The 72,089-nt window shown below is 44.2% G+C and overlaps 1 protein-coding gene across 1 annotated transcript; it reads left to right on the forward strand.

The window, feature by feature from the left end:
• Window positions 1-7,685: 7,685 nt before the first annotated feature.
• LOC125507008 (myosin-6) lies at window positions 7,686-37,676 on the forward strand. Its single transcript, XM_048671713.2, has 39 exons — window positions 7,686-8,041; window positions 9,256-9,384; window positions 9,672-9,815; window positions 10,109-10,254; window positions 10,340-10,496; window positions 10,695-10,753; window positions 10,888-11,047; window positions 11,644-11,793; window positions 11,872-12,008; window positions 12,090-12,236; window positions 12,335-12,436; window positions 13,593-13,650; window positions 13,745-13,846; window positions 14,284-14,321; window positions 14,404-14,530; window positions 17,301-17,477; window positions 17,556-17,687; window positions 18,765-18,874; window positions 18,957-19,017; window positions 19,633-19,810; window positions 19,905-20,110; window positions 20,756-20,875; window positions 21,355-21,453; window positions 23,599-23,808; window positions 24,783-24,922; window positions 25,007-25,115; window positions 25,297-25,335; window positions 25,422-25,502; window positions 25,602-25,772; window positions 25,896-26,045; window positions 32,244-32,417; window positions 32,625-32,774; window positions 32,852-32,922; window positions 33,009-33,108; window positions 33,257-33,313; window positions 35,901-35,957; window positions 36,058-36,138; window positions 36,994-37,079; window positions 37,166-37,676. The coding sequence occupies exons 1-39, from the start codon at window positions 8,039-8,041 to the stop codon at window positions 37,278-37,280; spliced, it is 4,533 nt and encodes a 1,510-aa protein (XP_048527670.1). The 5' UTR covers window positions 7,686-8,038; the 3' UTR covers window positions 37,281-37,676.
• Window positions 37,677-72,089: the final 34,413 nt, after the last annotated feature.

The following is a 72,089-nucleotide window of genomic DNA, read 5'->3' on the forward strand; positions in this document are numbered from 1 at the left end:
AATATAAAGGGGACTATTAGACCAAGACGAAGGTAGTAGCACATGGTCGCTCTCTATGCAGTGTCGCGAACGATTGTTCGACCACCATGTGATGTGGAACGTGACGCGGTTTCACATCATGCCGCCATCGCGCAACTGCCGGTCGGCTTGTAGACGACCATTCCCTACATGTTCAACTGCTCTATGCGTGTGGTTGCTTGTGGTTGAGGCAGCCGTGGCGTGCTCTGCTCCCGCCCCGCCGCGCACGCTGTGCTCTCGCGTCCCTCCGCACGCTCTGCCCATGTCCCTCCACGTGCGCTGCCAGTGTTTGGGGCCGGCGCACGATCACGTGCGTTTGTGCTGCCATTATGCATGCGGTTTGTGCCGGGCACGGGGCCACGATGCAGTTACCCGCTGTAAAAACTGTCATACGGACGTGACAAGAATTCATGCCGCCCAGCCCCCATTTATTCCCGTGGCCATTTACCTTCATCTCTCACGCCAGATGACACAATAAGCACACCCATGACGACACATACAGAGAGGACATCCAGCGGTTCCGATGGCGCTCCCCGTGGCTCCAATGGTGCTCCCAAAGGCTGGCGATGACAATGGGGGGTAGTACTGAAGGAATTATGCCCTAGAGGTAATAATAAAGTTGTTATTTATATTTTCTTATATCATGATAAATGTTTATTATTCATGCTATAATTGTATTAACCGAAAACTTAGTACATGTGTGAATACATAGACAAACAGTATGTCCCTAGTATGCCTCTACTAGACTAGCTCGTTAATCAGAGATGGTTAAGTTTCCTTACCATAGACATATGTTGTCATTTGATCAACGAGATCACATCATTAAAGAATGATGTGATGGACAAGACCCATCCGTTAGCTTAGCATAATCATCGTTAAGTTTTATTGCTATTGCTTTCTTCATGACTTATACATATTCCTTTGACTATGAGATTATGCAACTCCCGAATACCAGAGGAACACCTTATGTGCTATCAAATGTCACAACGTAACTGGGTGCTTATAAAGGTGCTCTACAGGTGTCTTCGAAGGTGTTTGTTGGCTTGGCATAGATCAAGATTAGGATTTGTCACTCCGAGTATCGGAGAGGTATCTCTAGGCCCTCTCGGTAATGCACATCATAATAAGCCTTGCAAGCAATGTGACTAATGAGTTAGTTACGGGATGATGTATTACAAAATGAGTAAAGAGACTTGCTAGTAACGAGATTGATCTAGGTATGAAGATACCGACGATGAATCTCGGGCAAGTAACATACTGATGACAAAGGGAATGACGTATGTTGTCATAACAGTTTGACCGATAAAGATCTTCGTAGAATATGTAGGAGCCAATATGGGCATCCAGATTACGCTATTGGTTATTGACCAGAGAGGTTTCTCGGTCATGTCTACATAGTTGTCGAACCCGTAGGGTCCGCATGCTTAACGTTCGTTGATGATATAGTATTATATGAGTTATGTATGTTGGTGACAAAATGTCGTTCGGAGTCCCGGATGAGATCACAGACATGACGAGGAACTCCAGAATGGTCCGGAAATAAAGATTGATATATGGGATAATAGTGTTTGGTCTCCGGAAGGGTTCCAGAATTCACCGGAAGGGGTTCCGGATGTTTCCCGAAATGTTTGGGTACTAGAACGCTTTATTTGGGCCAAAAGGGAAAGCCCACAAGGTTTTTGGAAAGCGCAAAAGGAAGTTTTGTGGAGTCCAGGGGCAAGACGCCAGGGTGGCGTCTGGCCCTGGAGTCCGAGAAGGACTCTTGCCTTTCGGGTGAAACCGACTTTGTGGAGGCTTTTACTCCAAGTTTCGACCCAAGGCTTAACATATAAATAGAGGGGCAAGGCTAGCACCCAAGACACATCAAGAAACACTAAGCCGTGTGTCGGCAACCCCGTCCCCTCTAGTTTATACTCTGTCATAGTTTTCGCAGTGCTTAGGCGAGGCCCTGCGGAGATTGTTATTCACCAACACCGTCACCACACCGTCGTGCTGCAGGAACTCATCTCCTACTTCGCCCCTCTTGCTGGATCAAGAAGGCGAGGACGTCATCGAGCTGAATGTGTGCTGAACACGGAGGTGTCGTACATTCGGTACTTGATCGGGACGGATCATGAAGGTGTACGACTACACCAACCGCGTTGATAAACGCGTCCGCTTTCGGTCTACAAGGGTACGTAGACACACTCTCCCCTCTCGTTGCTATGCATCTCCTAGATAGATCTTGCGTGATCATAGGATTTGTTTTTGAAATACTGCATTCCCAACAAGTACACCACACATCACGTAGTGGACACCCACATGAGGGGAAGGACCTTGCGGTGGTCTACACGAACGAGCCGGTCTCGGTGGAGAGTCCCATCCAAACTATGGAGCAGTTGCTTACTAAGGACAAGTACCAAGTGGTTGGCTTTGACCTCGAGTTCACCGGCGGTCGTGCGAGGCAAGATCAGAAGGTTGTCGTCGTCCCGTTGTGCGTGCGACATGATGTCCTCATCTACCACTACCACCTGGGCACAAGGCCTTGCGAGCGTTTCGTCACGTTTATCAACAACACCGACTACAGTCTCGCTACGGTGGACACCACCAACGATCTAAAAGCGCTCAATGTTTCAGGTTTGACCTGCCAAAATCTTGTCAACATCCGTGACCACCACAAGGTCTGGGGCAACACCAAGAACAAACATAACTCCCTGATTGACCTCGCCTCGGCCATCATCAACCCGTACCACATGAAGATGGAGGATGAGAGTAAGAAGGACAAGATCGCCTAGCACAGTGCCTGGGATCAGAGACTGGATGAAGAACACGTCAAGTACGCGTACACAAGCTATGAGATGTACATGCGGATCGTTGACTTGAGGAAGTGTCTTTGTCCTTCCCCAGATGAGGGATCGAGCCACAGAGCAGTGGTGGGAGCGTCACAAGAAGTAGATGACTAGATGATCGTTTCTCCTAGTTTAGAATGCATGCAATTGTTTTATTGAGGTGTGTGCGAATGATCTGTATAGTCACTTATGTAATTGGATGTTTATTTAGTTATATATATGTTGTTCTTCTACAGACAGAGCAAATCACACGGCTTATTAGCAGCAATTCTCTATGTTATTATTGGTCTTCGCACACATTTCTCATCACGGACCTATTGCCGTGTACCACACACATCTTGTTCGGTTGAACTGTTTCTGTTGTCTTGGCTCATCGCAAATAGTTCATCTGAATGAACTGTATGCCCTCCATCGCACACACCTTGATCTGGCTGACAATTTCTGTTGTGTTGCCTAATCACAGGCAGTTCATCCCAGTGAACTGTATCCGTATATCGCATACATCCTCATCTGGCTGACCGTTTCTGTTGTTCTGGATCATCGCAAACAGTTCGTATGGATTCACCGTATACCACGCATCGCACACGCAGCTCTGATCTAAATCGTGTTTGATGTGTGCGCCATCGCAAATAGTCCGTCACATTTTGACGGTTTTCTTACACCACCGTTTGTGATTAATGCATCGCAGACAATTTCGTCGAAGAGTCTTTGATTGGACTATCGCGTTTGGACCATCCTGTAGTAGTGCTAGCGAGGCATAATGTGTAGTTTGAAGTGTTTTCATATTTAGTTTCTAACTCCTCAATCACACATCCATATTTCCTAGGAGTTCTAGCATACAAGTTTTTAATGATCACACTCCTAGGAACAAAATGAAGAGATTTATTTTCATATATCTGTTCCTTTATCAAATCAACGAAATTGAGGTGAACACTAATCATTTTAAGGTCTTCATTGTTATTGCTAGGTGTAGCACCATTGTTTTTAGGAACATAAATAACTAGCAATTCTTGCTAGAAGGAGTTTTTTCAATAGTTTTAATGGAAGAAAAAGCGGAACCTAAATTATTAATAATTTCTTCCAACTTATCAATCCTAGCGGGACTTTGCTCCACATTTTCATTAATTATTGGTTCTTTTTATTTTAGCATCTTAAGAGTCATTAAGTGACATGATCATAAATCTTTTTATCCAAATTTTCAATATGCTCCACGGTAGGCATTTTATTTTGAATAGCGTCCAATCTTTGCATAACATGTTTCAAAGTTAAAGTTGTTTCATTAATAGTGATAGGTGGTGATCCCACTAAATTTCCCATACCATTGAAAGCATCCATAGGGTGACTACTCAAAAAATTCCCTCCGTAATAGTATCAAGCACAAATCTATACCAAGTAGTAATACCCACATAAAAATTGTGAAGAAGAACGATAGTGGACCGCTTACGAGTTGATCTATTCTGAGCATAGCAAATCCTATATCAAGCATCTTTTAAATCCCCCCTATTGTTTAAAATCGAGAACTTCATTTTCAGGGGTACATGTAACAAGAGAACTAGCCATAACGATAAAGTGGGCAAGCAAGCAAACAAACAAGCAAACAGAAAAAGGCAAACGGAAAATATTTTTTGTAAATTTTTTTAGAAGTGGGGGAGATGAAAATGAGAGGCAAATAGCAAATAATGTAAATGCAAGGAGATGAAAATTTATGCGTAGGTACTTGATAGATGTTTTGGATGTCTCCCCGACAACAGCGCCAAAAATTCTTCCTGCTACTTGTGAATTGCGTTGGGATTTCCCCGAAGAGGAGAGGATGATGCAGTACAGTAGAGATAAGTATTTACCTCAGTCAAGAACCAAGGTTATCAATCTAGTACGAGAACTATGCAACACCTTGTTAGCAGTACCTGCACACAAATTAACAAATCTTTGCAACCCAACGCGAACAAGGGGTTGTCAATCCCTTGGCGGTTACTTGCAAGATTAAATGGTGTAGTGATTGATAGATAGATTGAAAAAAATACAAAATAAAATAAATAAATTAAAATTACAGCAAGGTACTTTTAGAATTTTTAATATATGATAAAAGTAGACCTGTGGGTCATAGTTTCACTAGAGGCTTCTCTCTTGAAAATAGCATACAATGGGTAAACAAATTAATATTGGGCAATTGATAGAAAAGCAAATAATAACAACGATATCCAAGACAATGATCATTTATATATGTATCACGTCTGAGACAAGTAGACCGATTCCTGCCCGTATCTACTACTATTACTCCACACATCGACCGCTATCCAGCATACATCTAGAGTATTAAGTTTATAAAGAATGGAGTAATGTCTTAATCAAGATGACATGATGTAGACAAAATAAACTCACACATGAATAAACCCTAGTTTTTTATCCTTAATGGCAACGATACAAATACGTGTCATGTCTCTTTCTGTCACTGGGTTTGAGCATCGCAAGATAAAACCCATTACAAAGCACCTCTCCCATCAGAAAAATCAATCTAGTTGGCCAAACCAAATCAATAGATCCGAGAGAAATATGAAGCTATAATAATCATGCATAAAATAGTTCATAGAAAACTCAAATGATATTCATGGGTAATCTGATCATAACCTCACAATTCTTCGGATCCTAACAAACACACCGCAAAAAATGATTGCATTGAATAGAACTCCAAGAACATCGAGGAGAACGTTGTATTGAACATCAAAAGGGGAGAGAGCGCCATCTAGCTACTAACTATGGATCTGTAGGTTTGTGGTAAACAACTCATACATCATGGGAAGGACTGTAAGGTTGATGTAGAGTCCCTCTGTGATTGATTCCCCCTCCAGCAGAGTGCCGGAAAAGGCCTCCAGACGGGATCTCGCGAGAACTGGAACTTGCTGTGGCAGAAAAGTATTTTGGCTGGCTCCCTGTTGGTTTCCTGGTTTTAGAGAATTTATAGAGGCGAAGTTAGGTCAAACGGGCCATGTGGGCCCCACCAGCCACCAGGGCGTGCCCACCCACTGGGCGCGCACTATTGCCTCGTGGGCCACTGCTCCATCTTCTGGTCCTCTCCCGAAGCTTCCATGGTATCTTATGTCCAGAAAAAATCTCTAAAAAGTTTCGTGGCATTTGGACTTCGTTTGATACTGATATTCTGAAAAACTAAAAACATGCAAAAAACAGCAGCTGGCACCGGGCACTGAGTTAATAGGTTAGTCCTAAAAATGATATATAATTGCTTATAAATGCACATAAAACATCCACGTTGGAGACATATCAGTCCGTCATCCCCGCCATGCAACTAGCCGCTCCGTCTGATGAAGGATGAGCTTGTCTTGCCCCCGCGCAACCGCAGTGTCCAAATCGAACGCCGCCCCCGCCCTCGCGCAACCGCGGTGTCCAGACTGAACGTCGCGTCAAGGACGAGCTGACATCCCCGCCACGGTACGTCGCACCACCACGCCTCCAATGCCGCGACATCAAGGAGGAGTTGTCGCCTACGATCACAAAGGGGGCCGAATCCTCCATTACCTCGGAGGAGGCGGTTACGCCAGCGCCTTCGCCTCTAGGGCCGTGGTGTTCGAGGCGGAGCACGCAGCGCAGCGGCAGGCGAGGTATGACAAGTGAAATGCTGGTCGTCACTCCGCGTTCGCCAAGAGCGACATGGCATCGGAAATGGATCCAAAACGATCCAGACCTTGTCGCCGCATGGGCGCTCGACCGCTCCGTGACCACCGTGGAGAAGGCCGCCAGGCGCCGTTGTCGTCTTGACGGCGAGCTCGCCAAGATCGGCGAGGATTGGTAGCTTAGCGACCGCTCTGCGAACACCGGTCGCGACAAGGCCGCCTCCAAGGCTCCGAAGGCCATGTCGGCACTGGCCACGACGACCCTTCGCACGACGCATCAGGAGACGGAGAGGCTCCTCCGTGAGTGGAAGGCAGCCGTCGGACAAGGATGCCGCGGCCCTCCGGTGACGTAACGATGCTGGAGGGACGGGGACGACAACACGGACAACAATGATGGTGCGGCAGGGCAGCTGCGCGTACAAGGTGGTCGTCTGGTATAGGGTCTAGTTTTTTTAGTTAAATGATCGAAATATCAATCATTGTATCTGAATGTTAATGAAACTCGTTGTGTTCGCATGACGTTCGGTTGATTCGAATGCGACTAACGTTAGATGACGTCCTCATCATTGGTGTTCGTGGACTGATTCAGCTGTTCCATGGGGCAAAATTTCGTGTTTTGACCCTTTTCTAAAACCTATTCGTGATCTTCTCTAGATTGAATTTTTTTCGAGATCTGACCCTTTTGCTACCGCCAGAGTCCATGGCGGCAGGGTCTAACAGCCTACCGTCAGCGACTTTGGCGGTTGAAAACATCACTACCGCCAAACGGGCTGACGGTAGCCTGCACAACCTACCGCCAAAGTGCTTGACGGTAGGCACGAGCACACACTATGTTCAATACTTAGAAGGTTTTTGACGATAAGGCGTGCAACCCTACCGCTAGGGTCCTTGGCGGTAGGCTGTTATACCCTACCGCCATGATCCCTGTCGGTAGCAAAAGGATCAAATCTTGAAAAAAAATTCAAACTAGAATCAGATCTATCTTTAATAAGTTTAGAAAAAAAGTCAAAACACGAAATTTAGCCGTTCCGTGGATTGCAGGCCCTTATCGCCGAACAAGCACACGTGCGAACCATCGAACTCGGCCGGGCTGCTAGTAGACTGCTCGGTCGCCGCACGTGCCCCCCTCGACTGCTGAGGCGAAGCGAAGAAGAGGTCGAGACATGGGCCAAAAGGTTAATTAGGGGAGGATCTCCCCTCTGATTGGTTGCATTCTTCATTCGACAGTACCCCACTTTCCACGCTACTCGTACCAAAGAAAAAAAAAACGAGCCTGTCACGGCCTCAGTCGTCGTCTCGTCTCTACACCCAAACACGCCGCCTCCACCGTGCTCCGTCCACCTCGCGCGCCACCTGCTCCTCCCAGCGCGCAGCCTCCTGCTTCCCCCAGAGCTCGCCTCCCTCCCTGCTGACCCTTCCCGCCCCCACCGTCCACCCGCACATCTCCCCGCTGCGCCGCCCTCCGTCAACAACGACGTCAATGGCGGCAGGGCGGTGATCCAGCGGCGACGGCGACCGTGACCGCATGATCGAGCGGCGGTATTGACGAGGATTTCGGCGGCAAACATGGTACGTTGCTTCTGTTCTGTGCGAGCGGCGATCAGCGAATTCGAGCCCCGATCTGGATCAGTCCAGCAGGGTCCGGGATCGGGGTTCCACGGTGGTCTGGACAATCCGATAACCGTGCTTGTATGCTTCAAGGGGAAGAAAGGCACCAATAGTGCATTTTCTGATACATATGTTTCATCGTATGATGGTCTGACCATGACACTAGCTGCTGGTTTGGTATGAATTTTCTGGGTATTTTTTTGGCTGTAATAGCTTAAAAACAGAGCGAATGGGTTCAGTGTAGAACTAAAATGCTTGAATCAGATACATATTGCAGTAGTTCTTACTTTAGTTTGATCCAGTCGGTAACTGATTACTGATGGCTAAGCTTCGGCCCTGTTGGTAACATCTCCGTATCCTCAGTTTGTCAAATGTATTGAAGATTTGACGCATCACTTCTTCCCTTGCCCAAGTCAGCTCGAACATCACCACATTGTACCTGGCACACATCCCACACACACTGGTCCTAGCTAACATTTTCCCAGGCCTCGACTGCCAGCTCAAGGATGCTCTTACATGCATCTCAATTGGCCTCCCAACTACTCCACCTTAACCCAAACTACGAGTGCCAAAAAGATGAAACAATGCGCAGCAGCCACAAAGAACTGGCATTTCGTCAACCTCAACAAGCGACAAATATCCGAAGCTGGTTCCTACTCCACTTTGGGCAGTTGACTAGTTAAGTCTTATGAGTACAATGTCATTTAGCAGAAATGTTCTCTTTAGGACTCTACATAGGGAATTGAGCCTAATGGCACTGACATAGGGGTTATATGATATTACTGACTAGCATCACTTGAGAAAATTAGGATTTGTACTCACTTTTCTGTTCCTCATCTTGAATCATGTCCACCTAAATAATGGGATAATGTATAATGATGCTTTCTGAAAATTTATTTTCATTTCCAGTTTACGTTTTATTCTTTGATGAACAAACTTAGGTTGTGTATTTGTAATTACTAGTTGTAACACTGACACAATGGGCCTGTAGCATTTGGTATTCCATAACTGCTCGACTCTCTGTTTGTCAGTAATGTTGCTCCAGGGTTGTGATCATTCGTTGATATTTTGGCTTGTTATCATTATTATTTTCAGTTTTTGATTCAGTCAGTTAACAATGTCATTCGTTCACAATGCCATGCCCTCCTCACGCGTTTATGAATATTCAATTGTAGGCATCCATGGGCCGCTTTACAGTGGGTTCTCAGGTTTGGGTCGAGGATGCTGATGTGGCTTGGATTGATGGTCTGGTGGAGGAGGTCCATGGGGATGAATTAATAATAAACTGCACTTCTGGGAAGAAGGTACTCTCAGTTTCTCGATAACTTGCATTCTTTCTTGAAAATTAAAATTTAAGAATGTGTATAAACCAAACGTGGATCATTTCTACTCATGCTACCAGGGCTATTACGTTTTTCTCCTGAAATATTTGTTAAATCTCAGTTAATCATTATTTAGCTTCCAACTGTGAATTTGCTAGTGCCAGAATCCTATGCCTGTAGCTTTTAATTGTAAGTTAATGCACTGAAAGAAATTCCTAACTAAAATCAAACATTTGTGCACTTACTCTCAAGTTTTTATCTTATTACAGGTTACTGCCAATGTGTCAAGTGTCTATCCTAAGGATGTAGAAGTAAAACGATGTGGTGTTGAGGATATGACAAGGCTAGCTTATCTGCATGAACCAGGAGTTCTCCGGAACTTGAAGTCAAGATATGGAATGAATGAAATATATGTGCGTTGAGTGGTGCAGTATATGATTTCTTCTTATGCTATTGATATTTGATAATGCACACATTTTCTCTAGGCTGCTAGTTGAATTATCTGATGAATTTACACCTGTACAATTGTCAGTTCTTATGTTTTGTAGTCTACAACATTTCACTTGTGTAGTTGTGTTTACCATTTAGTGTTTGTAGTTTGTACAATTATGGAACTTGGAATTTATCAACACTATTTATGTTTGACCTGCTCTAATTGGTTAGTTGTTAATATGGTGACATTTAATTGATTAAACTGTTCTTCCAGACTTATACTGGGAACATATTGATAGCTGTAAATCCGTTTCAAAGACTTCCTCACCTTTATAATGATCATATGATGGAAATGTACAAAGGAGCCGAATTTGGTGAGCTGAGTCCCCATCCTTTTGCCATGGCAGACCGTGCATATAGGTGTGTTTTCAGAAAACAATGAGCTTTTGAGTTTTTTTTTGTGTGTTGGAATTTGTATATATATCTTAATATACCCATGGTGCAGGCTTATGATGAATTATGGTACCAGTCAAGCCATTTTGGTGAGTGGCGAAAGTGGAGCTGGTAAGACAGAAAGCACTAAAATGCTTATGCAATATCTTGCTTTTATGGGTGGCAAAGTTGAATCTGATGGGAGGTCAGTGCAACAACAAGTACTGGAGGTGAGGCCCTCATTATTGCTCTATTTCTCTTAAACAACCATGAAATAGTGGATACGTGGATTATGGGCTATCATTTTTGACTATTTTGTAATCCATCCCTTCATTCTTCAGGACTGCATCAAATTCGTATTTCATTAATTAAAGATAATGTTATATCACTGACTTATGTTTTCTAATTTACCTGTTCGATTACCACAGTCCAATCCTGTTCTCGAGGCATTTGGAAATGCAAAAACAGTCAGGAATAATAATTCGAGGTAATTAACTTCAATGGAACTATGATTCTGTTACTTTACCTTGTTTTCCTTGATAGTGTTTGTGTATTTAGCAGAAGTTTACGTTTTTCTTCTTACAATATGGCTCTACACATTTCTTGTGCCTCATAATGCAGTCGTTTCGGCAAATTTGTTGAGCTTCAGTTTGATCAGAATGGGAAGATCTCAGGAGCTGCTATAAGGACTTACCTTTTGGAAAGATCTCGTGTCTGTCAAATATCTGACCCAGAAAGAAATTATCACTGCTTTTACATGCTATGTGCTGCACCACCAGAGGTAACATGGCCGACACAATCAAATTAATGTGTAGGATACTGTAAGTGAAATTTGTGGAATCACTATATTTTCTAACTGCCAGAGCCATGAGTTGGTTGCGAGATCTTATGGGTTTCACCTCTAGCCTACCCCAACTTGTTTGGGACTAAAGGCTTTGTTGTTGTTGTTGTTGTTGTTGTTTGTACTATATTGTCTAACTTTCTGCATGCCATCATATGGGGTGCTTTTATGATATGATACCAATATGTTTCTGGATAATCTGTGTAAGAGAAAACTGCAAACTGGGTACAAACATACCATCTGTACATAATCTGTGCCATCAGAGATACTGCGTTATACACTTAGTCAGTTGAGATGCCACATTATTAAATTACTTTCTCTGTAGGAAATAGTTCTTTGCTATTAAGTTCTTCAGGCATTTAACAGCAAGCATAAATAAAATATATAATACACTGTGTTGGTATTGCCTCTTATTTGCTTACCTGTTTCAGTTAGGGTAGCCATTATGATTTGTGCTCTTAGTTGCCATTTTTATCTTTTTTGGCAAACCACATTAACTACAACTTCTGATCTGTACTCAAATACTTGTGTTTCAGGACCGTGAGAGATATAAATTGGGAGATGCCTCATTGTTTCACTATCTCAATCAGTCTAACTGCATTAAGCTTGATGGAATGGATGATTCTTCAGAATATATAGCAACCAGGAGAGCAATGGATATTGTAGGCATTAGTTCTGATGAGCAGGTAGCCCAAGGTTTTGTTTGAAACTAGCTTAGTTCATCAGAAAGGTCATCTTTGCTTAGGATTTCTGTTGCATCGCAGGATGCCATATTCAGAGTTGTAGCTGCTATTCTTCATCTGGGCAATGTGGAATTTTCAGAAGGGAGCGAAGCAGATTCTTCTGTACCCAAAGATGACAAATCCCAGTTCCATCTCCGGACAGCTGCGGAGCTTTTCATGTAATACTCCTGGTCCAGGGTTCTGTCCACAGTATTTTTCGGTCATCTTTGACATGACATGCATTTGGCAACACTCTGCAGGTGTGATGAAAAGTCTTTGGAGGAATCTTTATGTAAGCGTGTTATGGTAACACGTGGTGAGAGTATTGTAAGAAACTTGGATTCACGAGCAGCAGCTCTTAGTAGAGATGCATTGGCCAGAATGGTTTACTCCCGTTTGTTTGATTGGTAAGTTTCAAAACATTAGTCTAGAAGGTACTTGTCATGTTGCCACCTATTATGTCACTGCCATTGCCAGAACAATAACTTTCACTTCTGTTCTTTAGGCTTGTGAATAAGATCAATACTACAATAGGACAGGATCCTACTTCGAAGCTTTTGATTGGTGTGCTGGATATTTATGGATTTGAAAGTTTCAAGACAAACAGGTACTTGTCTGGAATGCTTTTGCATTTGGCCCTGTGTTAGGCTCAGTTTGCAGTTGCTGAACTGTGTCGTGCTGAACTTGTTTATAATCTGTTGTTGGAAAATGGCAGCAAGAATGAACATAATTTGGTTAGCCAACATAAAATATGTAAAAACTGGTTAGTCTAATAAGATTATCACATCCACCACTATGCTAAATGCAGTCTTAATCTTAAGAAAACAATAAATTAGAGTATTTGCTGCAAAGAAATATTCGTTTTATTCGTTGAGTTCCTTTCAGTCAGCAGGAACGTCATTGTATAAATATCTCATTAACTTCACTGCTTAGGCTGCACTTCTGCAAAACAGAGAAACTTGGCTTATTCCACCAAATGAGATATAGCTATTATGTTAAATGTATGCAGTGACTTATATATGCAGAATCAGAATCATAGTTAAGATTTCAAGACGTTTTTTACTGTAAAACATTACCCCTAATAGGAAAACCTTGATGGACTAAACATTGTGTAGCTGACATTAATGAATACATCATGTAGGCTGGAAGTTATATGCGTTCTTTTTTTTGCAGTTACATGGATGTTCTGTTGCAACTGGTTGTAGCAACACGACAACAGGGTTGCTAATATAGTATTGGCATTTTTAGAAAGATCTCATTATTGGATGGTAGCATTCACATCTTTGCATGTTGTTGCTACAAGCTGCTATATAGTCAATTGCTCAGTTGCACAGAAACATGCTGCTGCTACGAAAGATTGAGTGTGATTTTGCGATTATGCTTTGACCGGGTATCTGTATTACAAAACTGAACCAGCACTGGTTAGATTTATTGATGGCGTTTATTGGGCAAGAAAGAGCTCCCATTTGATTGCTGTAAAAAGTAGAAAATGGTGTGTGTCTCGGTACAAATAGTAGACATGGCATGTGCCTCAGAGGAAACTTGTGAAAGCACGTGAACATGGAAGAAAAATAGGGAAGCATGCTTTTGCTTTTAGGCATGAAAATACAATAGTGTAGAGATAAATCACTATAATATCTTCAACTCGATGCTATCTGCAGAATAATTCTCTAATTAGTAATTACTACCAGTTGACATGAAACTATCTACTCATGATATGGGGGATGATACCTTCTGTATGTTGATTTTTTGCTATGCCACAGTTTCGAGCAGTTCTGTATCAACTTAACTAATGAGAAGCTCCAGCAACACTTTAATCAGGTTAGGGAGTTGAGGTCTAACTGATAAAATGTTCTACTTATGTTATATTATGGTCATTAAGTTTTACACTAATTCTACAATTTTCTGTGAGCAGCATGTTTTCAAGATGGAGCAAGAAGAATATACAAAAGAAGAGATTGATTGGAGTTACATCCAGTTTGTGGACAACCAAGAGATTCTTGATCTCATTGAGAAGGTGAACTGTTAAGTATACTAGTTGTACTACTGTAGTTGTGTAGTTTCTCTCTTGCATATGGTGTTACTTGCATTTTTGCCATACTCTTGTACATGTGCATATCCCGGCCTTTTGGCCCAATAATAAATAATCTAAGGCCCAATTGCTACAACATTTGGTGTTTGTTGCAACATATCTTCTTATTATCTATATACACTTTCCTATATTGATAGTTTGCACTTGGCACACAATAACCTCTCATTTTGACCCTTTTTTCTATATAGAAGTAAAACCCAGAACTGGATGTGAAATTGGCTTTTGGTCAGAATTGGTAAACAGACTAGAATATCTCAGTTATATGCATATCTTGTGATTACATAGAATCCACTGATCGGTTCCAATGAGGTTGAGCCATGCTATGAAATATCATGTCTGATTTCTGATTTCCTGCAATGCAGAAACCAGGGGGGATAATTGCTCTACTGGATGAGACTTGGTATGTACAAGTACTGGTGTAGGTTCCTTTTCTGTTTGATTATTATCTGATTCTTTCTAACATCCCTTATCTTATACTTCAGCATGTTGCGAAATTCGAACCATGAAACATTCGCTGAAAAGCTATATCAAAAATTCAAGGACAATCCACATTTCAGCAGGCCAAAATTTTCACGGTCTGATTTTACTATTCATCACTATGCGGGAAATGTAAGTGTCAAATTTCTCAAGTCTGTCTTAGTGAATAGACAGTTGTGTAGAACACATGTTGGATTTTGTACTGCTGATGCATTCGTCGTAGTGAGTAGTGACAGCAAAACAGGGAATCTCAGACTATACCAGTTTGAATGAAATATAGCTCAAAATCTGTTGGAGCTCTACATAATCAAGAGCCAACAACAAATAAACATACTTCTGCCCTATAATGGGATTTGTATTTTTAAACATTGATTAAACAAGAATTTATCAAGTTGAACTCCCAAAGCTTGATGTCTGCTAAAGAAAGTTTTGTGTGCTGCCCTCTGGTCTATTGAGTTACAATGTTGGATTATAAAACATGGTGAATGCCAAATAACCGTCTAATTTACACGGAGATTTGTGTGATTTTTTCTTTTTTGGGGTTTCTGTTTGTTCCTTGTTGCACGTTTTACGCCTTTCTTACTTTCTTTTATGGGTTTCCATTTTTTTTTTGTTTTCCATTAGTGGAACTACAGTTGCATGTTCGTCGGCTCTGTGTGCAACTGTTGTTTCTGGTTTTTCCCATTCCTTGGTACACGTTTTACGCCTTCTTTATCATTTTTTCTACTTTTTGTTTCTGTCCAGAACTACGGTTGCACGCCCGTCTGGCCGCGCACAACTACACTTGCACGCCCGTCATCCCCATGCAACTAAAGTTGCACGTCCGCTGCCCACACGCAACTACAGTTGCACGCCCGCGTACAACTGAATTGCATGCGCCACACTCCACGCGCCTAGTGGTTCTTTTTTATTTTTGCTTTCTATTTTATTTCACAGATGCAACCAAATTTTTGGTTGATTTTTTTTTTTTTTGAAAATTTCCTATAAGTTGCACACCGCCCCCTACAGGCTAATCTACTAAGCAGGCTTCAACATGCTGAAGCCTGCCCTCCAATAAATCAAACTTTTCTACTAATACCATTCTTGCTCAGCCCATCAGACCAGCTCTCAGCCCGTGCAGTATGCCATGCCATCCACGGCTTCACACACGCACAACCGCCAGTAGGAGTGAACGCGGTGATTGAACAGGAAGCTCCAACCCTAACGAGCGGACGCGGGGCAAGCTGCAGCCGATGACCGGTGAGGCAGCGCCACTGGTTGCCCTGTCCGGTGGGGAGTGTTGCACGCCCACACGCTTGCGCCTGCGCCCGTGCACTCAGCTAGTGAGCCTAGGACTGCGGCGCCCGCGCCCACGCACCGACGGCCAAATCTCTAACTAGTTCATGAACTGTTAATTGACGTTCAATGCAACTTATTTGTAGATTTACAAAAATGAAGAGAAAGAATATGAATATGCACAATTTCTATATGAGTAGCTCAAGCAGTCCTCCTGTCAAACCTGAAGCTGTCCCAGTTAATTGTAAGTCAACTACTGCAAGCTTTGCAAAGGAAAAATCAAAATATTTGGACAAAAGGATTAAGCAGATATTGGCTAGTTTGCTAGACAGATTTAAATGTTGATTGGAAATTTGATATTTTTTTTCAAAACATTCAGATTTTTTTAGTAAACTAGTAATAATGTACGTGCAATGCACGTTTATATTAGGTAGGATATTAGTTGCGCGTTATATTAGGTAAGATATATCTGTTGCACGTTGGTATTTGTTAAGATATCAATTACTTTTTCGCGGGAATGGTAGGATATTAATTACATGGCAGATTTCAAGGGATAGCGTTGAGTCAAAACGTGCTTATAGCCAATGGCAGTGGTGGGTAATTAGAGTGTTAAACGTGTTTGGTGCTCAACATTGGAGCGATTTGAACCGCTAGATAACATGACTTGACGGTCAATATGGTTTGGATCTGCCCATTTGGGTCTTTTTATATTGGTATAGATATAGATACTATATGTTCCAGGTAGTAATGTTGGAAATTTTGAGCCTATTTGGATAAAAGGATTAGCATATAATGGCTATTTTACTAGACAGATTCAAATTTTGGTTTAAAATTTAATATTTCCATCCAGAAAAATTCCAGCAAATACTACATGTTTCTAATAGTATATTCTGGGAATTTTTGAGCTTATTTGGACAACATAGGAGGTAATGGTTGTTTTCCTTCAAAAAGGCGTTCAGTTTTCCCGCCGTTAACTTTGAGCCCACCCTCCATTTTCTTCCTAGCTTCATCATTGCCGGCCCCTTCGCGTACAGTTGCACGAGGCGCACCCTGCGCGTAATTGCAAGTGCACCAACATGCGTGCAACTAGGGTTTTTCTTTTTCACCGCGTGCTGCGGGCATGACTTTTTATTTCCTATTTTTTTTTCACTTGCAACTGAAAAAAGTAAAACATAAAATACAAAAATTACTTTTAAAAACATGCTGATGTCTGCTGTCTTACACTTAACCAAGTCTAAGTTGAGTGAGCTTTAGTCACACCCTGTTTTATTATCAATCTAATGAAACTAATTTGGTGTTGTAGATGTTAAATTTTTTTAGACTTGTTCAATTTTCTTTTTACTAACAAAGCTAGAACTTCAATTAATTTGGAATGGAGGGAGTATTTGTGATAGTACGCTGACCACCTTTTCCAGTCATATATGTCTTCATCTCTTTTCGCTTGGACATCAACTATAATATAATCAATGCTGTAAAAAGAAGAACTCCCCCAAAACAATCATACAACGTAGAATCTGTACTTACACTGGTGATGGATTAGTCAGTTGGGCAAGGTAGTGCCACCACATCTGAGTCTCTACAGTTGAGATTGACACGCTTATGTACTAAGAACTTCTTTCTTTTGCAGGTTACATACCAAACGGATCTATTCTTAGATAAGAACATAGATTATGCTGTCAACGAGCATCAAGATTTGTTACATGCTTCTACATCTCCATTTGTTTCAAGTCTTTTTCCTCCTTCTGAAGAATCGACTAAATCGAATAAATCCACAAAGTTCACATCAATAGGTTCGAGCTTTAAGGTAAAGAAGTCATTGCTTGTTTTATTTCAGCCTGTACTAGATTTGTTATGACAATTTTTTTTATCTGTAACATAACAGCAACAATTACAAGGTTTGTTAGAAACTCTCAGCTCAACAGAACCACATTACATGCGCTGCATAAAGCCTAATAATGTTCTCAAGCCAGCAATTTTTGAGAACAGTAATGTTCTCCAGCAACTTCGATGTGGGGTAAGAAATTAATACCCTTTTTAGTTATTTACTGGAAGTATGTACTTGGATTATTTTTCTTTTCTTACTGCAGTGTACATACTGATATTTATACAAGGTCCAAGAGAACATCAAGTCATCTTTTTATGTATACAAGTATTCCATACCATTGGCCGACCTGGAAATGAATCAAAGGGTTACTAACTTGCAAATTTCACTAGATTGCAGTTAACTTAAATTATAGCAAAAGCAAATTACACCACTGAAACAAACACCAATATTAATATAGAAATGAAAATAGACAAATGCTATGAAATGATGTATTCTATCTAGGCAGATACCGATTAAGTAAGATTCGATCTACCAAAGCTTGTGACATGTCTCCACTCTACATTGGCACCAACTTCCTCTGTCAGTCACCCCCGCCCTTTATTGTAGCACTGCCAACTTCCTGTCAGTCACCATGTCCACAAAAGGCACTACAGCAGCTATGCATATATACATATACTGCTCTTGTTTCGGAAAGAATTAAAAACAAATCCCCATCGACATCACTAACAAAAGCTGGGTAGCCGCTACCATCCATCCCGAAATCTTCTACGTGGTGTAGAAGTATACATTCGGTGTAGCTGTTCTTTCCACAAACATAAATACAACTTCTATCATTGAATAGGAGGAAAGGTGGAGAACCAAGAGGAAGCATAAGCACCGGCATTGGAAGAGTTGAAGGAAGGTGCAACTAACTGGCACACTATGTTGGCCAGAGCCCGGGGGAGGGAGTGGCTACCCTTGCAGCCTAGCAAGGTCGGGATTGAGGATTTTCAGCTGCTGCATTGTGTTATTGTGTGGTACATGCGGGAGAGTGGGCAGTGAGAGTTGAGGCATTACTTATTGGGAATGAGAAGTAACAGTGCACTCGCTTGGGAGGGTGGCTTAGTGCAGGCCTAGGGTTTCTGGGAGGTTGTGCTTCACAATTTTGGGCCAATTATGAAAACTTGCTATCGACCCCCATTGGGGCAACTATGCCAAAATTTGGGCTTTCTGCAGTTTTCTAAGAGCTAGCGTTTTGAGAGTGACACTGTTATATTTTGTATACAGGGGGTGCTAGAGGCAATAAGAATAAGCTGTCTAGGATATCCGACAAGGCGGACTTTTGAAGAATTTGTTGATCGCTTTAGTGTTTTACGACCAGAAGTGCTTGGTTTATGGTAATTCTAAGGTGTTTTGATTCGTGTTTTTGGATTTTTTTTCTTTGTGTTTAAGCACTCTAAACTAATCCTCCATTGGCAGTTATGATGAAGTTACTGCCACAAACATGGTCCTTGAGAAAGTAAACCTCACAGGTTATCAGGTGACTACTAAGTACTGAAACGAGTGGTGGTAATGTGTCCAGTTTAATCCATATCCTGTTCCAGCTGTACAAGATTAGTCTTTCTTTGGCTTCTCATATGTTTTCCTCTAATGTCAAGGCCGCAATTTATTTCCTATTTTCCATATTGTAAACATGCCAGTCAGATAAGCAGTTTAAGTTGCATCTTGCATGGTCTATCTGTATATATGTTCACGAACTTAACCTTTACGCGGGTTACTGCAAATGCCTAAAATAATAGAGTAATATATGTTGTAGATATCATATTATTCTATCACAGAGGTTACTCTTTTGGAGCAGTGTTATTGTAGTTTCTTAGTTGAATGCAAACCAGACTTGGCCAAATCCAATTCAGACACAGGATCTTGTGGTACTACGATAAAATTATTACCAAGCATCCCAGAAAGGTTGAATCACTGACCGCAGAGTTTCATGCATATTCTGTCAATAGATCCATCAAATTTATTGGTAGGATGAATAATAAGTTTAATGCGGTATCACATCCCTATCTGCACAAATTATTTCTTCTATACTTCAATGCTGATGTTGGTTTTAATTCCTTTTGGTTTATCCTATGGTCTGATGTCCAATCTACAGATAGGGAAAACAAAAGTGTTTCTGCGTGCTGGCCAGATGGCTGAATTAGATGCTCGGAGGACTGAGGTCTTGAGCTATTCTGCTAGTAAAATCCAGCGAAAAGTTCGGTCGTTCCTGGCTCGCAGAAATTTCATTCAGCTGCGAATGTCTTCTGTTCAGCTTCAGGCAATGTGCAGAGGTAATTTTTCTTTGATTTATGTGGCAAATAGTATCACATTTCAGCATTTGATTTTTCTGTGGAGATAATGACTTTTGAGCTGTGATAACTGAAGGACAAATTGCAAGGCATTATTATGAAGATCTCCGTAGGAAGGCTGCTTCATTAAAAATTCAGACCTACTATCGTATGCACTTTGCAAGGAAAAACTACAAAGCTCTCTATTCTGCATCAACTACTATACAATCAGGTCTACGTGGTATGGCTGCTCGCAACGAATTCCATTTCCGTCAGCAAACAAAAGCGGCAGTGATTATTCAGGTGTGTTTTCGGGTCTCATGTTATCGTGGGTAATAAGATGTTCAGAATAGAATGGTCAAGTTTCTTTGGCTACTCAAACTCATGTAGTGCTCTTTGTATGAGTAAAATTTTCAGATCATAATTCTAATACGGCCTAGATATTACGGTGTTGGCTTTTCAGTATCCAAAATCTTTTGTTACCTTAAGTTGTATTCGTGGCACTTGTACTCCCAACAAAACATGCACATTTAGGTGATATGTTAAATGCCACATTGGATGAACTATAACTTTGTCTAATTGGAAGTACTCTACACATTATATCATGCAACCACATCTTACTAATGTAAGATATTGAACGTAGTAGATGAAATAACTGTTAGCTAGTAAAATACATGAATCTTTTTTTTTCTGAATGGAAAACTGTAAAGGAGGCCCATGAATCATGGTTCTTTTGTTCATGTTAAACAATTAAACCTTCCTGCCATTTGTCTTAATTGCCATAATATTCTCCCATTTCCAATATCTCTTCTTCTTCAAGTGTGTATCTATCTTGGTGATATACTCAAGCCTATGCATATGTATATCTCCCTTTTCTTACCATTCACTCTTAACCTCATATATGTTACATTATCTTAACTTTAATCTCAATGATTTCGTCCACCGCAGAGTTGCTGCCGTAGTGATTTAGCAAGCTCACGGTATATGGGCTTAAAGAAGGCAGCGATCACAACCCAATGTGCTTGGAGAGGAAGGGTGGCCAGAAGAGAACTTAGAAAACTTAAAATGGTAGGAAAAAATGTCCCGACTATCCTTATCTTTCATTGCCCGCTGTTATAGTATTATTTGATTCATTAGTAATGTGCCATAAGAGATCAATTATCTCTAGTGACATGCGGTGCTGTCACTGTCATTGTGAATTGCTGTTGGTCACAGGAAGTTCAAAACTTGGTCAATTCATAATGTAGCAATGCTATTTGAAAATTTGAAACTTCACCGGTGCTACTAGAACTTATAGCTTCATTAATTTATGTTGAACATTCTCCAATTGTATATTCTACCTTAGATTACCTCCTATAGATGAAAAATATCACCATGCTAGCTTAAACGTTGTTCCTAAAACCCTGTTACCTGCAAGCTCACTTAATGTCCAATATGTCCACAGCTGTCACTCTTCTGGTACTCTGGAAGTCTGGATCATCAATGAGCACATATATAAGGGTTTAATACATGCTCTATTGACATGATTTCTTCTTTATTATTTTTAGGCTGCAAAAGAAAGTGGTGCTCTGCAAGCTGCAAAGAATAAGTTAGAGAAGCAAGTTGAGGAGCTCACTTGGCGGTTGCAACTGGAGAAACGCATGAGGGTAAACTACTGGATTACTGTACTTTACTGTCTTACTATTTATGTTGCACAGGCCTATGTTTGATAAAGTATTTGCTATTATGTCATGCATACTGGATTGTTATTCTTCTCAATAAGCTATTATCAGTGTCTGTGTGTGTGAGAAAGGAGATGCCTCCAAAGGAAAAAAGGCAGGATTATGTGAGCCAGCCTGATCTTTTCACTCGGTGTGAACGCATCTCCTGTCGTTTTGCCCTCATCAATCGTGACTCTTGCACCCCCACGGACAGATTGGCCAGTCCCCACCAACCGATGCGTGTGTGTGCTCACGTCCGCCTGATTAGATCGGATGGCAGCGACAAGCACGCACTCTGTAGCACACAAGGCTGCACAGTTAAGAATTAGTTTTCTCGAAAGCATAATAGTAAATCTGCCACTAGCTTCTAATTCTATGACATGTACAATCTACAATGCCATTGTAGCCATTTCATCTTGCCGTTTTATCAAGGTGATTTAGCTTGGCCTTCGAACTTATCCCAGTCCAAGCTGTGGATGGGCAGACTCGCTCGACGGGCCTGGCCTGAAAGCCCGGTGCCCGGGCTGGCTTGGGCCTCATTTTTTGCCAGAAGCCATACGCGAGAGCCCAAAAAAGGCCGGGAGGAGTCATTTCCCCCCCTAGAAATTAGCTATATACTAAATTATTTTATCCCAAAATGATAATTTAATATTTTCTTAATATGAAATAAGTGTTTTTCCAGGCCTTGGGCCAGGCCAGGCTTGGCACTTTCAGGTCGGGTTTTGCAAGTCCCGGCCTGGCCCGGGGTATGACCAGGTTTATTCTCAAGGAGGAGGTTATTCTCAATTATGCGGCCAAGTTAGATGCAATTTGCCGAAATCAGCACAGCGTCTTGCTTTGGGAAGAGTAATGACCCACTTAGGCTCTGTTTGCGGTTGCTAAACTATTTTGTGCTAAACTTATTTTATAACTGTGCTGGAAATAGACACAGAAGCAAGAAAATGGTTGTTAGACAAATGAAAGTATAAGCAAAAGTTGGTTGGAAAAGCTGGATTCAGATTATAATATCCACCTCAATGACAAACGCAGCCTTTAGACGGAATTAGGGAGGTAAATCTGCGTTTTGATAGTTGTGGGTATACTTGTGAATGCGGTATAAGTTTTGGGACCAAGAGTGCACTTCACTCTACTCAATCAATGTGTTTTGAAAGCATAGTAAGTACATTCTCTAGACAATGCATCTGTTCTTCCCCAGAACTTAGAATTTCATAACTTGTGCATTTTGTTGGTGAATTTTGTTTTTTAGGTGTTGTTTTCCCCCAAACTAATGAAATTAAGTAACACTAGAAGTAAAATGTGAACAACGAGCACTTTTACAAGACGATTAAAGTTAATATGGTTCCAAGAGCATGATAACTTCATGAACAATGTTTTTTAGTTTCATGCTGCATAATGATGTTTACATGGCCATATGAACCATTTTTCACTTTTGCATCTAGACAAGCCTGCAGTTGCTTTAACACATGAATGCATTTGAGTAGGTGTTTGCAATTTATTAGCATCATATGTTTATTTGTGAATTGGTAAATGGACATAAGTTCCTTCCAGTCGAGCTGCATTTTTTTATAATGATACTTTATCATGGTCATTCTTGCAGTTCCAAATTAACAATTACTTATTCTTTTTCAACTCCATATGCTGCTCATATCAATTGCTTGAACACGCGAATACATTTGAATGAATGCGCGTATCATGACCATTCTCCTATTTTTGCACTGTGAATTGCTAAATGAATGTAGATCCTTTCCAGTCCATTTTAGAGTCAATTGCAACTATTCTTTATAGTGATACTTTATCGTAGTCAACTTTTTGCATCTGATCTGCACATCTTGGCGACTGGTAGATTTGTTCCTAGTATCGAACTCCTAATCACACTATGTCAATCGAGTAGTCCGTTATAAAAGTTACAGTACCACGATATATCACAATAACTGAAATTCACACTTAATCTAATACACAATTAAGTTAAATTAGTGTGTAACTATGTAAAATGGATATTACTGTTGGCACAACCTAGGTCGTAATAAGCATTCAATCTAGTTTCCCTTTTAAATCATTATTAAGTGCCTTGTGCATTTTGCTGGCCTGCAGACTGACATGGAAGAAGCCAAGACACAAGAAAATAAGAAGTTGCAACAACAATTACAGGAATTGCAATTCCAGTCCAAGGAGACAAAAGATATATTAAGAAGGGAACAGGAAAACACAAAAACAGCATTGGAGAAAGCTGCCTTAGTACCAGAGATCCAAATTGATACAACTCATGTTGACAAGCTTACTGCTGAAAATGAGAATCTTAAGGTGAACGTGATACTGATAGTATCATCTTTTATCTTTACTGCAGTAGTTTCATTGTGTTTCTCAGTCTGTCCACTCTGGTGGAGTCATGGTAACCTGCAAAACCATTCGCCGTGAGTGGAATGTATGATGTCAGGCCATTATATGTGCTGAGTTGATTGAAGGCAATATATGCATCACAATATGTGATGAGAGTTCAAGCACAATTAAGAGAGTGCAATGTTTCACGGCCTAACTTTAAGCATGAGCTAACTAGTTGTATGTGGTATAACGGGGATATTTATACCGACTCCCCAAGCATGACGGTTCTCTAGCTGGTAATGGTGCTGCTACCTTGACCAGTGTAGAAAACATTATCCCATGCTAATAGTGTCACTTGTTAGGTCCTAATGGATATTTTCTCCGAACTATTTTTTATGAACATATTACACATGCAAAACCATAAGTTGGAGCTAACACAATACTTTAATCATTTTTGGAAGTCATGGTATTAGGCTTGATTACCATTGATGCAAATTAACTAAGTCGCTTCAGTAGTGAAAACTAGAACTGAGAACAAATGTATTGTCTAGTTTAATTCTTTGATCTGTTAAAAGTGATTAGACTTTGAATCCGTTCTAAAAACAGCTAATTTGTTTGGCACACTATGCAAATAATCATTTCTTCTCCAATAGTTTTTGCTGCCTCTGCATGGCTTCATACACCTATATTTTAGACTAACTCGACGCCTAAGAAACTGTCATAACTTATTTAATAATGACTAAAAAGGACCATGATGAAATACCCATCCTAATCCTGCACCATTTGCTTGAAGGAAAGTTAACTCGACAAGCGAGTAATGCTGATCAAATGTGTTCCCGAGCATTTTTTGGCCCTTACAGTAAACCTAGTGACATTATCAATTAATTTCTCCTATTCATATCTATATATTGTTATTTCAAGTGAATGACTGAAACAATTTCCTTTAATATTTTTAGACACTGGTGATTTCTCTTGAGACAAAAATTGAAGAAACAGAACAGAAGTTTGAAGAAATGAAGAAAGCCAGAGAAGAATTGCTGAAGAAAGCTACAGATGCCGAGTCAAAGATAAATGGACTGACCAACACAATGCTAAGGTTACCTCGATCTGGATAAATCTTGTAAAGGCATTGATTTTCCAATTAGCTTACACAATTTTCTTTATATTGTGTGACCGGCAGTTTTCAAGAAAAGTTGACTAATATGGAAGCTGAAAATCAACTTCTCCGGCAGCAGGCTCTGTTGCATTCTCGCCTGAAAACAATATCTGAGAACACTTCTCCGAAATCTGTACGTGGTCTCTATGTCTAACCCTGCTTCCTTCCATCCCAACCTTGTTCATTATAGCGCATTTTTTATTTACATGCAAGTGTTTGAACACAGACATAGGTCTGCTGGTATTTATTTTCCATTTATACATGTTTCCATGTTTTTATTACTGACATACTTCTATTGCCTTCAACCTTTGCAGAATTCGACTAATGGCAGCCCACACTATGAGGAACAGATGGTCAGAAGAAATTGTCTTATACAATATGTTAAGTCGCTTCACTGTTTGTTTCTATGTTTGAATCTAAACTGGTCATTTCTACCCAGACACCTCATGGCACTCCTCGAGCGCCCAAGGATTATGGGAACTTCGCACATCCAAGGGCATCCTTTTCTGAGAGGCAGCATGTATGTTCAATTTGTTATATTTAAATGTTTAAACAACGTAGTGAAGTTATAAAACATATACCTTATGATGATTGGTTTTGCCCTTTTATTTTTCTGCAGGATACTGTGGATGCACTTATAAACTGTGTTACTGAAAATATTGGCTTTAGTGAAGGAAAGCCAGTTGCTGCAATTACCATATACAAATGTCTTGTTCACTGGAAGATCTTTGAAACAGAAAAAACATCTGTTTTTGATAGGCTTATTCAAATTTTTGGTTCTGCGATGCAGGTATTCTCTGCTGCTTTTGATCCTATTTTTTACAATGAATTGTTTTGCAAGATTTTTGTTTCTCGTGCATCTCTACCAGTTTAACCAATCTGTTCTTAAAGCATGGCATTGTCTGTATTTCAGAATCATGATAGCAATGAGGATCTTGCATACTGGCTATCGAACTCATCGACTTTATTGATTATACTACAAAAGAGCCTAAAAGCTGTTGGCTCAACCGGAACCACTCCACATAAAAGACCACAGAATCAGTCATCGTTCCTTGGGAGGATGGTATGTTTCATTGCTTATGTACTATAGGATCAGCATATTGATCATATGGGTCGGGAAGCCCTTGAAATTTAGAGTAACCTGTGTTCTAAACTATCAATACTGATTCTGTTCTTTTTTTTAACTACTAAAATAATTTGATCACTCATGTATCTGAATGCCCCCTATTTTTCATAAAAAGGAGCATGTGAAATGACATTAGTAGATTTGTTAATACTACCTTCACCGTGTCATATTTGATAATTTCAGCAACATTATAATTGAAGAAAATTATCAAGATAAGAGTAGGAGGGGGGTATAGTGGATGAAAGGTCTTGAGTGTGTAACAAATAGTTAGTACTCCATCTGTGATTCCATGAGAGATGTTTTACATTCGTGCAGTCAAATTCTCTGAAATTTGCTCTCTGAATCTGAGAGCACTTTTTGGCCTCCTGCTTCGGTGGACTACCAATAATCCACCCCTACATCTCCTTTTTCTTATATTTCCCTTATATTGTCCATCTGCAGAAATGTAGGGAAAGGCTGCGTACAATAGACCCAAAGTGGTCGGACCCTTCCCCAGACCCTGCGCAAGCGGGAGCTACATGCACTGGGGCTGCCCTTTATTGTGCATCTGCACCATGTTGATGTCATTTTCACGTCATAATAATTCAAACTTCTATGTTTGTAGCACATACAATTTGACAACGTTTCAAATTCATAATTTTTTAAATTCAAACATAACACAGGGTCCAAATGTATTAACATGATCATCCAAAACAAAATATCATTCATCTAAATTGCATCAGATGTTGAAATATATTGCCCGCCTCCTCCATCAGTTCGGACTTTTGGATGAGTTGGCTGGAGTATAAATTCAATATGGTATCCGAGCCAAGAGGTCTTGAGTTCAAGACCCTTCCAACGCAGTATTAAATAAAATAAATAAAATGATTCTGCGGCCTACATCGATCCCACGTCTAAGGACTAAAATAGCCTAGACGTGAGAGGGAGTGTTGAAATATATTGCCCGCCTCCCTCCCATCAGTTCGGACTTTTGGATGAGTTGGCTGGAGTATGAATTCAATATCAGACACTTCCACTGCCACTACCGCCCATAACCCCCCCCCCCCCCCTCTTTGAAGCCAAGATCAACATTCACATATGACATCTTTGGATCATCATGGTCAGCCGTGCTCATCTCCATCTTGGTAAGAACCTTCTCGATCATGACCCTCAGCTCATCCTCAATAGCATGTGTTCCTCGATGACCTTTTAGCTCCATCCACCTTGCCTCCTTCTCTTGCTTCCTCCCAGCATCCATTTCTTTCGTTCCTGAGATCAAATCTTGGAGAGCATCCTGTCCTCCTCTCTTCAACTTCTCTTTTCTCTTGCTTCCTCCCTGGAGGTCTACTCATTGGCGTCAGGGAGCTTGGAGGGCAACTTCTATCGCTCTCCTCAACATCAAGATTATGGCCGGACGGTGTGGGATACCGCGGCAGCTGGCGGTGACGGATAGAGGGGAGGGGCTTGCGCGTGCGCCCGCCCGGGGGGGGGGGGAGTGTTGTGGCCTTTGGCGCTGCTATCTTGCGTGTGGTGGTCTTCCGAGCTGCCTACCACATTGGGTCGGTACCGGGAGTGACGGTGCCGAGGGGGCGGATGGGAGCGGCGGAGGCAGTGGTTGGCATGACGACGTCGTCTGCAGTGACTTCTGCTCACCGGCTCCGTGTCAGCTGGGTGCTGCCCTTGGTGGTGGCAACAGCAGCCTGGAGGTGGTGAGTCTGGGGTGGCTTGATGGGCGAAAATTTCAGCTTGCCAAAAAAATGTTGGTATTAGGGTGTGGGGTGTCAGAGCATCTCCAGCCGTTCGGCCCCCCAGGACGCCGAAAAAGCGCTGTCTGGGGCCGAACCGGCGTTTAATTTCGGCATGGGGGCGATTGTGTTCCCAGGCGCCGCCCCCAAATCGGCGCAAACACGGCACAAACTCAGCGATTTTCATTCAAATTTGTACAAAAAAAAAGAAAACAACTACGCCTAGCCCTACTATGCCGCTGCCACCGCCCGCCTTCTACATGCCGAGGAGCCTGTAGAACTGGGTGTAGTCACCGCCGCCGTCGTCGTCATTGTCACCGTCGTCGTCATTGTCGCCGCTACCCTGCGTCCCGCCGGAGCCGCCGCCGTCCTTGCTGCACCCCTGACCGGCCCGGGCGTGTCCTCCGTCGTCGCTATCGAGGATGACGACGCCGCCCTCGTCGCGTCCGCGGCGCCGAGCTTCGCCCACTTGAGGGCGGTTTTGTCGTCGGCGGCCATCTCCGCGCGCTCCTTCTTGATGGGGAGCCCACGTAGCATCCGAATAGGCCTGAAGCTGTAAAGAACTGGAGCGAGGAAAGAATAGACGGTGAGAGATCGTGCCCCGAAGATATCGAAGAACACGAAGGAGATGACTATAGTGAACCGATGTGGGAGCAGAGACGAACTGACTCAGAATATGAACCGGATAAGAGATGTCTGGACGAGTGACAGCTAGATAGACAAGACTGCCAACAAGATGACGATAACGCGTCGGGTCAGGGAGAGGATCACCATCAGTAGCACGGAGGTGAAGATTGAGCTCCATAGGAGTCTCAACAGTGCGCTCGTCAGTAAGAGCAGCACGAGCAAGAAGATCCTGGATATACTTTTCCTGGGATATAAAAAAGCCATCAGAGGTAGAAGAGACTTCAATCCCAAGAAAGTAGCGAAGAGGTCCAAGATCAGACATAAGAAACTGCTCACTAAGACGAGCCTTTACAAAGGCAATATACTCAGGGTCGTCGCCAGTGATGATCATGTCATCAACATAGAGAAGAAGAAGAGTCCGACCACGAGTGGAAATGTGGACAAACAACGCTGGATCATGATCACTCGCTGAAAAACCAGCGGCAGTCACCACAGAGGCAAAACGCTCAAACCAGGCACGAGGGGCTTGCTTAAGGCCATAGAGAGAGCGACGAAGACGACAGACCATGCCATCAGGAATAGAATACCCAGGTGGGGGCTGCATGTATACCTCCTCACGCAGCTCACCATTAAGAAAGGCATTCTTAACATCAAGCTGAGAAACAGACCAATGACGAATAGAGGCCACAGCGAGAAGTGTGCGGATAGTGGTCATATGGGCCACAGGAGCAAATGTCTCATCGTAATCACGACCATGCTCCTGCTGAAAACCACGAGCCACAAGACGAGCTTTGTAACGCTCAAGAGAACCATCAGAGCAAGTCTTAACCTTGTAGACCCACTTACAAGTGATGGGACGAACACCGGGAGGAAGAGAAACAAGATCCCACGTGCCGGTACGCTCAAGAGCAGCAAGCTCCTTTGCCATCGCAAACTGCCATTCAGGATGAACAAGAGCATCGCGATAAGACGTAGGCTCGAGTATAGCCGAAAGAGCATATCGACTAGGAGAATAGCGGTCAGGGGGAGGGCGAGGCCGAGCCCGAAGACCATAAGGCGGCTGGGATGAGGAGGACGACGCACCAGAAGTAGATGGCACATCAGTGGATTTATCTAGAACACGTGGACGACGAGTATAATGAAAAGGAAAGGAGGGAAGAGGTGGAATCACTGGAGGTGGAGACGGGGAATGTAGCGAGGACGAAGGTGGAGAAGGGGAAGGTATCGGTGATGAAGGTGGAGATGGGAAATGTGGCGGTGATGAAGATGGAGAAGAATCTGTAGGAGAGGATGGCGTCGGATCTGCAACAGCAGGACGAGGAATAGGCATACTGGGCACAGAGGGAGGTGTGTCAGGAAAAGTGAGGAAAGAGATATCCTCCACTGAATAGGTTGAGGAAGATGGACGCGGGTAGAAAGGACGAGACTCATCAAAAGTTACATCCCGAGAAATACGCATCCGACGACCGATAGGATCCCAACAACGATAGCCCTTATGCTCATCACTATAGCCTAAGAAGACACACTCAACAGACTGAGCGGACAGTTTGGTGCGTTCACGAGGGGCTAGAAGAACATAGCAAACACAACCAAACAAACGAAGCGCCGAGTAATCAGGAGAACGATCAAAGAGACGCTCGAAAGGAACGCCACCCTGCAAAGCAGTGGAAGGCTGAAGGTTGATGAGATAGGTGGAAGTGGAAACAGCCTCGGCCCAAAAATGAGGTGGAAGAGAGGCGGCGATCATCAACGCACGAGCCGTCTCAAGAAGGTGACGATGCTTGCGCTCAGCCACGCCATTCTGAGCATGAGCACCAGGACAAGAGAACTGAGCAAGAGTACCTTGCTCGGCAAGAACTCCACGCAACATCTTGGAGATATACTCTCCAGCAGAGTCAGCACGGAACACACGAATAGGCGTAGAGAACTGAGTGTGGACCATGGTAGCAAAATGCTTATAGATAGATAAGACCTCACTACGAGAAGACATAAAATATATCCATGTGTGCCGAGAGAAATCATCTATGAAGATAATATAGTAGCGATGACCTCCCTTCGAGGAAAAGGGAGTTGGACCCCAGACATCAGAGTGAACAAGGTCAAAAGGACGCTGAGACACAGTGTCGCTGTGAGGATAAGGTAACTGGACCTGTTTACCATGCCGACAGCCCTGACAGTCTAAAGACACACCGCCGGAGACGGATCCAAGAAGACCACGTTGAACTAAGGATGAGAGACGAGAGCCACATAGGTGACCAAGGCGATGATGCCACTGCTGAAAAGAGCTGGTAGACAAGGCAACAGAGGAGAGACTGGCGGCAGCAGCAGCGGACGGAAGATGAAGCCAGTCAAGCTCCCAGAGACCCTGAGAGTCACGACGTCGAGGACCGGCACCAAGGAGAGTACCAGTATGGCGGTCCAGAACGGAACAAGAGTCAAAGTCAAGAATGACACGACAACCAGAGTCAACAATTTGTCCACCAGAAATGAGCTGCATGGTAAGTCGGGGAACATGAGCAACATCAGGAACATGAAAAGAAGAAGTGCTAAGAATGCCTCGGCCAATAACCGGGAGAGAGGTACCATCAGCAGTAAGAACATGAACAGGAGAATCGAGAGGTCGAGTAGAGGACAGAGTGGATGAATCATGAGTCATATGAAAAGATGCTCCAGTATCAAGAATCCACGGAGATGTACCTGCTTGTGTAGAAGGTGGTCTCACAATGCCAGAAGAGTCAGCAGCAGAACCAGCAGAACCTGTCGATGGAGAACCGGAGGATGGAGCTAGCAGGCATCGAACTCGCACAATCTCCTGCTCGGTCAGGGGCGCAACTGAAGAGGTCGACGTAGATGCGCCCGACAATAGAGAGTCTGAGGCAACCAGCAGGGCGCGAAGTCGCGCAATCTCCTCCTCAGTGAAGTACACAGCTGAAGTAGTCGACGCAGTAGCACCGGGAGCACCGGGAGAGAAGCGGCCACCACCACCTGTGGAAGCCGCTAGATGTGGCGGTGTAGCATGACCAGTAGTATCCACACAGGCCGGTGGAGGAGATGAGGCCGTATGTAGACAAGCGCCAATCTTCAATGGAAGACGCCTGTGCGAGGCGGAGTCGACGGAACCATATGCACCAGCACTACCAGTGAAAGTCGCGAGAGGAGTCGACGTAGAGCGACGGTCACCATGTGCAGAGGTCGGGAGAAGAGTCGCGGAGGAGTGACCAACACAACAGGCGGAAGATGCCGTAGCGGACGACGTCACAGGCTGACGAGCACCAAGCACCGAGGAAAAGCGCATATGCGAGACAGGATCAGTGTAGGGTACGCTTTCCAAAATCAGCGGACAGTGGAGAGGAAATTGTACCCGACGACATGATGCTTCCTTTTTTTTCTTCTTTTTTTTTCTTCTTTTTTTTTCTTTTTTTTTATCGGAAGGCAACCAGTCAAACAGCCAACACAGCGGCCGAGCAAATCAGATCGGAATCAGTAGGCGGCGGCGGAGCAGAATCAAGTGGGGGAGGCTAGTGCACCACGTCACGGGCCTTCACGGGAACAAAAAAAGTAGGCTTTTGGGAAGTTTTTAGGTATTGGGGGTGGAATTGGTAGCTTCTTGGAGATGCTACACTTTTCCCAATTAATACTTATATCTTATTTTCAATATAAATGAGTAAGACATTTTGTGCTCTGACTCTTAGCATGGCATGGCACTAGTGTTTTACTTCTTCCTGTGATTTGATGGTGGTCAGTACTTGATAATTTTGCTGTTATGCTGGTGTTTTATGGTCAGGTATTTCGTTCTTCGAACATTACTGTCGATATGGATCTTGTGCGTCAAATCGAAGCCAAGTATCCTGCATTTCTTTTCAAGCAGCAACTTGCAGCATTTGTGGAAGGCTTATATGGAATGATCCGTGACAATGTCAAGAAAGAATTATCTGCATTGCTCTTGCATGCTATTCAGGTACTCATGTGATCTTCGCCGGTTAATCTCATCTATTGCACATTCTGGATATGCATCTTTCTTTCACTAAGCCCCCATTATTTGTTAACTAGGCTGTCCTTTATTACATTCGAAAATTTGCTATTTTGATGCATTCGCCAAAACATGTTTGCAATGTTCTACTATTTTACTTTTAGGGTTAATTTTTGGATTATGTTGGAACTGCAGGTCCCGAGAATTATAAAAGCCAGTATGGTAAGAGGACGTTCATTTGGGTCATCAAGTTTGAGGGGGCGTTCATTTTCAAATCAAGGTAGCTATTGGCTGGCGATAGTTGACAATTTGAATGAACTCTTGAATATCTTGCGAGAAAATTGTGTAAGTGTTTACTACTTACTATACATAAAATCCTCGCAACTAGTGAATAGTACTCTTAATATCTTCTCACATTTTAGGTCCCTGCTATTTTTATTCGGAAGATATTTACCCAGATTTTCTCATTTATCAATGCTCAACTTTTCAATAGGTAATTATCTGCTGATTCTTGCATTAGCTTTGCCATTTTCTTCCCAATGCATAAATTGGTTGTTCTGATAATGCATCGCTCTGCAGTCTTCTTGTGCGCCATGAGTGCTGCTCTTTTAGCAATGGAGAATATGTAAAACAAGGATTGGCACAACTAGAGGTGTGGTGTGGAGAAGTGAAACCAGAGGTAATCATATGACACTGCTTCATATATTTGAAATTCTAGTACAAGTGCATTATTGGCATAATCCAGTAATGATATTGCTAACACTCACGAAAATATAAAGATGGTCATATTTTTTTCCTGCTCCAACCTAACTGTTAAATGCTAACAGTATGCAGGATCTGCATTGCATGAACTCAGGCACATAAGGCAAGCTGTTGGTTTCTTGGTATGTTACTAGACATGTGCTTTTAATTACTAGACCAGTTCCCACGTATTATCATTGCCTATCTTTAAATTGCATTGCTCCAAGTTGCATACGGCATATCAAATGGTGAAGCTGTTGCAAGAGCTAAAGTCTGGACATTGTTAAAGAAATATCAAGAGATAATGTGCACATTCAATAATTATGGTCAGTGTAAAACATATTACGGATTGAATCCAGTTCATAGGTGGTCTTAGAGTCCAAGATGTTGATCCATGCCGTACAAATGTTGCCGTACAAATGTACGAGTGTGATCAGTATAGTTAGTTTTCTAGGGTGTAACACTGCTTTCTTGAGTGGGAGACAAGGAAATATATCAATGTTTCATACTTTTTTTTTCTTCGAGAAAACGCAAAAGACCTTTGCGTTTCATTTCATTGAAAAGATAGGGAGTCGGTTACAGTCGTCCTAGGACGAACAAGCAGCGGGCAAATACAGTGCTCAGTGCACATCCCATGAAGGGGGCAGGACTACTCTAAGACCCGTCGCTCCGGCGCTAGCCCAGCAGCCGGCCTCCTCCTTGATCCGGTCCATCAGCGTGCCAAGGGAGGGCGTCATGTTGTTGAAAACGCAGCTGTTCCTGTGCTTCCAGACCAACCAAGGCACAAGAAGTGCTACGGAATGCAGGGCCTTGCGTTGTGCGTGCGGCGTGCCAGCCTTGGCGTGCTGCCACCACTCCTTGAGAGTTGCATGTTGGTGGGGGGTCGGCGCTGGTATGCGCAGCCAGGCCAGGGTCTCATGCCAAGCCTGCCTGGATAAGGGGCAGTCGAGCATAAGGTGTCGCATCGTTTCCGGCGCCTGGTCGCATAGCAGGCAGCGCGGATGGTGTTGCAATCCGTGGCGTGCCAGCCGGTCGGCAGTCCAACAGCGATCCAGGTCGGCGAGCCAATGGAAAAACTTGACCCGAGGGGGAGCCCACGCCTTCCAGATCAGCTTCCAGGAGTATGAGTGTAAGGATCCCTGGAAGGTGGCCTCGTAGCACGACTGCGCCGTGTATGTGCCGCTCGCCGTCCACTTCCAGATCAGCCGATCAGGGGCATCGCTGAGTGTGACCTGCTGCGCCAGATGCCAGAGTTGTAGGTACTGACCAATCTCGTGAATGCCAAGGGCGCCTTGGATGTCACGGGCCCAGGAGTTGCCGTTGAGACCTTCCGCCACCGTTCTGACCTTGCGCCGGCGCGTGGGAATACATTTGTATAGCAGCGGCATGAGCTCGCCAATCGAGCGCCCATTGAGCCATCGATCTTCCCAGAACAGAGCAGTCGTGCCGTTTCCGATGGACATGCAGGTAGAGGCAAAAAACAGGGCGCGCTCGCTGCTGGAAAATTGGAGGTCCAGGCCTTGCCAGGCGCGGTCGGCGTCCGTGCGTGAGAGCCAGAGCCACCTCAGTCTGAGCGCGAGGCCGGCTCGCTCCAGGTCACGAACCCCAAGGCCGCCCAGAGCTAGGGGGCGAGTGACTTGACGCCAGTTCACATGGCAGTGCCCGCCGTTGGCGGCGGCTCGCCCGGCCCAGAGGAAGCCTCTTTGAATCTTCGCAAGCTGCTGTAGCGTCTTCTTCGGGGGTGCGAACGCAAGCAGCTGGTGCACCGGGATGGCGCATAGGACGGACTTGACAAGCGCCAGCCTGCCGGCCCGGTTCATGAGCCAAGCTTTCCAGGTGGGTAGGCGCCCAGCGACCCTGTCGACGAGAGGCTGCAACTGTCCCGCGGAAGGGCGACGCGTCGTCAGGGGTATGCCGAGGTAGGTGACCGGGAGCGCGGCGGTAGCACATCCGAGGTTGGCAATCATCTCGTGGGCGGTCTGGTCCCCATGCAAGACGGTGGCGGAGCTCTTGTTGTAGTTCACCTTGAGCCCCGATGCTCTGCCGAACAGGTCAAGAATTTCCTTGACAGCGGTCACGTCGCTCTCTGTGGCATGGCAGAAGAGCATGACGTCGTCGGCGTATAGAGATATCGCCGGTATTGGTCTTCGCGGGTGTCAATGTTTCATACTTATGTACTACTCCCATTATCTCTACTTAAATGGCGCACATGTATTTCAAGGTTCGACTTTGACCATCAATTTGACCAACAAAACGTGGGTATGTCTCACAAAAGTATACCATTAGCACATGCAGGAACAACGAGGGTACCATGTAAATAGAGACAGGGGAGTAGGCTATAGGTTGAATATTTATATTGTGTTTTCTGGAAACTGATCTAAAGTTAAGTTACCAAAGTAACATTTTATAAAACTTAACAAAATTACACATTTTTCAAATCCATATTGCTATCGGAGCAATGTTTTAAGTTCATACACCGAATTCATAATTCTACATATGGGCTGCCTAGGCCCTTTTGGTATGTCACCCTAGCCAGCAAATTGGCAATATTGTGTTATCGTATCTGCTTGATAAGGTGATGCAAAAAATGATGCGAATTTAGTTTCTTTTCCTGGCTTTCATTGATAAACCTGATATGCCAGTAGATGCTTGTATTTTATGTTCTATGTCTTGCATGGAGTTTGACATGAATGCTATATAGTCAATGCACATATTCTTGTTGTTATGCAGGTCATATTCAAGAAGTTCAGGATTTCATATGATGAGATAGTCAATGATCTCTGCCCAGTGAGTTATTTCCCTCCCTGTGTGTGTTGTGGGTGACATGCGCATGTCACATATGCAGGAACATATAATTAGACATTGCATTTTCTATGTTATTATGCAGGTGCTAAGTGTCCAGCAGCTCTACAAAATATGCACTCAGTACTGGGATGACAAATATAACACAGAGAGTGTATCTGAAGAAGTAAGTGGAGAAAGTCCAATCCTGTCATGTAATGATAATCATGAAAGCTGGTCTTCTTTGTCTACTGAATGTGATGCAGTTATTTACTCCATATTACAAAATATTTCCACATTGGTTCCTCTGTTCATCCAGCTTTTCATATCCAGTCCCTACATTGTAAAGCACCCCAAAGCCCAAACAGCTAAAATTTCCACTCTGTACTCAAATTTAGATAACCAAACTGAGCACAACCTGCACATGCTTTTTGCTATGCTCGGAGAGTGTGATCGTCAGGTTAAATTTGCACTTCACTGTGAGCAGCACATACCTAAAACACAATTTACATCTATAATTCTGGCAGTTCTTCCAACTCCACCTAAATGTAGTTAACAACCTGGGTTTATACCAGTCTGTGATTTTGTGAAGTTGTGAAAATTAGTCAAATATGTCAGCCCAAAAAATTCTACCTTATATGCAGCTTGGATGGACTCCCTCCATTTTTCATGGTAGCCATGGTGTTATTGTCTAGGAAACACGAGAGAGAATAATTAGTATGCATGTTAACCATAAATGAGTATTGGGGTCAAAAGAGGGAGGCAATCTTAATCTACGTGCAAGCCTTATTTTTTGAAAGAAGATTGAAAACACAGTATGCCTTTATATAAGCAACATTCATACAAGCCTATCGAGGTGCCGTTTCAAAAGTTTGTATTGCTATGAAGTGCCACTTCAAAGTTTTGAATCTATCCAATATCACTCCAAAAGCGTTTCTACATTTTCGTGTTGTTATCCTGGTTTCAAACTTTTAATCGACTTCTCATCCATTTATATGACATTGGGTAGGCTGGGGCTTATTGATTTGCTTCTTGATTGTAGGTTCTTGACGAGATGAGAACTTTGATGACAGAGGAATCGGGCCATAATGCTTCAGAGGGCGCCTTTTTACTGGATGATGAAATAAGGTACATGTGTTTTTTTTACAATGCCGGGCATACTTTCAAGGATATGCTAAACACTGGGCTTTTGGGTTTTGTTTGTTTGCTTGCAGCATGCCGATATCACTTGAGGAGATAGCAGATTCCATGGATGTTAAGGAATTTCAAAACGTGGCCCCACCATCAGAACTCGTCGCAATGTCTGCCTTCCAATTCTTGAAAAGTTGACAGGGCCCTCTCCCAATTCTTGAAAAGCTGGTCGAGCACTCCAAGATGCGGTCTGTTCGTTCCCTTGGACATATTCTGTGAACTGCGCCAGCAGATCTCTGTATTCTTCCGCATCAATGTTGTAAATTCAACCTAGGGTTTCCCTTCTGCCCTGCAGTCCCGTTGTGCCATGTAAATCATCATTCTTTCCTAGATAGGTTGGTCTTTTCTCCCAATTTTTTGTTGGTTGGGTTGGGTTGGGAATAATTTCTTCACCCTCCCAAATCCATGTCACAAAAAGAGTGGAATTATTCATTCTTTGTAGCATATGGAACAATGAGCAACACTTAACCATGTCTATCCATATTTTGTCACATTTGATGTGAATAACTGTATAGTTAAACTTTTTTTTTCCAATTCATCGTTGTGTTGTGAATGTCTGTATTTCTTATAATTTCGGAAATTGTCACTTCACTTTTCTGTGGATATTTTTCTGCGGCCTGAGGGGTATTGTCTGTTTTCTTTTGTGGGAATCACCAGAGGGGGGGGGGGGGGGGGGTGGATTCTGGGTTTTATGAAAGCTGAGGGACAAAATCCAGTTCTTTTTAGCTTCTACAACTGGGCCTTAGACACCTTACAAGTACCATGATAAATGTAGTGGCCTTTTCTTATCTATGCAAATCCGTATTAGTTAATTGCACAAAACCACAACTTCACCTAGGATAAACAGAAATTTTGCACGCGGTGCGTCTGAAAAGAGTTGTAATATTGTTTTACCATTTTGCGGGCACAAATAGGCCATGACGATGATGTTGGATAAAAAAGTGATGAACATGAAATTTATTCACCTTGACAAAAGAACAACTTTGCTTTGGGGGTCATTGTAATCCAAGATAATATGTGACCTCCACGACCGGCGGAAGAGGGCCACTTTACACAAATTGAGATAGAACATTTATTTTGGTGGGATCTGAGTTTTTTTATACGGGAAGTCCAGCTGTCTTAGAAGTGACAGGACGATTGAACGACAGATAATTGATATACCAATATATCACTTTTTAGCTTTACCTTTTCCTCCTCACTTAATTTTCTTCTTCCTTGTGTTGGAAATATGAACAATTTACCGAATGATTTTGTTAACAGAAATACTAGATAAAGGACGACCAGTATAGCAGTGATAAAACAAGTCATGCAATTTGACAAAGAGAAGGTAAACAATAACTTCATATATGAACTATAACCAAACACATCTAGAGCAGACAGTATAGCAAATTGCATATATGAAACAGAGTCTAACATATCTAGGGCAAACACTAGAACAAGGAACTGTAGCAGGGCCTCTAATAGAAAGAGGAAGAACACATACGGGACAACAGCAGCAAAAGCGCTGGATTTGGGGTCGGTGTCCTCGCCAGCCATGTCGTCGAGGAGGTTGTCGACGTCGGGGAAGAAGTCGTCGTCAGGGAAATAGTCGTCGGAGTCCGGGGCGTCCGTGACGAAGAAGTCAGTAGTCGCGCTGAGCGCTCCCCAAAAACCTTATCACCCTTCTCCCATGCAGGACTCAAAGAGGTGGAGTTTCGGAGGCCTACTGTCTCGACCTGCGGTGCACGCCACAAGCCGGGATGGGGAAGATCGTAGTAGCAGCGCAGTGCTCAGGAACTTTGTGGCGAGAGGAAGAGGACCTTCTGGTGCGTATCTCTGAGAGGAGCGACCTTCCTTTTATAGGCGCAAGAGAAGGAGGCAAGAGGCTGCGCCGGGAGCTGAACAAGCAGCAGGCGAAGAGGTGCGCCATTTGTATTCAATCTCCACTACAACAAAATGTTTCATCTTCCGCGTGACCTTTCGTATACCCGTCGTGCGTGGCAAAAAATTTAGACATCGACTCGGCTCATTCCCGCTGCGCGGCGCGACGTGACGAGGCGTGGCGAGGCGGGCGGCGGAGGAGGAGCGCGCGTGGATGTCTCTTTTGTTCTCATCCTCATACATGTGGAGAAAGAGCCTCCCTTATAAAGAGGCCCAACTCCCTCTAAACTAGCAATGTGGGACTAAACTTTAGTTCCACCTCTTGCCTTGCACGAATGGGCTGCGTGGGCCTCTAGGATTTATTAGGAATTTCTGAAACTGCTATTGGGCTAGGCCCAAAATAGACAAAATTCCAGCAATCCCCACCAGATCCCAGAGGCACACAAAATTTGTCTTTGGTTCCAAAACACTATTTTATATAACGGTACTGCAGTGGAGATTGTTAAGTTGAACTTCCACCTAGAACTCTATGCTACACTAGTAAGCAATTTGAACAGTGGACTGGGCCTTGAACTGCAAGTTTTCTGCGAATCTAGCTTCACATAAAGCCTTGACCGATACGTGGCTACCGTGGGTCTTCCCCGCGGGTGGAGCTTGTGCGTCATACTCCGAGACCTTTCATGAGTTTACTAGAGAGAACCCTCTCATAGATTGCGACGTTTAACAATCAGACTTATATATGTGCGTTCTTCAAAAGATGTTCTGCAGGACGACATCTCTGCTTCAATGAGCCACTTAGAACACATTAAGATATACATCAACCTGCCATGCAGATTAGGAGAGTATTGCATCTTCATGGAGTGGTATTGGTAATAGTAAGGATACTCTCCTCTCAGTTGACCAACATCTTGTCTTCCACATCTAATTCACGGGATCTCCAATCACATAGACTAGGTTACCATTGTGAACAACTCATATTGTGGGTCTCATACCCATCTCCCTCGATGCATTATCTATCACATTACGTGATAGACCCTTAGTGAAAGGATCTGCCAGATTTTTAGACGTTTGGATATAATCCAATGCAATAACTCTGGAGTTTCTCATTTTCCTGACAGACTTTAACCTTCTCTGAACGTGTCTTGATGACTTCATGTTATCCTTTGAGCTGCTCACTTTTGTGATTACAGTTTGATTGTCGCAGTTCATAAGGATACCCGGTACAGGTTTCTCAACAACCGGCAAGTCATTCAAGAGCCGACGAAGCCAATCTGCTTCGACCGTAGCTGTATCTAGTGCTGTGAGTTCTGCTTCCATTGTTGACCTTGTTAAGATGGTCTCCTTGCAAGACTTCCAAGAAACAGCTCCACCTCCATGAGTGAATACATATCTGCTCGTGGTCTTTATCTCATCGGCATCTGAGAGTCACTATACCCTTCAAGCACCTTTGGGTGCCCGGTGTAGTGAATTCCATAATTCGTAGTGCCTTTCAAATAATGCAAAACTCTCTCTAGAGCTTTCCAATGCACATCTCCTGGTTTTGAGACAAACGGACTCAGTTTGCTAACAGCAAAAGAGATGTCGGGTCTTGTAGCACTGACTAAGTACATAAGCGAGCCAATAATCTGAGAATATTTCAATTGATCTCTAGCAATTCTTCGATTCTTTCGAAGTAACACACTCGAATCATATGGTGTTGGAGAGGGCTTGCAGTCACTATAGCCAAAGCGACTCAAGATCTTTTCCACATAGTGAGATTGAAGCAATGTAATCCCACCATCATCGTCTCTCAACAACTTGATGTTCAGAATGACATCAGCCACTCCTAAATCCTTCATCTCAAAGCAACGAGATAGGAAATCCTTGACCTCCTTAATAACATTCAGATTTGTTTTGAAAATCAGTATGTCATCAACATAGAAGCAAAGGATAACTCCCTCACCCTCACCATGGCGATAGTACACACATTTATCAGCTTCGTTTACAACAAAGCCTGCAACTATTAAAGTTCTTTCAAACTTCTCATGCCACTGTTTGGGTGCTTGCTTGAGTCCATACAAAGACTTCAGCAACTTGCACACTTTTTCTTCCTGGCCATCTAGTACAAACCCATCTGGTTGTTCCATATAAATTTCCTCGTCCAACTCTCCATTTAGGAAAGCAATCTTAACATCCATTTGATGAACGAGAAGACCATGTGAGGCAGCTAGTGAAAGTAGAACTTGAATAGTGGTCAGTCGAGTCACAGGTGAGTAAGTATCAAAGAAGCCTCCCCCTTCCTTTTGGGTATAACCCTTAGCCACGAGCCGAGCCTTGTACTTTTCAATAGTACCATCAGGCCTAAGCTTCTTCTTGAATACCCATTTGCACCCTATAGGTTTGCACCCATAAGGAGAATCAGTTATCTCCCAAGTTTCATTTGCCAAGATGGAATCCATATCGCTACGAACCGCTTCCTTCCAGTAGTCAGCATCTTCAGATGCATAGGCCTCTGAAATAGAATTGTGAGTGTCATCTATGAGATACACAAGAAAATCATCACCAAGGACTTTGCAGTCCTCTGTCTCTTGCTCCTAGTAGGAACTTTATTGTTCTCCTCCATAGGATCTTCAAAGTGTTCCATCGAAATGGCAGGTTCGGTAATTGTAACTGGTTCCTGATTCGATGAACTAGGCATATCCTGATTAGAGGAGGTAGCCATTGTTAGAACGTAGTAATTTCAAAAAAATTCCTATGCACACGCAAGATCATGGTGATGCATAGCAACGAGAGGGGAGAGTGTGTCCACGTACCCTCGTAGACCGAAAGCGGAAGCGTTAGCACAACGCGATTGATGTAGTCGTACGTCTTCATGATCCGACCGATCAAGCACCGAATGCACGGCACCTCCGAGTTCTGCACACGTTCAACTCGATAACGTCCCTTGAACTCCAATCCAGCCGAGCTTTGAGGGAGAGTTCTGTCAGCACGACGGCATGGTGACGATGATGATGTTCTAACGACGCAGGGCTTCGCCTAAGCACCACTATGATATGACCGAGGTGGATTATGGTGGAGGGGGGCACCGCACACGGCTAAAAGATCAATTGTTGTGTTGATGGGGTGCCCCCTCCTCCGTATATAAAGGGGGCGAGGAGGAGGGGACCGGCCAAGAGGAGGAGGCGCGCCCAAGGGGGGGGGGGCAACCCTACTCCAAGTAGGTTTTGCCCCTGAGGGAGTCCTGGATTAGGGGGTCTCCAGACAGCTGGACTATATCCTTTGACCGGACTGTTGAACTATGAAGATACAAGATTGAAGACTTCGTCTCGTGTCCGGATGGGACTTTACTTGGCGTGGAAGGCAAGCTAGGAAATACAGATATGTATATCTCCTCCTTTGTAACCGACCTTGTGTAACCCTAGCCCCCTCCGGTGTCTATATAAACCGGAGGGTTTTAGTCCGTAGGACATACCATAGGCAAGCTTCTAGGGTTTAGCCTCTTTGATCTCGTGGTAGATCGACTCTTGTAATACTCATATCATCAAGGACAATCAAGCAGGACGTAGGGTATTACCTCCATCAAGAGGGCTCGAACCTGGGTAAACATCGTGTCCCCTGCCTCCTGTTACCATCCGCCTTAGACGCACAGTTTGGGACCCCCTACCCGAGATCCGCCGGTTTTGACACCGACATTGGTGCTTTCATTGAGAGTTCCACTGTGTCGTCACCATAAGGCTTGATGGCTCCTTCGATCATCACTAGCGATGCGGTCCAGGGTGAGGCTTTCCTCCCCGGACAAATCCTCGTATTCGGTGGCTTCGCACTGCGGGCCAATTTGCTTGGCCATCTGGAGCAGATCGAGAGCTACGCCCCTGGCCATCGGGTCAGATTTGGAAACTTGAACTACACGGCCGACATCCGCGGAGACTTGATCTTCGACGGATTCGAGCCCATGCCGGACGCACCGCACAGTCGCGATGAGCAAGACGTAACTCTGCCGTCGGATAGTGTTCGGGAGATCGCACCCGCAGCTACTCCGGCCTTTAATCCGGAGCAAATCGCGCAATCTGAGAGCGGAGGGATAGACCCCGCCATGGAGTCCGCACTCTCAGTGGCGATAGAGCCAGATACTGACTTCACCCCTTATGAGAGCCGTGTCGCCGAACCACTGGATTCATCTCCGGCCACGGACTCTGAGCCGCTCACATCCGTGCCCTTCAAGTCCGACTGGGCGCCGATCATGGAGTTCACCTCCGCGGATATCTTTCAGCACTCACCTTTCGGAGATGTGCTAAATTCATTAAGTTCTCTCTCCCGGACAGGAGAACCTTGGCCGAACTATGTCCGGCTAGAATGGGATGCGGACGACGAAGAAATTCACTGCCCACCCACCACCCACTTAGTAGCCACTGTCGACGACTTAACCGACATGCTCGACTTCGACTCCGAAGACTTCGATGGTATGGACGACGAAGCCGGAGACGAACAGAAACCACTGCCCTCAGGGCGCTGGACCGCCACCTCATCATATGATATATACATGGTGGACACCCCCAAAGAAGGCAATGGCGACGAGACAGCAGAGGATGACCCCTCCAAGAAGCAACCCAAGCGCCGACGTCAGCGGCGCCGCTCTAAGTCCCGCCACAGCAAGAGCAGTGATACCGGCACAGGAGATAATAACACTCCGGATAGCACCGAAGACAACAACAATCCCCTCTAGCACGGTGTAGAGCTAGAGGATGAACAAGCTAGCCCTCCAGAGCAGGCAGCAGATGGAGAACCAGAGGAGTTTATCGTGCCTGAGGACCCCGTCGAGCAAGAGCGCTTCAAGCGCCAGCTTATGGCCATGGCAAATAGCCTGAAGAAAAAACAGCAACAACTTCAAGCTGATCAAGACTTGCTAGCAGACAGGTGGACCGAAGTCCTTGTGGCCGAGGAGCATGAACTCGAGCGCCCGTCCAAGAGTTACCCAAAACACATGTCGCTACCTCACCTGGAGGAGGAAACATTGAAATCTCATTCACCAGTGTACGATGCGGCTGACCGGCCACTACGCGGCCGAGCCAGAGAGGCGTTTCAGCCTAAAGTTCAGACCGCACCCCGTCGCCACTCAGTCAAAAATACTAAGGCCCGGGGCAATACAGAGGACCCGCGAGACATCTTGGACAGTAAGGCAAAAATCGCAAGGTCAATATACGAGACACGGGCACGTGCACCCACACGGGACGATGATCGTCGCGTCGGATACACCAAGAGTAAATCCGGCCGGGCCGAATACAGCAGACAAGACTCATACGAACTACCTCGGGATATAGCCCGGCATAGAGGTGCCGCACACCCCCTATGCTTCACTGATGAAGTTATGAATCATGAATTCCCGGAGGGTTTCAAACCCGTAAATATCGAATCATATGATGGCACAACAGATCCCGCTGTATGGATTGAGGATTTCCTCCTTCACATCCACATGGCTCACGGTGATGATCTACATGCCATCAAGTACCTCCTACTAAAACTCAAAGGACCAGCTCGGCATTGGCTGAATAGCTTGCCAGCAGATTCCGTCGGCAGTTGGGAGGATCTGGAAGACACATTTCTTGATAACTTCCAGGGCACTTATGTGCGGCCACCGGATGCCGATGAATTGAGCCACATAACCCAGCAGCCAGGGGAATCGGCCAGACTATTCTGGACACGGTTCCTGACTAAGAAAAAACAAATTGTAGACTATCCGGATGTAGAGGCCCTAGCGGCATTCAAGCATAACATCCGTGATGAGTGGCTCGCCTGCCACCTCGGCCAGGAGAAGCTGAAATCTATGGCAGCCCTCACAACACTCATGACCCGCTTTTGCGCGGGCGAGGACAGCTGGCTGGCTCGCAGCAACAACACATCGAGGAATCCGGATACCTCGGATACCAAAGATGTTAACGGTAGGCAGCGTCGTAATAAACCAAAGCACCACAATAACGGCGATAACACCGAAGATACGGCAGTCAATGCCGGATTCAGAGGCTCTAGATCCGGTCAACGGAAAAAGCCATTTAAAAGAAATACTCCGGCTCCGTCCAGTCTGGATCGCATACTGGATCGCTCGTGTCAAATCCACGGCACCCCCGACAAGCCAGCCAATCACACCAATAGAGAATGCTGGGTGTTCAAGCAGGCCGGCAAGTTAAATGCCGAGAACAAGGACAAGGGGCTGCATAGCGATGACGAGGAGGAGCCCCGGCCGCCGAACACAGGAGGACAGAAGGGGTTTCCCCCTCAAGTGAAGACGGTGAACATGATATACGCAACCCACATTCCCAAGAGGGAGCGGAAGCGTGCACTAAGGGACGTCTATGCGATGGAGCCCGTCGCCCCAAAGTTCAACCCATGGTCTGCTTGTCTAATCACCTTCGATCGCAGGGACCACCCCACTAGCATCCGTCATGGCAGATCCGCCACACTGGTCCTAGACCCCATCATTGACGGATTTCACCTCACCCGAGTCTTTATGGACGGCGGCAGCAGCCTGAACCTGCTTTATCAGGATACAGTGTGAAAAATGGGTATCGATCCCTCGAGGATCAAACCCAGCAAAACCACCTTTAAAGGCGTCATCCCAGGTGTAGAGGCCCATTGCACAGGCTCAATCACACTGGAAGTGGTCTTTGGATCACCGGGTAACTTCCGAAGCGAAGAGTTAATCTTCGACATCGTCCCGTTTCGCAGTGGCTATCATGCACTGCTCGGACGGACAACATTTGCAAAATTCAATGCAGTGTCGCATTACGCCTACCTCAAGCTCAAGATGCCAGGACCTCGCGGGGTCATAACAGTAAATGGAAACAGAGAACGCTCGCTCCGTACGGAAGAGCACACTGCGGCCCTTGCAGCAGAGGCACAAAGCAGCCTGTTCAGGCAGACCACTCATTCGGCGTCACAACCCCCAGACACCTTGAAGCGAGTCCGGAACAAGCTGCAATAGGATCGCCTGACACGATCAGAGCTCGCCTAGCAATCCGGCCCCCGTCCCAGTCCCAGTGAAGCGACGAAATCCGTGCCGCGCGTACATAACTACGCATTGAAAATACCATGGACATAGGCGGGGGCACAATCAGGACACACCCCGCATTGTGGCTTAACCACACCAGGGGTTGTATACCTTTGACATTCCTTTTCTCTTTCAGGGCCTAACTCTTTGGAAGCCCTTTCCGGCAGTATGATTGCCGGACACATTCCGGAAGCAACAACCAAGGCGGCAAGAGGCTAAGATGAACACGGGAACCGCCAGGTGGTCTCTAGTAATACTTGATATACCCGCTTTTCACTATCTATGTGTAGCTTGCCCTGGGATAGGACATTTCGAATTGTCCTACTTTATGCTTATTGCACTACTTGTACCAGTACGCTTCGACGTATTATTCAAATAACAATGCATATCATTAATCTGTCATTGCATTATTTAAGTTTTTCTCTTTCTCTTATATGTCCATTTACGACAATCCGCACCCGCACGTTCGGGTACGGTCAGTACGCCGGGGGCTCTCGTTTACCCCATAATACGGCGCAAGAAGTCCGAACACATTCGACAGTGCGGCACCCCGAACTTATATCATTATATGCATCAGCTCCGAATCATGTCTTTGGTCAACTGTTGGGTTGCCCGGCTCCCATGCTTTGGTACCTTACGTTCCTCTACGTCGGCTAAGGTAGCGGTGGGAGAACTACTGCGATTGTGTCCCGGTTCTTCCGGATGAGCACCTCAGTAGAGAAAGCCAAAAATTGACTGTCATGATAAGGCGAGAGACTGGTCGTTGTTTGAGAGGTCTCAAGTCCTTAAAGACTTTTTCCGCTTCGGGCGAGGAGTCGGCCTTGTCCGGCTTAGGCGTGTATAGCGCCCCAAATTTGGCCCTCCGAATACCAGGGGCTTCGCCAAAAATTTAAAATCATAGACTTCTATGGCTAAGTGAGAGTGATAAAGCATTATAGTCCGATTGCCTGGTTCGTTGCGCTGAACACCTCCCTTGAAGGACCCAAAATTAGGGTAAAGAGTGTTCAGATTTACCCTGAACACCCCAGTACTAGTTACATGGGGTAGAAGCCGACGACTGGCCAACTCTCAGATTTTATAAACGGCCACACAGAAGGTAATATTTTAAATTAAGAAAGCGTCGCATGGCGCAAACGAAATTGTTTCATATTACATGATCACATGAGCATATTCATTCAAAAATTACATCCTTGGCACACTCATCTGCCACTAAGCGGGAACCCTTCAGGACACTCTCATAGTAATTCTCGGGGCAGCGATGCTCCTTGCCCTCCGGCGGCCCTTCCTTCACCAGCTTCATGGCGTCCAGCTTCGCCCAGTGCACCTTCGCCTGGGCAAAAGCCCTGCGTGCACCCTCGATGCAGACGGACCGCCTGATGACTTCAAGAGCCGCCTCACCAGACCGAAGTAGCTGCCGGACAGGGGCTCGCCAGGACACATCCAGACTATAAGGCCCCTCATGGCCTGTTCGGCCGCCTTGTGAAGCTCGACCAACTGCTTCAGCTGGTCGCTCAAGGGCACGGGGTGTTCGGTCCCAGTATATTGAGACTAGAACAACTTCTCCATTGAGCTTCCCTCCTCAGCCTGGTAAAACTCCATGACATCCAGTACACTGTGGGGAAGATCTTCAAACGCTCCTGGAGAGCTCCGAACTCGGGTAAGAAAAAGGAAAGTCTCCTTCACGTGCTTGCTATGCATAACAAATGCCTTACCCGCTGCTATTTTCTTCACCGCGTCAATCTCCTAGAGGGCCTTGTGGGCTTCGGCCTTGGCGCTCCGGACGCTCTCAAGCGCCTGTGCGAGCTCGGACTCTCGCGTCTAAGAGTCAAGCTCCAAGGACTCGTGCTTTTTGGCGAGAGCCTCGAGCTCTTGCTGCACCTCACCTACTCGAGCTTCTTGCTTCTCCCGTTCAATGCGTTCTTTGGCCATGTTGTCTTCGGCCTCGGACAACGCCTTCCTCAGGGTCTCCACCTCGGTCGTGGCCCCAGACAAATTCATGATGATCCTATTACTTTACACCCAAACTTCTTTTTAACTATATAGACAGGGGTATATCTTACCTTTGCTCTCTTCGAGCTGCCTCTTGATAAGGCCGAGCTCATCCTTGGACCGCTTCAGGTCCTGCTTCAGCGCAGAGACCTCTGCAGTACGTGCGGCAGCGGCCAGCAGTGAAGCCTGCACATACACATAGACATACTCTATTTAGACTCTTGAGTTATCATTTGATACTCTATTCGGCTTTTCTTCGCGAACGCCGAACAGAGCATCAGGGGCTACTATCTATGCGGTAATATTTTCTTATATTTTGAATGCTTACCTAAAAGCCTGTTAGGAGGCTGGCGCAAGCTTCGGTCAGTCCATTTTTGGCGGACTAAACCTTCTCGACCACCGCACTCATGATAGTGCGGTGCTCTTCTTTGATGGAAGCGCTGCGAAGCGCTTCCAGCAGGTTGTCCGGTGCCTCTGGTTGGACAGAGTACACCGGCACGAATGGTTGGCCCCCCTTAATGGGGGGCACCTGCCGGAGTCTGGAACCATCGAAGGTTCCGGCGCAGTGTCCGGCTGGGGCCCGAACTCGAAGCTCGTAGGAGCCTCGCTCCCTTGGTACCCAAGGTCCGGGAAGTCACCGCGAGGCGCCCCCAGGACCACCTCCCCTTGGCTCGGTGCCTTTTGAGACAACACCTCGGCGTTGTCAGTAGGGCGACGGGTGGAAGCGGTCGGAGGAGAACCGCTATTCATATCCGACGAGTCCAAAGAGCCGCTCGACGAGGGTACGTCGAGATGAGCTCGGGACGGACTGCATGATCATGTTCGGCATGAGGAAAGTGATATGTCTCCAACGTATCTATAATTTTTGATTGCTCCATGCTATATTATCTACTGTTTTGGACTATATTGGGCTTAATTTTCCACTTTTATATTATTTTGGGGACTAACCTATTAACCGGAGGCCCAGCCCAGAATTGCTATTTTTTTGCCTATTTCAGTGTTTCAGATAAACAGAATATCAAACGAAGTCCAAACGGAATAAAATCTTTGAAAACGTGATTTTCTCGCCGAACGTGATCCAAGAGACTTGGACCCTACTGCAAGGGATCAAAGAGGTGGTCACGAGGGTGGGGGCGTGCCCCCCTACCTCGTGGGCCCCTCGGTGCTCCACCGACGTACTCCTTCCTCCTATATATACACACATACCCCCAAACGATCAGAACAGGAGCCAAAACCCTAATTCCACCGCCGCAACTTTCTGTATCCACGAGATCCCATCTTGGGGCCTGTTCCGGAGCTCCACCGGAAGAGGGCCGTCATCACGGAGGGCTTCTACATCATCCTAGCCCCTCCGATGAAGTGTGAGTAGTTTACCTCAGACCTTCGGGTCCATAGTTAGTAGCTAGATGGCTTCTTCTCTCTCTTTGAATCTCAATACAAAGTTCTCCCCCTCTCTCGTGGAGATCTATTCGATGTAATCTTGTTTTTGCGGTGTGTTTGTTGAGATCGATGAATTGTGGGTTTATGATCAAGTCTATCTATGAATAATATTTGAATCTTCTCTGAATTCTTTTATGCATGATTGGTTATCTTTGCAAGTCTCTTCGAATTATCCGTTTGGTTTGGCCAACTAGATTGGTAGTTCTTGCCATGGGAGAAGTGCTTAGCTTTGGGTTCGATCTTGCGGTCTTACGCAGTGACAGAAGGGGCAGCAAGGCACGTATTGTATCGTTGCCATCGAGGATAACAAGATGGGGTTTATTTCATATTGCATGAATTTATCTCTCTACATCATGTCATCTTGCTTAAGGCGTTACTCTGTTTTTAACTTAATACTCTAGATGCATGCTGGATAGCGGTCGATGAGTGGAGTAATAGTAGTAGATGCAGAATCGTTTCGATCTACTTGTCACGGACGTGATGCCTATATACATGATCATGCCTAGATATTCTCATAATTATGCACAATTCTATCAATTGCTCAACAGTAATTTGTTCACCCACCGTAGAATATTTATGCTCTTGAGAGAAGCCACTAGTGAAACCTATGCCCCCCGGGTCTATTCTCATCATATCAATCTCCATCACTTTTATATTGCTTTGCTATTTACTTTGCTTTTACTTTTTACTTTGCATCTTTATATCAAAAATACCAAAAATATTCTATCTATCAGATCTCACTCTCGTAAGTGACCGTGAAGGGCTTGACAACCCCTAATCGCGTTGGTTGCGAGTAGTTATTGCTTTGTGCAGGTACGAGGGACTTGAGCGTGGGCTCCTACTGGATTGATACCTTGGTTCTCAAAAACTGAGGGAAATACTTACGCTACTCTGCTGCATCATCCCTTCCTCTTCGGGGAAAACCAACGCAAGCTCAAGACGTAGCAGAAAGGTAGTACAAAAAACATACCATGAAGTACTATGGTGTCCGGACACTTACGACTTCGCCAGGGGCTTGTCCCTGGGTAGCCACTCGTCGCCGCTGTCGGCGGCCGTCGTGGCACTGTCCGGAGGGAGGGTCCTTCCATTCTTGGACCCTTCAGCCTCCCCGAATGGGTCGGCCTTCCTTTTCTTGTCTCCCCCAGCTGGGGGGGAGAACTTTTCTCCTCCTCCTCCTCGTTTCTGTGGGAGGAGTGCGTGTCAGAGTCATCGGACGATGAGTCCGATATAACCTTGCGCCGGAGACCCTTTCGGGTCCCCGTGGCCTTCTTCAATGTGAATATCTTCATATACCACCTTTGACTTCAATGTCTTCATACATTTTTAGGGGTCATCTCTGGTAGTAAAACCGAATCAATGAGGGACTTCTACCTGTGTTATCCTGCAATTCTCACAAACACATTAGTCCCTCAACTAGGTTTGTCGTCAATACTCCAAAACCAACTAGGGGTGGCACTAGATGCACTTACAAGTAGCAATGATGCGGATTGGATCCGTGATCTGAGGTTTATCCTCATTGCTGCACAGAAGAATTATGTCCTTGATGCACCGCTAGGTGACGGACCTATTGCAGGAGCAGATGCAGACATTATGAACGTTTGGCTAGCTCAATATGATGACTACTTGATAGTTTAGTGCACCATGCTTAATGGCTTAGAATCGGGACTTCAAAGACGTTTTGAACGTCATGGAGCATATGAGATGTTCCAGGAGTTGAAGTTAATATTTCAAGCAAATACCCGAGCTGAGAGATATGAAGTCTCCAACAAGTTCTATAGCTAAAAGATGGAGGAGAATCGCTCAACTAGTGAGCATGTGCCCAGATTGTCTGAGTACTACAATCGCTTGAATCAAGTGGGAGTTAATCTTCCAGATAAGATAGTGATTGACAGAATTCTCTAGTCACCATCACCAAGTTAGTAGAACTTCGTGATGAACTATGATATGCAAGGGATAACGGAAACGATTCCCAAGCTCTTCGTAACGCGGAAATTGACGAAGGTAGAAATCGAGAAAAAACATCAAGTGTTGATGGTAGACAAGACCACTAGTTTCAAGAAAAGGGTAGAGGGAAGAAGGGGAACTTCAAGAAGAACAACAAGCAAGTTGCTGCTCAAGTGAAGAAGCCCAAGTCTGGTCCTAAGCCTGAGACTAAGTGTTTCTACTGCAAAGGGACTGGTCACTGGAAGCGGAACTACCCCAAGTGATTGGCAGATAAGAAGGATGGCAAAGTGAACATAAGTATATTTGATATACATGTTATTGATGTGTACTTTACTAGTGTTTATAGCAACCCCTCAGTATTTGATACTAGTTCAGTTGCTAAGATTAGTAACTCGAAACGGGAGTTGCAGAATAAACAGAGACTAGTTAAGGGTGAAGTGACGATGTGTGTTGGAAGTGGTTCCAAGATTGATATGATCATCATCGCACACTCCCTATACTTTCGGGATTAGTGTTGAACCTGAATAAGTGTTATTTGGTGTTTGCGTTGAGCATGAATATGATTTGATCATGTTTATTGTAATACGGTTATTCATTTAAGTAAGAGAATAAATTGTTGTTCTGTTTACATGAATAAAACCTTATATGGTTACACACCCAATGAAAATAGTTCGTTGGATCTCGATCGTAGTGATACACATAATCATAAATTTGAAACCAAAAGATGCAAAGTTAATAATGATAGTGCAACTTATTTGGCACTGCCGTTTAGGTCATATTGGTGTAAAGCGCATGAAGAAACTCCATGCTGATGGGATTTTGGAATCACTTGATTATGAATCACTTGATGCTTGCGAACCATGCCTCATGGGCAAGATGACTAAGACTCCGTTCTCCGGAGCGAGCAACTGACTTATTGGAAATAATACATACTGATGTATGCGGTCCGATGAGTGTCAAGGCTCACGACAAGTATCGTTATTTTCTGAACTTCACAGATGATTTGAGCAGATATGGGTATATCTACTTGATGAAACATAAGTCTGAAACATTTGAAAAGTTCAAAGAATTTCAGAGTGAAGTGGAAAAACATCGTGACAAGAAAATAAAGTTTCTACGATCTGATCGCAGAGACAAATATTTGAGTTACGAGTTTGGTCTTCAATTAAAACAATGTGGAATAGTTTCACAAACTCATGCCACATGGAAGACCACAGCATAATGGTGTGTCCGAACGTCATAACCGTACTTTATTGGATATAGTGCAATCTATGATGTCTCTTACCAATCTACCACTATCGTTTTGGGGTTATGCATTAGAGACAGCTGCATTCACGTTAAAAGGGCACCATCTAAATCTGTTGAGACGACACCGTATGAACTGTGGTTTGGCAAGAAACCAAAGTTGTCATTTCTTAAAGTTTGGGGTTGCAATGCTTATGTGAAAAAATTTCATCCTGATAAGCTCAAACCCAAATCAGAAAAGTGTGTCTTCATAGGATACCCAAAAAGTTACTGTTGGGTACACCTTCTATCACAGATCCAAAGGCAAGACATTCGTTGCTAAGAATGGATCATTTCCAGAGAAGGAGGTTTTCTCGAAAGAAGTGAGTGGGAGGAAAGTAGAACTTGATAAGGTAATTGTACCTTCACCCTTATTGGAAAGTAGTTCATCACAGAAATCTGTTCCTGTGACTACTACACCAATTAGTGAGGAAGCTAATGATGATGATCATGTAACTTCAGATCAAGTTACTATCGAATCTCGTAGGTAAACCAAAGTGAGATCCGCACCAGAGTGGTACGGTAATCCTGTTCCGGAGGTCATGCTACTTGACCATGACGAACCTACGAACTATGAAGAAGCGATGGTGAGCCCAGATTCCGCAAAATGGCTTGAGGCCATGAAATCTGAGATGAGATCCATGTATGAGAACAAAGTATGGATTTTGATTGACTTGCCCAATGATCGGCGAGCCATTGAGATTAAATGGATCTTCAAGAGGAAGACGTACGCTGATAGTAGTGTTACTATCTACAAAGCTAGAATTGTCGCAAAAAGGTTTTCGACAAGTTCAAGGTGTTGACTATGATGAGAGTTTCTCACTCGTATCTATGCTTAAGTCTGTCCGAATCATGTTAGCAATTGCCGCATTTTATGAAATCCAGCAAATGGATGTTAAAACTGCATTCCTGAATGGATTTCTGGAAGAAGAGTTGTATATGATGCAGCCGGAAGGTTTTGTTGATCCAAAAGGAGCTAACAAAGTGTGCAAGCTCTAGCGATCCATTTATGGACTAGTGCAAGCCTCTCGAAGTTGGAATAAACGCTTTGATAGTATGATCAAAGCATATAGTTTTATACAGACTTGCGGTGAAGCCTGTATTTACAAGAAAGTGAGTGGGAGCACTACAGCATTTCTGATAAGTATATGTGAATGACATATTGTTCATCGGAAATAATGTAGAATTATTCTGCAAAGCATAAAGGAGTGTTTTTAAAGAAGTTTTTCAAAGAAAGACCTCGGTGAAGCTGCTTACATATTAAGCATCAAAATCTATAGAGATAGATCAAGACGCTTGATAAGTTTTTTCAATGAGTACATACCTTGACAATATTTTGAAGTAGTTCAAAAATGGAACAGTCAAAGAAAGAGTTCTTGCCTGTGTTACAAGGTATGAAATTGAGTAAGACTCAAAGCCCGACCACGGCAGAAGATAGAAAGAGAATGAAAGTCATTCCCTATGCCTCAGCCATAGGTTCTATAAAGTATGCCATGATGTGTACCAGATCTATTGTATACCCTACACTGTGTTAAGCAAGGGAGTACAATAGTGATCTAAGAGTAGATCACTGGACATTGGTCAAAATTATCCTTAGTGGAATAAGGAAATATTTCTCGATTATGGAGGTGGCAAAAGGTTCGTCGTAAAAAGTTACGTCGATGCAAGTTTTGACACAGATCTGGATGACTCTAAGTCTCGATCTAGATACATATTGAAAGAGGGAGCAATTAGCTAGAGTAGCTCCGTGCAGAGCATTGTAGACATAGAATTCGCAAAATACTTACGGATCTGTATATGACAGACCCGTTGACTAAAATTATCTCACAAGCAAAACATGATCACACCTTAGTACTCTTTGGGTGTTAATCACATAAATGATGTGAACTAGATTATTGACTCTAGTAAACCCTTTGGGTATAGGTCACATGACGATGTGAACTATGGGTGTTAATCACATGGTGATGTGAACTCTTAGTGTTGAATCACATGGCGATGTGAACTAGATTATTGACTCTAGTGCAAGTGGGAGACTGAAGGAAATATGCCCTAGAGGCAATAATAAAGTTATTGTTTATTTCCTTATATCATGATAAATGTTTATTATTCATGCTAGAATTGTATTAACCGGAAACATAATACATGTGTGAATACATAGACAAACAGAGTGTCACTAGTATGCGTCTACTTGACTAGCTCGTTAATCAAAGATGGTTATGTTTCCTAACCATGGACAAAGAGTTGTTATTTGATTAATGGGATCACATCATTAGGTGAATGATCTGATTGACATGACCCATTCCATTAGCTTAGCACCCGATCGTTTAGTATGTTGCTATTGCTTTCTTCATGACTTATACATGTTCCTATGACTATGAGATTATGCAACTCCCGTTTGCCGGAGGAACACTTTGTGTGCTACCAAACGTCACAACGTAACTGGGTGATTATAAAGGTGCTCTACAGGTGTCTCCAAAGGTACATGTTGGGTTGGCGTATTTCGAGATTAGGATTTGTCACTCCGATTGTCGGAGAGGTATCTCTGGGCCCTCTCGGTAATGCACATCACATAAGCCTTGCAAGCATTGCAACTAATGAGTTAGTTGTGAGATGATGTATTATGGAACGAGTAAAGAGACTTGCCGGTAACGAGATTGAACTAGGTATTGAGATACCGACGATCGAATCTCGGGCAAGTAACATACCAATGACAAAGGGAACAACGTATGTTGTTATGCGGTCTGACCGATAAAGATCTTCGTAGACTATGTTGGAGCCAATATGAGCATCCAGGTTCCGCTATTGGTTATTGACCGGAGACGTGTCTCGGTCATGTCTGCATTGTTCTCGAACCCGTAGGGTCCGCACGCTTAAGGTTTCGATGACAGTTATATTATGATTTTATGAGTTTTGATGTACCGAAGTTAGTTCGAAGTCCCGAACATGATCACGGACATGACGAGGAGTCTTGAAATGGTCGAGACATAAAGATTGATATATTGGACGGCTATATTCGGACACCGGAAGTGTTCCGGGTGATTTCGGAGAAAACCGGAGAGCCGGAGGGTTACCGGAACCCTACCGGGAGAAGTAATGGGCCTTATGGGCCTTAGTGTCGAGTGAGGGGCAGCCAGGGTGGGCCGCGCGCCTCCTCCCCCTGGTCCGAATTGGACTAGGAGAGGGGGGGCGGCGCCCCCCTTTCCCTCTCCCTCCCCACTTCCTTCCCCCTCCTAGTAGGAGTCCTACTCCTACTAGGAGGAGGACTCCTCCTGGTGCGCCTATAGGGGCCGGCCGGCCTCCTCCCCTTGCTCCTTTATATACGGGGGCAGGGGGGCACCCCTAGACAAGTTGATCCACGTGATCATATTCTTAGCCGTGTGCGGTGCCCCTTCCACCATAGTCCTCGATAATATTGTAGCGGTGATTAGGCGAAGCCCTGCGACGATAGTGCATCAAGATCGTCACCACGCCGTCGTGCTGACGGAACTCTTCCCCGACACTTTGCTGGATCGGAGTCCGGGGATCGTCATCGAGCTGAACGTGTGCTAGAACTTGGAGGTGCCGTAGTTTCGGTGCTTGATCGGTCGGGCCGTGGAGACGTACGACTACATCAACCAAACGCTTCCGTTGTCGATCTGCAAGGGTACGTAGATCACACTCTCCCCTCTCGTTGCTATGCATCACCATGATCTTGCGTGTGCGTAGGAAAATTTTGAAATTACTACGTTCCCAACAGTGGCATCCGAGCCTAGGTTTTATATGTTGATGTTATATGCACGAGTAGAACACAAGTGAGTTGTGGGCGATATAAGTCATACTGCTTACCAGCATGTCATACTTTGGTTCGGTGGTATTGTTGGACGAAGTGGCCCGGACCGACATTACGCGTACGCCTACGCGAGACCGGTTCTCCCGACGTGCTTTGCACATAGATGGCTTGCGGGTGACAGTTTCTCCAACTTTAGTTGAACCGAGTGTGGCTACGCCCGGTCCTTGCGAAGGTTAAAACAACACCAACTTGACAAACTATCATTGTGGTTTTGATGCGTAGGTAAGATTGGTTCTTGCTTAATCCCGTAGCAGCCACGTAAAACTTGCAACAACAAAGTAGAGGACGTCTAACTTGTTTTTGCAGGGCAGGTTGTGATGTGATATGGTCAAGACATGATGCTAAATTTTATTGTATGAGATGATCATGTTTTGTAACCGAGTTATCGGCAATTGGCAGGAGCCATATGGTTGTCGCTTTATTGTATGCAATGCAATCGCGCTGTAATGCTTTACTTTATCACTAAACGGTAGCGATAGTCGTGGAAGCATAAGATTGGTGAGACGACAACGATGCTGCGATGGAGATCAAGGTGTCGCGCCGGTGACGATGGTGATCACGACGGTGCTTCGGAGATGGAGATCACAAGCACAATATGATGATGGCCATATCATATCACTTATATTGATTGCATGTGATGTTTATCTTTTATGCATCTTATCTTGCTTTGATTGACGGTAGCATTATAAGATGATCTCTCACTAATTATCAAGAAGTGTTCTCCCTGAGTATGCACCGTTGTGAAAGTTCTTCGTGCTGAGACACCACGTGATGATCGGGTGTGATAGGCTCTACGTTCAAATACAACGGGTGCAAAACAGTTGCACACGCAGAATACTCAGGTTATACTTGACGAGCCAAGCATATACAGATATGGCCTCGGAACACGGAGACTGAAAGGTCGAGCGTGAATCATATAGCAGATATGATCAACATAGCGTTGTTCACCAATGAAACTACTCCATCTCACGTGATGATCGGACATGGTTTAGTTGATTTGGATCACGTAATCACTTAGAGGATTAGAGGGATGTCTGTCTAAGTGGGAGTTCTTAAGTAATATGATTAATTGAACTTAAATTTATCATGAACTTAGTCCTCGTAGTATTTTGCAAATTATGTTGTAGATCAATAGCTCGCGTTGTTGCTTCCCTGTGTTTATTTTGATATGTTCCTAGAGAAAATTGTGCTGAAAGATGTTAGTAGTGAAAGTGCGTTATATCGACTAGAGGGGGGGTGAATAGGCGATTTTTATGAAAGTCTTCAGAACATGGGAGTTTTGAAGACAAACTATAAAATTAAACCTATTACCATGCAGCGGAAGGTAGACTACACTAGGCAAACCATAGTCAAGTATTCAATGAAGTGAAAGCACAAAGACTAATAGCAGCTAGGTAGTAAGGATCAGGTAGGAAGATATTGTGAAGCCAAACAGAACACGCAGTCACTCAGTGAAGACAAATGATAGAGCAAACATACAATGACTTCACAAGGAGTAACAGTAAGTAAAGTGAAGTGAAGATGAAACCAGTGACTCGTTGAAGACAATGATTTGTTGAACCAGTTCCAGTTGCTGTGACAACTGTACGTCTGGTTGGAGCGGCTAGGTATTTAAACCTTAGGACACACAATCCCGGACACCCAGTCCTGAACACGCAGCTCAGGACACCCAGTCCTCACCGTATTCTCCTTGAGCTAAGGTCACATAGACCTCGCCCAATCACTCTGGTAAGTCTTCAAGGTAGACTCCCAAACCTTCACAGACTTCGTTCACTGGCAATCCACAATGTCTCTTGGATGCTCAGAACGCGACGCCTAACCGGCTGGAGGATGCACAGTCCTCAAGTGTAATAAGTCTTTAGATCACACAGACAAGAAGACTTAAGTGATGCCCAATTCTCTCTGGCTCTGGTGGTTAGGGCTTTATCCTCGCAAGGAATTCTCTCTCAAAGGCTTCAAGGTGGGTTGCTCTCAAACGACAAAAGCCGCACTTTCAATCCGAGCAGCCATCCATTTATGGTTGTAGGGGGTGGGCTATTTATAGCCACTTGGCAACCCAACCTGATTTGTCTGAAATCACCCTGGGTCACTAAGGAACTGACACATGTCCCAACGGTCAGATTTCAAACTCACACGGCAACTTTACTTGGGCTACAAGCAAAGCTGACTTGTCCGACTCTGGACAAGATTCGCTCTCATAGTCTTCACTCGAAGACATAGGTTTTTGGTTTAGGCATCACTTTAGTCATTCTGACTGGTTCTCTTGGACCCCACTTAACAGTACGGTGGTTCCTATGACTCAACACAAAAGAAAGAGAACTACGAAAGATCTAAGTCTTCGAGCTCCATAGGCTTCATATCGTGTCTTCTCTTGTCATAGTCTTCAATGTGAATATCTTCATATACCACCTTTGACTTCAATGTCTTCATACATTTTTAGGGGTCATCTCTGGTAGTAAAACCGAATCAATGAGGGACTTCTACCTGTGTTATCCTACAATTCTCACAAACACATTAGTCCCTCAACTAGGTTTGTCGTCAATACTCCAAAACCAACTAGGGGTGGCACTAGATGCACTTACAAGTAGCAATGATGTGGATTGGATCCGTGATCTGAGGTTTATCCTCATTGCTGCACAGAAGAATTATGTCCTTGATGCACCGCTAGGTGACGGACCTATTGCAGGAGCAGATGCAGACATTATGAACGTTTGGCTAACTCAATATGATGAGTACTTGATAGTTTAGTGCACCATGCTTAATGGCTTAGAATCGGGACTTCAAAGACGTTTTGAACGTCATGGAGCATATGAGATGTTCCAGGAGTTGAAGTTAATATTTCAAGCAAATACCCGAGCTGAGAGATATGAAGTCTCCAACAAGTTCTATAGCTAAAAGATGGAGGAGAATCGCTCAACTAGTGAGCATGTGCCCAGATTGTCTGAGTACTACAATCGCTTGAATCAAGTGGGAGTTAATCTTCCAGATAAGATAGTGATTGACAGAATTCTCTAGTCACCATCACCAAGTTAGTAGAACTTCGTGATGAACTATGATATGCAAGGGATAACGGAAACGATTCCCAAGCTCTTCGTAACGCGGAAATTGACGAAGGTAGAAATCGAGAAAAAACATCAAGTGTTGATGGTAGACAAGACCACTAGTTTCAAGAAAAGGGTAGAGGGAAGAAGGGGAACTTCAAGAAGAACAACAAGCAAGTTGCTGCTCAAGTGAAGAAGCCCAAGTCTGGTCCTAAGCCTGAGACTAAGTGTTTCTACTGCAAAGGGACTGGTCACTGGAAGCGGAACTACCCCAAGTGATTGGCAGATAAGAAGGATGGCAAAGTGAACATAAGTATATTTGATATACATGTTATTGATGTGTACTTTACTAGTGTTTATAGCAACCCCTCAGTATTTGATACTAGTTCAGTTGCTAAGATTAGTAACTCGAAACGGGAGTTGCAGAATAAACAGAGACTAGTTAAGGGTGAAGTGACGATGTGTGTTGGAAGTGGTTCCAAGATTGATATGATCATCATCGCACACTCCCTATACTTTCGGGATTAGTGTTGAACCTGAATAAGTGTTATTTGGTGTTTGCGTTGAGCATGAATATGATTTGATCATGTTTATTGTAATACGGTTATTCATTTAAGTAAGAGAATAAATTGTTGTTCTGTTTACATGAATAAAACCTTATATGGTTACACACCCAATGAAAATAGTTCGTTGGATCTCGATCGTAGTGATACACATAATCATAAATTTGAAACCAAAAGATGCAAAGTTAATAATGATAGTGCAACTTATTTGGCACTGCCGTTTAGGTCATATTGGTGTAAAGCGCATGAAGAAACTCCATGCTGATGGGATTTTGGAATCACTTGATTATGAATCACTTGATGCTTGCGAACCATGCCTCATGGGCAAGATGACTAAGACTCCGTTCTCCGGAGCGAGCAACTGACTTATTGGAAATAATACATACTGATGTATGCGGTCCGATGAGTGTCAAGGCTCACGACAAGTATCGTTATTTTCTGAACTTCACAGATGATTTGAGCAGATATGGGTATATCTGCTTGATGAAACATAAGTCTGAAACATTTGAAAAGTTCAAAGAATTTCAGAGTGAAGTGGGAAAACATCGTGACAAGAAAATAAAGTTTCTACGATCTGATCGCAGAGACAAATATTTGAGTTACGAGTTTGGTCTTCAATTAAAACAATGTGGAATAGTTTCACAAACTCATGCCACATGGAAGACCACAGCATAATGGTGTGTCCGAACGTCATAACCGTACTTTATTGGATATAGTGCAATCTATGATGTCTCTTACCAATCTACCACTATCGTTTTGGGGTTATGCATTAGAGACAGCTGCATTCACGTTAAAAGGGCACCATCTAAATCTGTTGAGACGACACCGTATGAACTGTGGTTTGGCAAGAAACCAAAGTTGTCATTTCTTAAAGTTTGGGGTTGCAATGCTTATGTGAAAAAATTTCATCCTGATAAGCTCAAACCCAAATCAGAAAAGTGTGTCTTCATAGGATACCCAAAAAGTTACTGTTGGGTACACCTTCTATCACAGATCCAAAGGCAAGACATTCGTTGCTAAGAATGGATCATTTCCAGAGAAGGAGGTTTTCTCGAAAGAAGTGAGTGGGAGGAAAGTAGAACTTGATAAGGTAATTGTACCTTCTCCCTTATTGGAAAGTAGTTCATCACAGAAATCTGTTCCTGTGACTACTACACCAATTAGTGAGGAAGCTAATGATGATGATCATGTAACTTCAGATCAAGTTACTATCGAATCTCGTAGGTAAACCAGAGTGAGATCCGCACCAGAGTGGTACGGTAATCCTGTTCCGGAGGTCATGCTACTTGACCATGACGAACCTACGAACTATGAAGAAGCGATGGTGAGCCCAGATTCCGCAAAATGGCTTGAGGCCATGAAATCTGAGATGAGATCCATGTATGAGAACAAAGTATGGATTTTGATTGACTTGCCCAATGATCGGCGAGCCATTGAGATTAAATGGATCTTCAAGAGGAAGACGGACGCTGATAGTAGTGTTACTATCTACAAAGCTAGAATTGTCGCAAAAAGGTTTTCGACAAGTTCAAGGTGTTGACTATGATGAGAGTTTCTCACTCGTATCTATGCTTAAGTCTGTCCGAATCATGTTAGCAATTGCCGCATTTTATGAAATCCAGCAAATGGATGTTAAGACTGCATTCCTGAATGGATTTCTGGAAGAAGAGTTGTATATGATGCAGCCGGAAGGTTTTGTCGATCCGAAACGAGCTAACAAAGTGTGCAAGCTCCAGCGATCCATTTATGGACTAGTGCAAGCCTCTCGAAGTTGGAATAAACGCTTTGATAGTATGATCAAAGCATATAGTTTTATACAGACTTGCGGTGAAGCCTGTATTTACAAGAAAGTGAGTGGGAGCACTACAGCATTTCTGATAAGTATATGTGAATGACATATTGTTCATCGGAAATAATGTAGAATTATTCTGCAAAGCATAAAGGAGTGTTTTTAAAGAAGTTTTTCAAAGAAAGACCTCGGTGAAGCTGCTTACATATTAAGCATCAAAATCTATAGAGATAGATCAAGACGCTTGATAAGTTTTTTCAATGAGTACATACCTTGACAATATTTTGAAGTAGTTCAAAAATGGAACAGTCAAAGAAAGAGTTCTTGCCTGTGTTACAAGGTATGAAATTGAGTAAGACTCAAAGCCCGACCACGGCAGAAGATAGAAAGAGAATGAAAGTCATTCCCTATGCCTCAGCCATAGGTTCTATAAAGTATGCCATGATGTGTACCAGGTCTATTGTATACCCTACACTGTGTTAAGCAAGGGAGTACAATAGTGATCTAAGAGTAGATCACTGGACATTGGTCAAAATTATCCTTAGTGGAATAAGGAAATATTTCTCGATTATGGAGGTGGCAAAAGGTTCGTCGTAAAAAGTTACGTCGATGCAAGTTTTGACACAGATCTGGATGACTCTAAGTCTCGATCTAGATACATATTGAAAGAGGGAGCAATTAGCTAGAGTAGCTCCGTGCAGAGCATTGTAGACATAGAATTCGCAAAATACTTATGGATCTGTATATGACAGACCCGTTGACTAAAATTATCTCACAAGCAAAACATGATCACACCTTAGTACTCTTTGGGTGTTAATCACATAAATGATGTGAACTAGATTATTGACTCTAGTAAACCCTTTGGGTATAGGTCACATGACGATGTGAACTATGGGTGTTAATCACATGGTGATGTGAACTCTTAGTGTTGAATCACATGGCGATGTGAACTAGATTATTGACTCTAGTGCAAGTGGGAGACTGAAGGAAATATGCCCTACAGGCAATAATAAAGTTATTATTTATTTCCTTATATCATGATAAATGTTTATTATTCATGCTAGAATTGTATTAACCGGAAACATAATACATGTGTGAATACATAGACAAACAGAGTGTCACTAGTATGCCTCTACTTGACTAGCTCGTTAATCAAAGATGGTTATGTTTCCTAACCATGGACAAAGAGTTGTTATTTGATTAAGGGGATCACATCATTAGGTGAATGATCTGATTGACATGACCCATTCCATTAGCTTAGCACCCGATCGTTTAGTATGTTGCTATTGCTTTCTTCATGACTTATACATGTTCCTATGACTATGAGATTATGCAACTCCCGTTTGCCGGAGGAACACTTTGTGTGCTACCAAACGTCACAACGTAACTGGGTGATTATAAAGGTGCTCTACAGGTGTCTCCAAAGGTACATGTTGGGTTGGCGTATTTCGAGATTAGGATTTGTCACTCCGATTGTCGGAGAGGTATCTCTGGGCCCTCTCGGTAATGCACATCACATAAGCCTTGCAAGCATTGCAACTAATGAGTTAGTTGTGAGATGATGTATTATGGAACGAGTAAAGAGACTTGCCGGTAACGAGATTGAACTAGGTATTGAGATACCGACGATCGAATCTCGGGCAAGTAACATACCAATGACAAAGGGAACAACGTATGTTGTTATGCGGTCTGACCGATAAAGATCTTCGTAGACTATGTTGGAGCCAATATGAGCATCCAGGTTCCGCTATTGGTTATTGACCGGAGACGTGTCTCGGTCATGTCTGCATTGTTCTCGAACCCGTAGGGTCCGCACGCTTAAGGTTTCGATGACAGTTATATTATGATTTTATGAGTTTTGATGTACCGAAGTTAGTTCGAAGTCCCGGACATGATCACGGACATGACGAGGAGTCTTGAAATGGTCGAGACATAAAGATTGATATATTGGACGGCTATATTCGGACACCGGAAGTGTTCCGGGTGATTTCGGAGAAAACCGGAGAGCCGGAGGGTTACCGGAACCCTACCGGGAGAAGTAATGGGCCTTATGGGCCTTAGTGTAGAGAGAGGGGCAGCCAGGGTGGGCCGCGCGCCTCCTCCCCCCTAGTCCGAATTGGACTAGGAGAGGGGGGGCGGCGCCCCCCTTTCCCTCTCCCTCCCCACTTCCTTCCCCCTTCTAGTAGGAGTCCTACTCCTACTAGGAGGAGGACTCCTCCTGGTGCGCCTATAGGGGCCGGCCGGCCTCCTCCCCTTGCTCCTTTATATACGGGGGCAGGGGGGCACCCCTAGACAAGTTGATCCACGTGATCATATTCTTAGCCGTGTGCGGTGCCCCCTTCCACCATAGTCCTCGATAATATTGTAGCGGTGCTTAGGCGAAGCCCTGCGACGGTAGTGCATCAAGATCGTCACCACGCCGTCGTGCTGACGGAACTCTTCCCCGACACTTTGCTGGATCGGAGTCCGGGGATCGTCATCGAGCTGAACGTGTGCTAGAACTCGGAGGTGCCGTAGTTTCGGTGCTTGATCGGTCGGGCCATGGAGACGTACGACTACATCAACCAAACGCTTCCGTTGTCGATCTACAAGGGTACGTAGATCACACTCTCCCCTCTCGTTGCTATGCATCACCATGATCTTGCGTGTGCGTAGGAAAATTTTGAAATTACTACGTTTCCCAACATTTGCTTGCCTTGATAATTTGTTTGCCTATAAGATGCCTATGCATATAAAGTATGTTAGACTTAGATGTGTTTGTCACGTGTTTTATGCTGCTCTCTTTGTGCTTCAATTCTTGTCTTTCATGTGAGCATCATTAAAATTATCAATGCCTAGCTTTAAGGATTTAAAGAAAAGCGCTTGTTGGGAGACAACCCAATATTTGTCCTTGCTGTTATTCAATAAATAAATTATTTAGCCTCTGTTTTGGTTGTGTTTTTGTGTGTTTAATTAGTGTTTGTGCCAAGTAGAACCGTTGGGAAGACTTGGGGAAAGTCTTGTTGAACTTGCTGTAAAAAACAGAAACTTTAGCGCTCACAATAACTGCTGTCATTTTTATTTTAAGAGTGCTATTTAGTTAATTATTTTTGCAGATGATTAATAGATAAATTCCTCACGTCCAGCAATTTATTTTAGAATTTTTGGGGTTCCATATCTTGCGCTAGCTACAGATTACTACAGACTGTTCTGTTTTTGACAGATTCTGTTTTTCGTGTGTTGTTTGCTTATTTTGATGAATCTATGGGTAGTAAAATAGTTTATAATCCATATAGAAGTTGGAATACAGTAGGTTTGACACCAATATAAATAAAGAATGAGTTCATTACAGTACCTTGAAGTGGTCTTTTGTTTTCTTTCGCTAACGGAGCTCACGAGTTTTCTATCTTGAGTTTTGTGTTGTGAAGTTTTCAAGTTTTGGGTGAATTCTTTTGATGGATCATGGAACAAGGAGTGTCAAGAGCCTAAGCTTGGGGATGCCCATGGCACCCCCAAGATAATCCAAGGACACCAAAAAGTCAAAGCTTGGGGATGCCCCCAGAAGGCATCCCCTCTTTCGTCCACTTCCATCGGTAATTTACTTGGAGCTATATTTTTATTCACCAACATGATATGTGTTTTGCTTGGAGCATCTTGTATTATTTGTGTCTTTGTTTGTTAGTATGCCACAATCATCCTTGCTGTACACACCTTTTGAGAGAGCCATACATGAATTAAAATTTGATAGAATACTCTATGTGCTTCACTTATATCTTTTGAGCTAGATAATTTTGCTCTATGTGCTTCACTTATATATTTTGAGCTAGATAATTTTGCTCTATGTGCTTCACTTATATATTTTGAGCTAGATAATTTTGCTCTATGTGTTTCACTTACATCTTTTGAGCTAGATAATTTTTCTCTATGTGCTTCACTTAGATCTTTTAGAGCACGGTGGTGGATATGTTTTAAAGAAACTATTGATCTCTCATGCTTCACTTAAATTAATTTGAGAGTCTCTTAATAGCATGGTAATTTGCCTAATAATAATATGCTTGGTATTCAAGATTTGTGAAACTTTCTTTTGAGTGTGTTGAATACTAAGAAAAGATTGAAGCATGATAATTGTTTTGAGATATGGAGGTGATAATATTAAAGTCATGCTAGTTGAGTAGTTGTGAATTTAAAGAATACTTGTGTTGAAGTTTGTGATTCCCGTAGCATGCATGTATGGTGAACCGTTATGTGATGAAGTCGGAGCATGATTTATTTATTGATTGTCTTCCTTATGAGTGGCGGTCGGGGACGAGCGATGGTCTTTTCCTACCAATCTATCCCCCTAGGAGCATGCGCGTAATACTTTGCTTTGATAACTTCTAAATTTTTGCAATAAGTATATGAGTTCTTTATGACTAATGTTGAGTCCATGGATTATACACACTCTCACCCTTCCACCCTTGCTAGCCTCTCTAAATACCGTGCAACTTTCGCCAGTATCATACACCTACCATATACCTTCCTCAAAACAGCCACCATACCTACCTATTATGGCATTTCCATAGCCATTCCGAGATCTATTGCCATGCAACTTTCCACCATCTAGTTCATCATGACACATCCATCATTGTCATATTGCTTAGCATGATCATGTAGTTGACATAGTATTTGTGGCAAAGCCACCGTTCATAATTCTTTCATACTTGTCACTCGTGATTCATTGCATATCCCGGTACACCACCAGAGGCATTCATATAGAGTCATACTTTGTTTTAGTATTGAGTTGTAATCATTGAGTTGTAAATAAATAGAAGTGTGATGGTCATTATTCAATAGAGCATTGTCCCAAAAAAAAGCAAGGCCAAAGAAAAAAAAGAAGGCCCAAAAAAGGGGGCAATGCTACTATCCTTTTTTCCACACTTGTGCTTCAAAGTAGCACCATGATATAGCAAGTATCATATATTGTGCTTCAAAGTAGCACCACGTTCTTCATATAGATTGTCTCATATGTTGTCACTTTCATATACTAGTGGGAATTTTACGTTATAGAACTTGGCTTGTATATTCCAATGATGGGCTTCCTCAAATTGCCCTAGGTCTTCGTGAGCAAGCAAGTTGGATGCACACCCACTAGTTTCTTTTGTTGAGCTTTCATACATTTATAGCTCTATTGCATCCGTTGCATGGCAATCCCTACTCACTCACATTGATATCTATTGATGGGCATCTCCATAGCCCGTTGATACGCCTAGTTGATGTGAGACTACCTTCTCCTTTTTTGTCTTCTCCACAACCACCATTCTATTCCACCTATAGTGCTATATCCATGGCTCACGCTCATGTATTGCGTGAAAATTGAAAAAGTTTTGAAAAAGTTAGAGTATGAAACAATTGCTTGGCTTGTCATCGGGGTTGTGCATGATTTAAATACTTTGTGTGGGGAAGATGGAGCATAGCCAGACTATATGATTTTGTAGGGATAACTTTCTTTGGCCATGTTATTTTGAGAAGACATAATTGCTTTGTTAGTATGCTTGAAGTATTATTATTTTCTATGTCAATATAAAATTTTGTCTTGAATCTTTCTAATCTGAATATTCGTACCACAATTAAGAAGTTTACATTGAAATTATGCCAAGTAGCACTCCGCATCAAAAATTCTCCTTTTATCATTTACCTACTCGAGGACGAGCAGGAATTAAGCTTGGGGATGCCTAATACGTCTCCAACATATCTATAATTTTTGATTGCTCCATGCTATATTATCTACTGTTTTGGACTATATTGCACTTTATTTTCCACTTTTATATTATTTTTGGGACTAACCTATTAACCGGAGGCCTAGCCCAGAATTGCTGTTTTTTTGCCTATTTCAGTGTTTCAGATAAACGGAATATCAAACGGAGTCCAAACGGAATAAAATCTTCGGAAACGTGATTTTCTTGCCGAACGTGATCCAGGAGACTTGGACCCTACTGCAAGGGATCAAAGAGGTGGTCACGAGGGTGGGGGGTGCCCCCCCCTAGGGCGCGCCCCCTGCCTCGTGGGCCCCTCGATGCTCCACCGACGTACTCCTTCCTCCTATATATACACACGTACCCCCAAACGATCAGAACAGGAGCCAAAACCCTAATTCCACCGCCGCAACTTTCTGTATCCACGAGATCCCATCTTGGGGCCTATTCCGGAGCTCCGCCGGAAGAGGGCCGTCATCACGGAGGGCTTCTACATCATCCTAGCCCCTCCGATGAAGTGTGAGTAGTTTACCTCAGACCTTCGGGTCCATAGTTAGTAGCTAGATGGCTTCTCTCTCTCTTTGAATCTCAATACAAAGTTCTCCCCCTCTCTCGTGGAGATCTATTCGATGTAATCTTCTTTTTGCGGTGTGTTTGTTGAGACCGATGAATTGTGGGTTTATGATCAAGTCTATCTATGAATAATATTTGAATCTTTTCTGAATTCTTTTATGCATGATTGGTTATCTTTGCAAGTCTCTTCGAATTATCCGTTTGGTTTGGCCAACTAGATTGGTAGTTCTTGCCATGGGAGAAGTGCTTAGCTTTGGGTTCGATCTTGCGGTGTCCTTACCCAGTGACAGAAGGGGCAGCAAGGCACGTATTGTATCGTTGCCATCGAGGATAACAAGATGGGGTTTATTTCATATTGCATGAATTTATCTCTCTACATCATGTCATCTTGCTTAAGGCGTTACTCTGTTTTTAACTTAATACTCTAGATGCATGCTGGATAGCGGTCGATGAGTGGAGTAATAGTAGTAGATGCAGAATCGTTTCGATCTACTTGTCACGGACGTGATGCCTATATACATGATCATGCCCAGATATTCTCATAATTATGCACAATTCTATCAATTGCTCAACAGTAATTTGTTCACCCACGTTAGAATACTTATGCTCTTGAGAGAAGCCACTAGTGAAACCTATGCCCCCCGGGTCTATTCTCATCATATCAATCTCCATCACTTTTATATTGCTTTGCTATTTACTTTGCTTTTACTTTTTACTTTGCATCTTTATATCAAAAATACCAAAAATATTCTATCTATCAGATCTCACTCTCGTAAGTGACTGTGAAGGGCTTGACAACCCCTAATCGCGTTGGTTGCGAGTAGTTATTGCTTTGTGCAGGTACGAGGGACTTGAGCGTGGGCTCCTACTGGATTGATACCTTGGTTCTCAAAAACTGAGGGAAATACTTACGCTACTCTGCTGCATCATCCCTTCCTCTTCGGGGAAAACCAACGCAAGCTCAAGACGTAGCAGAAAGGCAGTACAATAAAACATACCATGAAGTACTATGGTGTCCGGACACTTACGACTTCGCCAGGGGCTTGTCCCTGGGTAGCCACTCGTCGCCGCTGTCGGCGGCCGTCGTGGCACTGTCCGGAGGGAGGGTCCTTCCCTTCTTGGACCCTTCGGCCTCCCCGAATGGGTCGGCCTTCCTTTTCTTGTCTCCCCCAGCTGGGGGGGAGAACTTTTCTCCTCCTCCTCCTCGTTTCCGTGGGAGGAGTGCGCGTCGGAGTCATCGGACAATGAGTCCGATATAACCTTGCGCCGGAGACCCTTTCGGGTCCCCGTGGCCTTCTTCTTGGCCTTCTTTGCCGGCACCTCGTAAGGTGTCGGAGTCAGCATCTTCGTTAGAAGAGCATCGGCAGGATCTTCAGGCAGGGGGGCTGGACAATCAAGGTGCTCCGATGTGTCTACCCAGTCCTGTTTATGACCTGGAAGCTTAGATCCAGCACATAACTAAACTGGGGCAAATAAATACCCTGAGAGATATAAAAGCCTACCGGATTGGCGCGGCGCTTTGCGCTGAGTCCGCGGTCCTCGGTGAGGGAGGGAGGAATCTCGACGCTCTTGAACAGCACCCTCAAGACGTCCTCACGCGTCGTGTCATATAGCTCTCGTAGCGTCTAGTGCTTGGCCGAGTCGAACTCCCACAAAATAAATGCCCGTCGTTGACACAGAAGGATCCGGCGGAAGAGCATAACCTGGACCACGTTGACAGGTTTGATTTTCTTGTTCGTCATGTTCTAGATACAGGTCTGGAGTCCGGTCAGCTCTACCGAAGATCCCCAGGACACGCCCTTCTTTTTCTAGGAGGTGAGCCATGTGGGGATTCTGGATCGAAATTTGGGGGCCGCCACCCAGTTGCAGTCACGCGACTCGGTGATGTAGAACCACCCCGATTGCCACCCCTTTATGGTATCCACATTGGTTCCCTTGAGCCAGGTGACATTAGGCATCTTGCCCACCATGGCGCCTCCGCACTCTGCTTGCTGGCCGCCCACCACCTTCGGTTTGACATTGAAGGTCTTCAGCCATAGGCCGAAGTGGGGCCTGATGCGGAAGAAGGCCTCGCACACGACGATAAACGCCGAGATGTTGAGGATGAAGTTGGGGGCCAGATCATGAAAATCCAGCCCATAGTAGAACATGAGCCTGCGGACAAACGGGTGGAGAGGAAATCCCAGTCCGCGGACAAAATGGGTAAGAAAAACTACCCTCTCATGGGGTTCGGGCGTTGGGACGATCTGCCCTGCATTTGGCAGCCGGTGCGCGATATCCGCAGCCAGGTATCCGGCTTCCCATAACTTTTTGATGTTCTCCTCCGTGACGGAGGAAACCATCCACTTGCCTCCTGCTCTGGACATGCTTGGAGTGGTTTGAGAAGAAGAACGCGAGCTTGGGCGCTAGAGCTCGAGTGTGCGGGAATGGGTAAGCGAGAAGGAAGAAGGCGTGGGTGAAAAAAGTAAATCTTTGCCCCTTTATAAGGGCGGAAGAGGCGATGTGTCTTCCAACTTGCCTGGCAAAACCGCTTATTCCCCATGCGCCGTAATTGATGGCGCAGTTGGGTTACCCACGTCCGTATTGATGAGAATCCCGTGATAAGGGGAACATGATCTCTGCTTTGACAAGACGTGTCAAGAAAACCGCCTCGCGATATGTGCGGAGCTGGTTAAGAAAAACGGTTCGAATAATGACCGGGCCGTGGCGTGATGTCATGCTGTCAAAACTGTCAGCAGATTAGATTTGTGGAAATATTATTCTCTCTACGGTGGTATGTGGAACTTATTTTTGCAGGGTCGGACACTATCCTTGTATTCAAACTACTCCATGGTGTATTCGGAGGAGGAACCCGCCTTGCAATGCCGAAGACAACACTGCGCGCCGGACTCATCGTCATTGAAGCCTAGTTCAGGGGCTACTGAGGGAGTCCTGGATTAGGGGGTCTCAGCACAGCCGGACTATATCCTTTGACCAGACTCTTGGACTATGAAGATACAAGATTGAAGACTTCGTCTCGTGTCCGGATGGGACTTTACTTGGCGTGGAAGGCAAGCTAGGCAATACGGATATGTATATCTCCTCCTTTGTAACCGACCTTGTGTAACCATAGCCCCCTCCGGTGTCTATATAAACCGGAGGGTTTTAGTCCGTAGGACAACATACAATCATACCATAGGCAAGCTTCTAGGGTTTAGCCTCTTTGATCTCGTGGTAGATCGACTCTTGTAATACTCATATCATCAAGAACAATCAAGCAGGATGTAGGGTATTACCTCCATCAAGAGGGCTCGAACCTGGGTAAACATCGTGTCCCCTGCCTCCTGTTACCATCCACCTTAGACACACAGTTCGGGACCCCCTACCCAAGATCCGCCGGTTTTGACACCGACAGCCCCCCTTTCCTATTCCAACTAGGAGAAGGGGGAAGGAGGAGGTGGAGAGAAGGAAGGAGAAGGGGGGCCGCCGCCCCTTCCCTTTCCCAATTCGAATTGGGGCAAGGGGGGTCGCGCGTCACCTCCTGCTGCCTCTCCTCTTCCACCACTTTGGGCCCATGAGGCCCAATAACCCCCCCCCCCCCCCCGGGGGGGGGAGGGGGTTCCGATAACCCCCTGGTACTCCGGTATATATCCGATAACCCCCGGAACCATTCCGGTGTCCGAATATAGTCGTCCAATATATCAATCTTTATGTCTTGACCATTTCGAGACTCCTTGTCATGTACGTGATCACATCCAGGACTCCAAACTACCTTCGGTACATCAAAACACATAAACTCATAATATAACCGTCATCGAACTTTAAGCGTGCGGACCCTACTGGTTCGAGAACTATGTAGACATGACCGAGACACGTCTCCGGTCAATAACCAATAGCGGAACCTGGATGCTCATATTGGCTCCT

The sequence above is a fragment of the Triticum urartu genome, chromosome 1A (genome assembly GCF_056163025.1).
Source record: "Triticum urartu cultivar PI428250 chromosome 1A, HENAU_Tu73, whole genome shotgun sequence".
Classification (NCBI taxonomy): Eukaryota; Viridiplantae; Streptophyta; class Magnoliopsida; order Poales; family Poaceae; genus Triticum; species Triticum urartu.

Excerpts from the sequence above, each read along its gene's own strand:
- LOC125507008 (XM_048671713.2), top strand. Across the intron at positions 10,255-10,339 it reads ATGGCAGACCGTGCATATAG|GCTTATGATGAATTATGGTA; the intron begins GTGTGTTTTCAG and ends CCCATGGTGCAG. Across the intron at positions 10,497-10,694 it reads TGCAACAACAAGTACTGGAG|TCCAATCCTGTTCTCGAGGC; the intron begins GTGAGGCCCTCA and ends CGATTACCACAG.